Below are 72,089 nucleotides of genomic sequence, written 5' to 3'. Positions count from 1 at the left end.
TAGGATCACCAGGCATCCCCTGTTAATTGACATCCAAAAATTTGCATTGGCCATGATGGGGTTAAAGCTGGTGCACACTAAGCCAAGCAGCTGAGATTCCCTGATGGCCAAGTGGCCCCAAGGGAATGTGCAGACATGCTTCATAAAGACAGCTGCCTCCATGTCTGAACAGACACTGCCTGCTGCCTGTGCAACCTCACTGATGACTTCTTGTCCTTTTGGGTGAAAACATCTGGTGTCAGCAGCTCCACATCTAGCAGGAATTGGGTAGGTTGGCAGGTTTCACTATCTTTAAAATGCGAAGAGAAAGGGAAAGCCGGAAGGCTGTTTCCATTTGCAAATGTTCTGTGCTGCAGCAGAGGACTCAGCTGGGCTATTGGGATGACTCAGTGACAGGGGCTGGGGCACAGGCAGCAAGCACTAGGTAGCTTGGGAACCCCTTCCCTGCATTTGTCCAGGGTCCATGGTCAGTTATTCAAGCTACGCAGAAATCTGAGATTCAAAGCGAGGTCGGAGTGTGAAAACCCTGATGCCCCAAGACAGGATGTCTCAAGGGCTCCCATTTCTAGAGATGCCGTATGCTCTGGGCTCGATCCTGCCAGAGGCTGAGTGATACAAGACCCCACGGAATATCAGTGACTAGTTCCCAAATTGCCTCAGGTTTGTTTGCTTCTGGAAATTTAATCAGCAAATACATTTTAAAAGGTTTTGTTCTCTGGCTTGATGGTGAAGGCAGGAATTCATAGCTGTGTTGCTCTGTGGTAACAGGTCTGGTATATTTCTGTTTCCTGACTGGGTAAGGGTTCCAGAATTTTATTCCCTGTAGAGACCCCTTAGAGTTACCGGCTACCTGCATCTCTGTCCCCTCTCTGGTCTCCGAGTTCCAGATGTCAGGTCTTGTACCCTGCCCTCTCCTGGGGTGGAATCCCATGATCCTCCCATCCCCCCACCCTGGGCTACGGCACACTATGTGTCAACTGTTGGTAGAGCAGAACCAAGCGGGTTTGATGCCCTTGGTCCTTCTCTCTGGGAGTCTGTGAGCGGTGATGAGTCGAAGGATCAGTCAGACTGCTGGAAACAAAATACTATTTAATCTTAACAACACAGGAAAAAGAGACTAACATGGGAGAATAAGAGAGTTTTCAGTTAACAGTCTATGCACATCTCTGACCCCGAGGCCTCCAACTCTGACAAGGACCCAGGCAGGCCAAAGGCCATCAGACTTCTCCAGAGGTGTCTGTGTCTGTCAGTCTGAAGAGCTTTTCAGCAACAGTTGCCGCATTTCAGAACAGCATCCCAGCCCTGGCAAAACAAGTTGCGTAACGTGGCTGTAGCCCAAAACAGGTTCTTCCCGGCATATATCTCTGGTATTCGCTCTCAAAATCCCATGCACTGCAAAGAGGCAGTGGCATAATTTGAACTCTCAGGAGTGGAGAAAATAGATAGATAGATAGATAGATAGATAGATAGATAGATAGATAGATAGATAGGATAGATAGATAGATAGATAGATACTGAAATCTGTTTATAAATAGCTTCAGTGCAGGACAGATAAATGCAATGATAGCATTCACCATGCTCTCACCATGTGTTTACACACATGTCAAGATAAAATGGGCCGCACTCAGAAGCGGAGGGCCAGAAAGGTGGTCTGCGTGAATGTCACAATTGTAAAATCGCTCAGCGTTCAAGCAGAGTGTGGAATTCAAAGCCACAAGATATCAATGGGGACCAGAGTTTAGCAGGATTCAAAAGGGGAGTGTAGGTGTATATGGGTTACCAGAATATTTAACTACAGTAGTGAAGATTTTTTTAAAAAAGTATTGGAAGGGCCCAAAACCTGCCTGATTTACAGCATAAGATATCTCTGACTATTCGGTCTCAGGGGAGAGGGGAATTTTCCCTGGGAGCAGGTTATCACATAGATGTCTATGCCTTCTTCCACCTTCCCCTGCAGCACCTGGTACTGGTCACTGCATAGTGGGCTAGATGGACTGCAGGTCTGATTCAGCCTGGGATTGCCGATCCTCCTCTCAGCATTGTAAATCGAAGACCCTATTCTTGCTGATCTGCCATGAGCTCCTGGGAGTCTCTAGACTTTCACTGAAAGCAGAAAGGGGTCTTGTTAAATATTATCTAGTCTCCTGTTCTTTTTTCTTTTCAGAAATGAAACCTCAAAATTTCTTGGACCTGCCCAGTTCATTATGTCAGCTGTCAATGACACCAAATTCAATTCTGCAGTGTTCCTTCTCACCGGGATATCTGGCCAGGAAGACATCCATCTCTGGATCGCTGTCCCCTTCTGCTTAATTTATGTTATTTCACTAGTAGGAAATTCAGGCATTCTGTTCATTATAAAAACAGATCCAAGCCTCCATGAGCCCATGTACATTTTCCTTTCCATGTTGGCCATCACAGACCTTGGCATATCGATATCCTCCATGCCGACGATACTGGGCATATACTTGTTTAACTCTCGGAAGATCAGCTTCAGTGCCTGTTTTGCCCAGATATTCTTCATCCACTCGCTTTCAAAAACTGAGTCCTCCGTCCTCTTGCTGATGGCCTTTGACCGCTTCATCGCAATCTGTAACCCGCTGAGATATTCTTCCATCTTAAGCCTGCCAAGAATAGGCAAAATGGGACTGGTATTTGCACTAAGAAATTTGGTTCTAGTATTCCCGCTCCCATTTCTACTGAAAAGGTTCCGATACTGTCGAGTCAATGTCCTCTCTCATTCCTTCTGCCTGCACCAGGAGGTCATGAAGTTGGCTTGTTCAGATATCACAGTGAATAGCATCTACGGATTGTATATTACACTCTTAAAAATGGGGTTGGACTCGCTGCTCATCTTCCTCTCTTACATGATGATCCTCAAAACAGTGCTGAGCATCACATCCAAAGCAGGGCGCCTCAGGGCCCTGAACACCTGTGTCTCCCACCTCTGTGCCGTCCTGCTGTTCTATTCAGCAGAGATCGGCCTTGCTCTGATACACAGATTTGGAAACGGCTCATATCCCTTGCTTCAAACTGTCCTGGGCTATATCTCCCTGCTGCTCCCACCCCTGATTAATCCAATCATGTACAGTACACGATCCATTGTCTACAGCCAAGCACTGAGGTACAACCGCATCTGCTCTAACCCCTCAGACAGAGACCAACACCTACAAAATCTCCACCAAGCATTCTCAAAACTACAATACCCGCATGAGGAAATAAGGAAACAGATCAACAGAGCCAGACGTGTACCCAGAAGCCTCCTACTGCAAGGACAAACCCAAGAGAGAAACCAACAGGACTCCACTGGCCATCACATACAGCCCCCAGCTAAAACCCCTCCAATGCATCATCAAGGATCTACAACCCATCCTGGACAATGATCCCACACTTTCACAGCCTTGGGTGGCAGGCCAATCCTTGCCCACAGACAACCTGCCAACCTGAAACATATTCTCACCAGTAACTGCACACCACACCATAGTAACTCTAACTCAGGAACCAATCCATGCAACAAACCTCGATGCCAACTCTGCCCACATATCTACACCGCGACACCATCACAGGACCTAACCAGATCAGCCACACCATCACTGGTTCATTCACCTGCACATCCACCAATGTAATATACGCCATCATATGCCAGCAATGCCCCTCTGCTATGTACATCGGCCAAACTGGACAGTCTCTACGGAAAAGGATAAATGGACACAAATCAGACATTAGGAATGGCAATATACAAAAACCTGTAGGAGAGCACTTCAACCTCCCTGGCCACACTATAGCAGACCTTAAGGTGGCCATCCTGCAGCAAAAAAAACTTCAGGACCAGACTTCAAAGAGAAACTGCTGAGCTTCAGTTCATCTGCAAATTTGACACCATCAGCTCAGGATTGAACAAAGACTGTGAATGGCTTGCCAATTACAGAACCAGTTTCTCCTCTCTTGGTTTTCACACCTCAACTGCTAGAACAGGGCCTCATCCTCCCTGATTGAACTGACCTCGTTATCTCTAGCTTGCTTGCTAGCACACATATATATACCTGCCCCTGGATATTTCCATTACATGCATCTGAGGAAGTGGGTATTCACCCACGAAAGCTCATGCTCCAAAACGTCTGTTAGTCTATAAGGTGCCACAGGATTCTTTTCCATCTTTAGAGAACTATCCACGATGACTCCAAGATCTTTTTCCTGGCTCATTGTAGCTAAATTAGTCCCCAAAGTGCATTACTTTACATTTTTTCCAAAGTGCATTACTTTACATTTATCCACATTAAATTTCATACGCCATTTTGTTGGCCAATCAATTAGTTTTATGAGATCTTTTTCAAGTTCTTCACAGTCTGCTTTGGTTTTAACTATCTTGAGTAGTTTAGTATCATCTGCAAACTTTGCCACCTCACTGTTTACCCCTTTCTCCAGATCATTTATGAATAAATTGAATAGGATTGGTCCTAGGACTGACTCTTGGGGAACACCACCAGTTACCCCTCTCCATTCTGAGAATTTACCATTAATTCCTACCCTTTGTTCCCTGTCTTTTAACCAGTTCTCAGTCCATGAGAGGACCTTCCCTTTTATCCCATGACAGCTTGGTAAACACAGTGCTTACATTACATTTACATTTGTTTAGGTTTTGGAGCAACAGGCTAAGACAAGCACACCCACTTTTGAGGAGTCCACTTGGTACAACCTCTGGTGTCCAATAGCTTCCCTCCCTCCTCAGCCCACTGGCTCGAGGTCCGGGGTAGCCAGAAGGATCCCACGTGCAATATGGGGAGTGGGCTAACTCTCCATATCTTTGCCTCTAGAGCCTGTTTGTGTGCGATTTTAACAACTTCCTCCAATTAAAAGGTCTGGCCTTACTATGATAGAAACATATTGCAACCATTTGTACTGATAAGTATCAATCTGTGATCATTTCCTTTGCTTTAGCAAGTGTATTAAAACCGTAGCTTCCTAATATTACCAAAACGTTTTGTGTTTTCTACGGTGGACAAAACAAGTATCTGCATTTCAGTATATCCCATAGCCATAGCAGTAGGGGTTTTCACTTCCATTTGTTTCTGTATTAGGCTGTCCTGTAGCTGGGACAGAGAGCTTAATTACCTCCAGGTGTACAGTTTGTATAATCCCTGCTCCAAAACCAGTTTCTCCCAATATGTTCTTTGCTAACTCGGGAGGTTTCCCTGCAGCATTTGCTATACAACAGTGCTAGCAACCAGAAAAATGACACAAGACAACAGAACCCAAAACACAATTTCTATTGCGAATGTAAATTCATGGTATTTTGGGTTGCTCTTGAGCTGGTATCAGCTTCTCCCGGTTTTCTGAAACACAAAAAGAACATATTTCTACCCCTTTGGGAGTGGCAGATTATTGCTTGAAATATTCCTTTCTTTACAAATACCCTTGATGATTTCTGGCAAAACAGAGGAATTACCCCCATATTTTCCAGTGTTTGTTCCATAGGCAGACCAGATTGCAATGGCTTTTACCTTTATCAGGTCATGGTATTTTGCATTAAAACAGATGCTTTCTAGCTTCTGTTTGGATTTAAAGTTATCAGCAGCTCAGAGACTGCAGGAAGACACATTTGGGAATTCCTCTGACCGGTATAAGTTTATTACCCAGTCCATCCCTCCCTCAGTGTGGAGAGGAAAATGCACCAGTTCCTGTTCCTGAATAAATTTCCCTTTACGCTCTAAACAATGCACTGTTTTAATGTTAAAAATGAATAAATCAGATTTATTAACTTTAGAAAGATAAATTTTAAATGATTATAAGTAATAAGTATATAGATCAAAGTACATCGCTTAAGAAATAAACTAAAATTGCAAATTGGAGTTCTTTAAACTAGACAGGATATGAATCAAGCAGTGTCTCACCATGATGGTACAAACAGTTCACCAATCTTCCACACATAGGCCAGGATTTCTCATTGCAGCCTGGAACACCCTCTCCAATCAAAGTCTTCTTTTCTTCTAGCTGTGTTTTCAGGTGTTTAGTTGTGGGGGGGGGTTAGGCCACATGCTGGTTTCACTTTCCCATATTATAGCTTCTTCTACGTGGAGGGAACTTGTTTGTCCTAAACAAAGACCTCAGCACAGTTAGTGGAAAAGCACGGGCACAAGATGGAGTCCAGCATCGCATGAGCTGGCCACATCACATTGCATGCTTCCATGAGTCATAGCAGAGGCCATTACTCATATTCTGGCAAGAAGTCCATCAGATGGGGATAAGCTTCTTCCATGGCCCATTGTGTTCACTGATGAGCCATCAAGATGAATAATCCATTCACAATGTGCTTTGGGGGTACGGGTCAGACCCTGGGTCTGTGTTGCAGCAGATTTGTGTATCTGGCTCAACAAGTGGGATTCTGAAAGCTCAAACTGGCAGGGATAACGGGCTCAGAGGTAGTCTCAGCACATCAGGTGACAGTTCCAAGGGGATCTCTGTGACTGAACCTGTCACACTTGTATTCCTAACAACGTGATACCACCTTATTTCAATGTGACTGGTTTGGGATGTGAGGATGTGACCATTCACTTCCCAGCTTATGGCTGCCCCTGCTGCCTAGCCAAAGACCTTATCCTGAGAACCAGGCCTCAGACTGTCGCAGCGAGAGAAGGCTCAGACAGAGGCGGACTGTGATTTTGATTCTTTGTTTTTATACCCCTGTAACTAGCTAAGTGATAAAAATACACCTAAGTTCTTAAAGTATAGGCCTTTGCAGGCAGGCCAGAATATCTATATTCTAACAGGAGGGTGAAGTCACATGTGCTGCTGGGGAAATAGGAGCATGTCTCTTTAATTAATCTGTAACAATAGAAAATGGGCCACTGGGGGCAGGGGTGGTCAAATCTAGTTCCTGTAGCCCCAGAATTGTGGTTCTACCTTTTAATACTTTATTGACTAATTCCCCTATCCACATTTCCATTGTTATGCCCAGGACTGATGTCAAGCTACCCAGCATTTTATGCCCATGACACACTTTTTTGAATATTTGCATAATACTGGGTCTGATCTTCCAATATTTAGAAAAAATAACTTTAGCAGGGCAGAGATCTCCACAGACAGCTCTTGTTGGACTCTTTGGATGTGAAATATCTGGGGCTGATGATTTAAAAATATTGATCCCTAGTAGGTGCTGTTTACCATCCTTCATAGTTACCAGTGATCTGGAAAGTAGTTTGTGTGATCTGAGTGCATCATCCTGCTTCTATCCAAATACAGCACAGAAAGATTTACTGAACATTTTTGCCCTGTGTGCATCATTATTAACAGTGTTACCATCTTCATCTAGTAAAGACCTATACCACAGGTCCTTTTCTGCAGAACTGCTGCTTAGCCAGTCAGTCCCCAGCCTGTAGCAGTTCATGGGATTCTTCCGTCCTAAGTGCAGGACTCTGCACTTGTCCTTGTTGAAACTCATCAGATTTCTTTTGGCCCAATCCTCCAATTTGTCTAGGTCACCCTGGACCTTATTCCTACTCTCCAGCATTTCTACCCCTCCACCCAGCTTAGTGCCCTCTGCAAACTTGCAGAGAGTGAAATTCATCTCATCATCCAAATAATTAATGAAGATATTGAACAAAACTGGCCCCAGAATCAACCTCTGGGGCACTCCGCTTGATACTGGTTGCCCCCTAGGTATCAAGCCCTTGATCACTATTCCTTGAACCCAACGATCTAGCCAGCTTTCTATCCACCATATAGTCCATTCATCCAATCCATACTTTTTAATTTGTTGGCAAGAATACTGTGGGAGACTATATCAAAAGCTTTGCTAAAGTCAAGATATATCACATCCACAGCTTTTCCCGTATCTTCTGGTTCAATTCCAGAGAGATCAATTTCAGTGCCTGCCTCACTCATAATGTACTTCATTCACTGCTTCTCAGCGATGGAGTCTGGGATCCTCATAGCCATGGCTTTTCACCGCTACATGGCCATCTGCAATCCCCTAAGACATTTCACCATCCTGACACACCTAGCGGTGGCCAAGATTGGCCCGGCCATGGTGCTGCACAGCAGCATGGTCGTACTGCCCTATGTCTTGGTGGTGAGGCTTGGCCATATTCCCAAACCAATATCATCCCTCACACACACTGCGAGCACATGGCTGTGGTGATGCTGTCTGTGGTGACATCCACATCAGTAGTTACCACGGTCTCTCTGTGGCAATCTTGGTGATCAGTATGGATGTGATTTTTATCACCGTGTCCTATATCCAGATCTTTAGGGCCATCTTTAGTCTTCCCACAAAGGACGCCCTGCTCAAGACTTGTGGGACTTGCGACTCCCATCTTTGTTCCATCTCAGCCTTTTACATGCCATGTCTCTTCTTCTCCCTCACACACCAGTTAGGCCAGAATGTGGATCTGCACTTCCATGTCCTCATTGCCAACATATATCTCCTGGTGCCCCCCATGCTAAACCCCATCATCTACTGGGCGAAGACCAAAGAGATCTGGGGCAGGCTGCTCCGACTCTCATACACACACACACAGAGATAAATGGATTATATATATCTATGTGACATGTTATATGCTACTGAGGCCTAGTGTGGATGGAGTGTGCTTGACGTAGTATGTGCATTGCATGTTGACAACTGAAGCCAGAACTTAAGGTTTCAAGCGGTCAAGATTGATTTGTACAAAACAACTTTGTTATATCCCTGGGAAATATATGAAGAATTAGCAGATAAGGGAAGAACAGCAGCTAGACTGCTATAAAAAAGTAGAAGAATTGGAGGAAATGGCAGACCTTGGATCGAGGACAGCCTGCCTCGAACTGACTGGGATGGTTTAGTTGGGGTTGGTCTTGCTTTGAGCAGGGGGTTGGACTAGCTACCCCCTGAGGTCCCTTCCACTCCTGATATTCTATGATTTTATGACTCCTTGGAGTTGTAGGTGAATGGCCCAGACAATAGAGACAAAAGACTAACGACATCACAAAGTAGATTATAAATGGAGGCTTCACACATTTGCAATTTAGAGTCTTTTAATGATCCAGAGCTCTGTTTGGATATAGATGTGGTCTTTCTGCCCGCTCCCCACATCTTGTGATCAGAATGAACCTTGACAGGCCATTGAGACTTTATTTTGATCTTCAGACTCTGGTGTGGTATGTTTGGGGTATGAATGTGGAGTAAATGAAGTTAATTTTGTAAGCAATAAAGAGTATTTAGAGTATTATATACCAACACTGTGTCCAGTATCTTCCTGGTCCCCCATGCCAAAGGGAGGACCCTGCGGTGGTTCTAAGACTTGGTGGAGAATTGCAGGTGTGTGTGGGGGGGGATATTAAGGAGTGTTGGATTTCATGACAGGGTCTTACAGTGTTGAGGGGAGTCTTTCTTTAAACCGAATAAGGGTGACTCCTTATTTGTTGAGGAAAAGAATGCGTGGGGAGATACCATGTGTAGAACTAGTTACAGTAAATGTAAGTGAGGGAGAGCATGTGGGGAGATACCATGAGGTGTCATAGTTATAATGTTTAAAACACTGTTTAAGAAGAAAAGTAAAAGGGTAGAGGAGGAGGCATCCCAGTGGACTAAACCTAAAGTCTCTTCTCTCTTAGAGAAAGATATTATTGCATTTGGGACATGCCCTTGGATGGAGGATGAAGTGGAGCCCTGTATAACAGTTGATACCTTAGAAAATATGTTTGAGAAAGATGTACAGATGCACAAGCCTAATGCCAGTAAAAAGCAAATGGCAGTAGTGTGTAAGAGGGAAGTCTCTATGGAGTTACAGATACTACAAGAGAATTCTAAAACTTTCTGGGAAAATTTGAAACAGGAAGTGAGGCAGGCACAAGTAATGGAAACTCAGTTAAAATAAATGGGAAAACAAAGTAGGGAATTGGAAAAGAGCATGGTGGATTGGGGAAAAATTAAGCAGACAAAGATAAATTAGACAATGAAGTGGTAGGAATGGAAGAGTTAATTTGAGATTTGACTAAGGAAAAGGAAGAGGAGATTGTGAGGACATCTCACAGTTGGTGTCAGAAAACCATAGCAACATTGAGGAAACAAGTGAAAATAAAGGACATGCATCCGATGAAGTGGGTATTCACCCACGAAAGCTCATGCTCCAAAATGTCTGTTAGTCTATAAGGTGCCACAGTACTCTTTGGAGCTGCAAGTGGCAGCTCTGTGTCCAAAAGAGAGTGGAGATTCACATTTGGATTTTCATGGAGATATCTGGTATGGAGAGGATCTGGAGGACCCGCGGGGGTGAGGGGGTCAAGAGAAAAGGGAACTTGATTGACTGGCCTTGAGAGGGTCTTTATACTAAGTTGAGGGTAGAAATAAGAAACTGGCCAGGAAAGCCTAAGCCAGAAAAGTCTGTAGCAGTGATAGAATGAAGATCAAACATTAGGGTGCAAGAGGGGAAATACAGTCAGAACAGACACAAACAATTCCTGTGAGTTTGTCAGACTTACAGTTGATGGTAAAGTCATTAGTCCCAGTGAATATGAAAAATCTAGCTACATGGCTAGTATGGTGGGCAGAGTTAGGAGAAATGGAGAATTTAAATATGAGTGAATCCTATAGGTTGATCAGGGCAGCTATCACTGGAGAGATAAGACAGACAGTAGATTGAGCGAAAAATGGACAGGCAGCCAAATGCACATTGGCTGACACTGCGGTTTATTATTTGATTAGGGATAGAGAGAGGTCAAAGACTCAGGAAGGTTCTAGCCAGTGCAGATCACAGGAAGCCTGGGGATTCTCCCAGAAATTGCCTGTTAAGGAGAATAATGTTGAGGTTATTGGCTGAAGAAATACAACCGGTGACTAACCCCAGGGGAGAGGTAGCTAGACATATCACAGCTGTTTCTTTGATAACAATTGATTTTAATCAAAGGGAATTTTGGAATGATGTTTTTGAAGGATTGGACAGGAATTTATTAGAGATGTCAGCTAATTTGGTAAACCGAGCAGCCCAGGACAAGGGGGTAACTGTTATGGATGCACTGGAGCACTGGATAGTATCCAAGAAATGATGAAAGGGGGAAGCCAGGTAGAAAGATTGAAACCTTGAGTCCTTTTGTTGAAGCAATAACATATTCAGTGAGAGCACTTATAGATCAGGATACTGTGAGAGGGGAAGAGGCCCTGGTAGAGGACAAAATACCCCACCCCAAGGAGGCAGAGGATAGAATAATCAAAATGAGCCCCAGAAGGGAGTAGATGTGGTTAGGAATAATGTTTAGAGGTATCTGAAATTGAGGGAAGTAAATATGATGAAGTGAAATGAGAGACATACCGATGAATTGATCAAAGAAATGCAAAGAACGGGGAAAAAAATGTCTAAGGACCAGTAAAGAGCTGCTGCTGGGAATGCTGAGGGTTCAAAGTATCTTGCTTAGTAGGGAAGACCCGATGACAAGTTGCTCTCACAGGAAATGGGTCCCCAGGAGTGGGAGATGGTAACTAGATTAAGGTGGGACTTGAATGAAAGGCCTAGGACCACTGTCATTGTGGGAGATAATGGACCCAAGGATGCCCTATTGGCTAGTGGGGCCGATGTAAATATTGTAAATAGAAGTTGTGATTTGGCTCAGTATGTGCGTGAAATCATTACAGCAGAATCCTTTATTGGGGAAGGAGTGACAGGAAAGATGTATATTTCATAGAAATAGCTACACCCTGAGAGACAATGGGGGATTTTTGTTGTAAAGAACAAATGCTTCAGATAAACCAGGCAGCTGAGCCAGCAATATAAGAGACTCCTTTTGTGATGAGAAACTGGTTGGTTTGGGATATAACTAATGGAGTTCTGTGTGTGTGCCCGGCCAGATGGAAGGCAGCAGGGTACATTCCAAGAATATGTGCTGCAGAAGCAGTGGAGGTGACTACACTGGTTCGACAGGCTGTGTGAGTAAAGGAGTTTCCCATTGTATAGACTAAGAATAAAGCAGAATGTGGTAAAATCAAGGCATGCATTAGCATTGTGGGGGATGAAGTGCCACCACAGAGGCAATATAAATATCCTCTGAGAGAGAGGCAGGAATTAAAAATAGATGAATCACTAGTACAACAGGGAGTGATTGAAAGGGGAACTCCGCATACTTGGCTCATACTAAAAGCTCCAAGAGATTAGAAATTGACAGTGGATAAATTAATAAAGCTATCCCCCCATGGCACTAAAGGTAGCAGAGCTACCTCAAGTAATGGCAAGAACACAGAGGAACCCTAAATGATTCTCTGTCATAGATTTGGCAAATTGTTTTTTCACCATCCCATTTCATCCCGACTCTTGGGCCCACTTTGCATTTACTTTTAAGGGACAACAATACTTGTTTCAGAGAATCCCCCAGGACCTGCATGATGCCCCAGCTATTGCGCACCAACATGTGGTGTGAATGCTGGATCAATTATCCAAAGAGGATGGGGGGAATGTCACCTAATATGTAGATTAGTTTGTGGGGACAATGAGGAGGAGGTGACTAAGTGGACTAAAAAGGTGTTGAGACTCATTCAGGAAACAGGTTTTAAGGCTAATAGAGAGAGAGCCCAATTAGTGGAAAGAAGGGTGAATTATTTGGGGGTGACCCTAGGGGAACAAAGAATTCAAGTAGATCAACAAAAAGTGAAATCATTGATTAATTTACCAAGGCCAGGGGATTCTCATGCATTAAGGGCAATATTAGAAGGGTTTAACTAGAAACCCTTGGAATTTTGCCATTATAATTGGACTCTTGTGGCATTTACTAAAAAAGAAAAGAAAATGGGAGTGGGGGCCTGAACTGGAAATAGCTTTCTGTGATTTAAAACAGGCTTTGATACAAACCCCAGCATTAAAATTCCCTATGATAAACAAGTTGTTTGTGATTAAGTTGGAAGTGACCCAACAGGGACTCACAGCAATGGTGATCATAGAATCATAGAATATCAGGGTTAGAAGAGACCTCAGGAGGTCACCTAGTCCAACCCCCTGCTCAAAGCAGGACCAGTCCCCAACTAAATCATCCCAGCCAGGGCTTTGTCAAGCCTGACCTTAAAAACCTCTAAGGATGTAGATCCCACCACCTTCCTAGGTAACCCATTCCAGTGTTTCACCACCTTCCTAGTGAAAAAGTTTTTCCTACTATCCAACCTAGACCACCCCCAGTGCAACTTGAGACCATTACTCCTTGTTCTGTCATCTGCTATCACTGAGAACAACCGAGCTCCATCCTCTTTGGAGCCCCCATTCAGGTAGTTGAAGGCTACTATCAAATTACCCTCTCACTCTTCTCTTCTGCAGACTAAATAACCCTGGTTCCCTCAGCCTCGCCTCATAAATCATGTGACCGAACCCCCTAAGCATTTTCACTGCCCTCCAATGGACTCTTTCCAGTTTGTCCACATCCTTTCTGTAGTGTGGGGCCCAAAACCGGATGCAATACTCCAGGTGTGGCCTCATCAGTGACGAATAGAGGGGAATAATCACTTCCCTTGATCTGCTCGCAATCCTCCTACTAATGGTACAATATGCCATTAGCCTTCTTGGTAATGCGGGCACACTGCTGACTCATATCCAGTTTCTCATCCACTGTGATCCCCAGGTCCTTTTCTGCAGAATTGCTGCTTAGCCAGTCAGTCCTTAGCCTGTAGCAGTGCATGGTATTCTTCTGTCCTAAGCGACAGGAAAGTGATAAGGGACAGTTAATGCCAGTAGCATACAAGTCTAGAAGCTTAACCCCTACAGAGCAGCAGTTTGGAATTTGTGAAAAAGAATGTTTAGCTGCCTTGTGGGCCATTGAGTCTTTTGCTTTGACAACTGGCACAGTCACTATGGTAATACAGACACCTCACTCTCCTCTGAAGAACATTTTATGAGCAAAACCGCAGGGGATGGAAGTATCAAATACCAGTGTGGCCCAACGGACCTTAGTGCTAACTAGCAGAGATGTCACTTATAAGAATAACAAAAGAGCAATGATCTTACCATATGCCCTTCTGACGATAGGAGAAGAGCATAAATGGCCACTTCCAGAAACAAACTGAAGTTAGTTTAAAAAGCACACCCGATAAATGAAATGTTAAGCCCCTGAGAGGGGTAAGCGATACATGGGATGCACTGCTGTACAAGTTAATGAGAAGACGATTTCTGGTTCTATGGGCATGACTTCAGCTCAGCGCTCTTAGTGATCTGCTTAAACAGAAAAAGTAATGTTGCAATCTGACTTCATGTCTATATGGATTCAGACTTTGTAATACAGGGACTGTTTTACTGGATTGGGATGTGAAAAAAGAACCAATGGGAAGGAGCTGAGGGTGAAAATTTGGTTAAAAAGAAGAATTGGAAGTTTATCTATGATTGGCTGAAAGAACACCCAGGAAAATTAAGAGGAAGGCATATTAAAGGTCATCAAAAGTGAGAAGGGAATAAAAAGTAATGAAATGATAAAGAGGATGCGTTAGCTAAATTAGCAGCACAGAAACTTTTGGAGGTTATGGTAGTTACTTTAGAGCTCAAGCTATAAAACACGAGGCTAAACCTGAGAAAAGATGGGACTCCAAAAGTAACTGATTCGTATAATGGGCGTCATTTTATAGGAATAGTAATTCAAAGTTTATTAAAAACTTTTGGATTAAAGCAAAAACTACATATCCCCTATCATCCTCAATTGTCGGTGACAGTAGGAAGAATGAACCAACTATTAAGCAATCCCTATGCAAAGTGGTGCAAGAAAATGGCAAAGATTGAGTAGATTAACTACCAATGGTGTTGGCAGCCATCTAGAATGGTAATCAGTTGGGCACTGGCTACCAACCTTATCGAATTCTCTTTGGAAGGCCTATAAGATTGTGAAGCCCTTTATTATACCCAGGAGGAGAAGAAAAAGAGGTGTTAGTTACCCAATAGGTGAGAAATTTAGCAAGAGAACTTAAGAAAATGGAGTTTAAATTGACTGACATCATTGAAAGAGACTATATAAATTCTCATTTGGCTCAGGACAGTACATTATGGAAAATCAGGGCTAGAGTGATGTATTTGTCATTAACATTGAAAAATCCTGACCTGGACTCTAGTTGGGATGGACCATTTTCCATCATTAATAAATTTCCCCTACTGTAATGCAGATTAACCAGTGGAAAAAAGGAAAGTGGGTCCACACATCACAATTATAGTTATGGCCTGGAGATGAAATAATGTTCTTTTCTTTTTCTTTTTAGCTTATCTTACACAAGGGAAGGAATGCTCAACTGTAGTCGAGAGTATCCTTACAGACCTTGGATTTGGAGTGTAAACATGATGCTGTGATTTTTGTAATTGGCTTGCTGATTATGTTTGCTTGGCTTTGCATTTTTTGCTTGGTAGAAAAATTGTGCTGTGTGCGTTATATTTTAGGGAAAATAGAAAAAGGTTAGTGTAAGTGTTTAAAATAATATCACCATGGCTTAAATATCAAGGATCCTCATAATTAAAAAAAAATAACAATGGCACCAGTGAAAATAAGTTTTTTTTTTCTTTTATGTTTTATAAATATTTGGGAAAGTTTAAGTGTACATGGATATACATTACATTTAATCATAATAAAAATAATCTCAATATATGCACTCTGAAATGTACATTTTGGAGTTTGGAATTTGATGTAGTCACCTTAGATGTAATTCACGTTCATGAATTAGCTAATTCATGTGGGATGAAATGAATCAATGGCTCTCAAATTATAGGAGTACGGTATAATGGTGCATTTTTCCATAATAATAAAAGTAAGTTGCTTCAGGAAAATAAATAACAGAGTATATTGTCAAGAATATGGTCTTTTTATGTTTATTAATCAAATACCAGTAAACAAGACTGCACCAAGAATCATGGCAGTGAGCTCCCATATAGAAGGGGAGAAGTATTTGAAGCCCCAGCTATTGTGAACCAAACAATATAGTGGGAAGGAATGCAAATACACATAATTGCACAACAACAAAGTGTATGCCATATGCCTTACCTCTGTTACAAGCATGGCAACAACAACGGGAAAACAAGATTATACAAAATAAAAAAGGAATCGGGAAATATCTCATAAGTGGTTTTGGTGCTGAAGCTGGAGTTATAAACTCATTTGATATTGAGACATTAGAAGGGAAAATGTCAGCTTCGGGTAAGATTTGGGGGTTATACAGACACATGACACAAAATTTTGGTGCATTATCATAGCAAGAAATAAGAAGTGTGGAACTCCAGTTGAAACATCTCTAAACGTACATCTCTTTTGTGTGTCTGAAATTAACAATAAAACTGTACTAGCAGTATGATATGTACAGATACAAATTTATGGGATACAACATAGAAAGAAAATGGTCAATCTGTTAAGAAAAGAGCAAAGTACTTTTGAATGGTTCACAACCCTTTGTTTCCTTTCTTTTTATGGGAGGACCCAGCAATACTTTCAGGACCATTTAATTTAATTTAATGGCAATGTTTTTGTTATTTTAATAACCCTGCCTTTCTTTATAAAGAAACTCCCTGCCACAATGCAGAAGCTGAACTCATCGCATATCACACTCAAGCTGAAATAAGCCACAAAATGGTCTTTTCCCTCAGGATTCTGTAGCTGAGCTTTAGGGCCCACAAGCTGTAGGATGCACAATCTTGCCCATCTCCCACATAGCCCTGCTCCCAACTTCAGCTGCTTTTATACAGCTTCCTGGCTTTTCAATGAAGGCTCCTTATCAGGCTGAAGCAGTTTCTGTCCCAGGCCTGGAGTTGAGGGAGCCCAGTTGGGAGGGAAGTGGAGATGAACCAGGAGTGGATGCGGCTAAGGAGGGGAGGAGAGGAACGAGCTACAGAGGTGGAGCCTTGGTGGAAGTGGTGGGACGGGGGAGGGGCACTGTGGAAAGAGGTGAGGTGGGGTCAGGGCCATGGGCGTATAAGCAAGGCAGGACATGGGGCCTCAGGGGTCCAGTTACCAGCAATTAGAAAGGTGGAAACCCTATGAATTAATAAGCTGTACACAGCCTGATTCCTCAGTTTGTCATGGTGACACAGCACAGTAAGGCCAGGAAAGAGTGAAATGTCACTTTGACTGTCCAGTTAGTGATTCAGAAAAGAGGATCCAGCACCATATAACCAGCCAGCTCTGCACGTAGTTCAATCTCGGAGTCAGAGCCCAAGGAGAAACCATTAGGCCCCTGTATGAGTAAAGAGCTGGAGCAGCCTGTCCCGGATCTGTTTGGTCCTCACCCCGTAGATAATGGGGTTTAGCATGGGGGGCATCATGAGGTACATATTGGAAATGAGAACATGGAAATGCAGGGGCACATTCTGGCCAAACCGGTTCATGAGGGAGATGAAGAGACCTGGGATATAACAGGTTAAGGTGGCAAACAGATGGGAGCTGCAGGTCCGAAAAGTCTTGATCCGGGCATTCTTTGTGGGGAGGCTGTAGATGGCCCTGAGGATCTGAGTATAGGACATGGCAATGAAATTCAAATCCAGACCTGTCACAGAAAATAACACAAAGATCCCATAGTAACTACTAATGCGGATGTCGTCACAAGCCAGCTTCACCACGGCTATGTGCGCGCAGTACGGCTGGGGGATGATGTTGGTTCTGCAATATGGCCATTGCCTTGCCAGGAAAGGATAGGGAAGTGTAAGCATGCCACCACGTAGCACCATAGTCGTGCCAATCTTGGCCACAACGGGCTTTGTCAGGATGGTGGAATATCTGAGGGGGTGGCAGATGGCCACATAGCGATCTAGAGCCATGGCCACCAAGATCCCAGACTCTATCACCGAGAAGCAGTGAATGAAGTACATCTGGGTGAGGCAGGCACTGAAACTGATCTCTTTGGAATTGAACCAGAAGATGCTCAGCATTTTGGGCAGCATGGATGTAGACAGGCCCAGATCGGTGACTGGCCAGCATGCAGAGGAAATAGTACATGGCCCTATGGAGGCTCGTCTCCCTCTTCACAACGAACAGGATGGTGAAGTTCCCCAAGATGGCTATGACATACATGGTGCAGAAGGGAATGGAGATCCAGACATGGGCCACCTCCAGGCCAGGAATGCCCAGGAGGATGAAGGTGGAGGGGTTGGTGAAGTCAGTTGTATTAGAATCTGACATGGAGTAGGGGAGAAGGTGTCCAACTCTGAGGTAGAACAGCATCTCCTGCATGTACCATACGTCCCCCGACCTCCTCTATTTTCCCATGCTCTAGGGTGATGGTCGCAGTACAAATGCCTGGATGGAGAGAAAATGTTAATGTGAGACACTACATGCACACACAACTGTAGGCTGTTCTTATGGGTGAAGCAGATTGGTCACTCTTCACACACTGAAAAATGACATTTTCATTATTCAGGGAAATGAATTATGAACACATTATCCTACTAGTGCCAATTCCATGTATTACAGTGCTCAATGTGTCGGTAACTCCTACCCATTGTTGTCTGGGAAACTTTAATAGGCACCAGCAGGAAACACAAGTGTGGATTCTGGTTATTCATTGTTCCTTAGGCCTTGTCTACAACGCCAAGTTTTTCACCAAAAAAGAGCTTTTGGAGAAGAAATAGTGGTGGTGTACAGACTCCAAAGCCACTTTTGATGATGGAACTTCTCAGTTTCAGTGAAGTAATAACACCATCTTATCGAGAGTTGTAAGGCTTTTTAGACAAAAGTTTTGTTACTGAAGTGCCAGTGTAGACACTTGTGCTTGATTTTACCTCTGTAATTGGCCTCCTGCAGGAGTCTGACAATACCCATCCTGGCGACTCTGGTAAGCAGTTTCAACTCCTCTGTCCTGCATCGAGATAAACACCTCCCACTCCTCCCCCTTTAAAGGCCCAGGTATTTAGAAATCCCGCTTCTCATTTCCAAGGCATGGAGAGCTCACATCACCTCTTCCTAGGTGGCTTGGCAGCTCCGCACAGCAGATGCTTTCCCGCTTGGGCCACTGCAGAGCTGCGGGATTTGCTCAGTATATGGGAAGAGGAGGCTGTACAGTCCCATCTGCTCTCCAGCTGTAGGAATTTCGATGCCTATATGCAGATTTCATGTAGTTTGTGGGAAAAGAGCTATGATCAAGACACACTGCATTTCAGAGGAAAGGTGAAGGAGCAGAGGGAAATGTACCAGAAGGCAAGGGAGACAAATGATCAATCCAGTGCTATCCCCCAGACCTCCCATTTCTGACGGAGTTGGACGCCATTCTTGGGAGCAACGTCACCTCCACAGCCAAGAGCCCCATGGATATCGGCAGGGCTGAAGCCGATTCAAATTGGACTTAAACCAGAGGAGAAAGCCATCGATGAAGAACTGGAGGCATTAGAAGATGTGGAGCCCGTGCAGGGGTCGCTCAGTGCTGTGTCGAGTGAGGAGCTGTTCCCCACTCTGGAGGCATCCAGCCAGTCTTGGCAGTCACAATCCATTGAGCCAGAAGCAGGAGAGGAGACCCCTGGTAAGTGGTTTTGCTTTGTGAAGTGTGGAGGTGGGTTGAAGGCAGAGAGATGTACAAGGCTGGCTGGGTTTCTGTGTGTTGAGCATTTCCCAATACAGCTAGGCAGGACAGTGGAACAGCGTGCTGATGCACACAGAGATTTCACAGGATTCCACAGTCCTCTGCCAGAGGGTCCTCGGCAGAGCTGCTTTGTTCCTTCTCCCATTGAAGGACACTTTCCCACCCCATTCTGCAATTACTTGGACAAGGATCAACGCGGCACACAGACGAGGAGCATAGGGACTGGGGCAGAAGCCGCAAGCATGGAGTAGCTGCACCCTTGCTTCTTTGCTTACCCTCAGGAGAGAGATATCTGCCACAGTGACCCCTGCATGTGGAAATGGGTGGGAAACTTTAGAATGTTGTCCCCTTAGAGGCAGCAAAGAGTCCTGTGGCACCTTATAGACTAACAGACTTTCATGAATACCCACGAAATGATACATCCGACGAAGTGGGTATTCACCCACGAAAGCTCATGCTCCAAAACGTCTGTTAGTCTATAAGGTGCCACAGGATTCTTTGCTGCTTTTACAGATCCAGACTAACACGGCTACCCCTCTGATACTTGTCCCTTTAGAAGTGTCCTGCAACCCCTTTCACATTGCTTTTCCACCACGCACAATGTCCTCCAGCCCTGGGAACACTCACCATCCTTGCAATGTTATTGGCTTGTCAAGGGACAATCAGAAAGTGACTGGTGCATTACCAGTGGTGCATTTTAATGTAGCGTTTCAATGCTTTACATGTACTTAAAAAGAATACTTCTATTTATTGTAACTTGTGCTTCACCAGATATGTTCTTGAAGGGAGGTGCTGCAGTTCTGTGATGCAGAGAAGACAAAACAGAGTTCTGTGGAGGGAAAACAACAAGCAGGAAAGAATGAGGCATACACTAAGGATGAAACACTGAGGCTCATAAAAGTTTTGGAGCAGAAAACCAACATGCTGCAGTCCCTCAAAAACTTCCAAACTGAGGAGATGTATGTCTCTTTTCCTCTTCAGAACATTTGGAGCTCTTTCTCATGCCCTCCCATGCCCCTAGACTTTACCCGCACATCCATGTCCGATTTCTGGGATTTCACACTTCCCCCTACGCTCCATCCCCGCAGACAGCTTTTAAAACAACAGCTGGACTTACACTCAGCTCTAGAGGTCAGTCTTCCCCTGGTACGTGTCCCCCCGCCCCCCTCCGCAGGAATGTATATGTGTCTCTCTGTGTGTGAATATACATTGAATCCTGGGCCAGAACAATCACAACTGCATCCTACCAACCAAAACTTCTTTATGCATTGCAATCCCAAGCATAGCAACAAACATTACTGCTTCTCATCTTCCAAATGCTGCCTCAAAGCCTCCCGAATTGCCCCCCAGCATTCCCCTCTAATAGCCTTGGTATCTGGCTGCTCAAAATCAGCAGCCAAGCATTCTGCCTCAATAGTCCACTCTACTTCACAAATATTATGGAATGTGCAACATGTGGCTATGACCATAGGAACATTATCCACATTGAGATCTAACCTGCCATAAAGGCATCACTAATGTGCTCTTAATCTGCCAAATACACATTCCATGGTCATTCTGTCCCTACTCAGACTATTGTTGAAATGATCCTTACTGCTGTCCAGGGTTCCCATGTATGGCTTCATGATCCATGACATTAACAGGTATCTCAGGCTCCTAGGATCACTATGGGTATTTTGACATACCCTACAGGGATCTTCTGATCTGGAAAGAAAGCGGCCACTTCCAGCTTTCTAGAAATGCTGGTGTTCCTGAAGATTTGTGCATCATGCACTTTTCTGGACCACCCTGCATTGATATCACTGAAATGATTGTGGTGATCCATGAGCATCCACAACACCATGGAGAAGTACCCCTTCCAATTCATGTACTCCATTGAAAGGTGATGTGGTGCCAAAATTGGAATGTGCATGCCATCTTTCTCCCCTCTGCAGTTAGGGAAACCCAATTCTGCAAAGCCATCCACAATTTTCATGCATGTTATCAAAAGTCACAGGACTTCATAGTAGGATGTGATTAATGGCCATGCAAGCTTGCCTTAACAGCCCCAATGGTTGACTTCCTGACACCAAACTGATTTACGACTGAATTGTAGCAGCCTGGAGTTGCCAGGTTCCATACTGCAATCATTACACACTTCTCCACCCAGAGATCAACTCTCATTTGGCTTTCCTTGCAACATAAGGCTGGATTCAGCTCAGTACACAGTTCCAGGAAGGTGGCTTTCTACATCCTAAAGTTCTGAAGCCACTGCTCATCATCCCAGACCTGCATAACAATGTGATCCCACCACTGAGTGCTAGTTTCCCCAGCCGAAAATCAACATTTCACCACATTCAGCTCTTCTGTGAATTCCAAAAACTATCTAACGCTGCTGCTATCCATGTCAGACAGCACATCAGGCAACTGTGACTCCTGTTGATTTCACTAACATTTGTGATGTGCTACAGACTGCTAGAAGAGCACCGGAGAGCAGAGCAGGATCCAGTCCTGCAGACAAAGATGGCGAGCTGAGCAAAAAACAAGAGACATTAAAAATGCAGCAAAATAGAGATGGAAAAACATGGAATGCTGGGACAGAAAGCAATGCATTGTGGGATATTAAGCCTGGAGCCATGATGCACTGCAATTTGCTCTGCCTTCCCACAACACCTATCAGTACAAGGTGGAGAACTGAACTGTGGGATAGCTATTGTGATGTTTTGACACAAACTGGGTCCATATACATCATTGTTGCAACCAAGGTCCTGTAGTGGCACCACATGTTGTATAAAGGGGGTCAAATAAGGTTTCTAAGACAAGGTTGTGATCTGCTGATTATGATAATGCTGTCTGTATGTGTGGATCATTTTTGCATTTAAAGTTATAAGTATTGGCTCTATACTATATTTCAAATTTGTGCTATTCTTCTGGGTGACAACACAGACAATTTGGCCTCAGACAGAACTCTAAGGTTTTTCTATGCTGTATTCTGGATAGTCTGTCTTTGGGACAAAGAAACCAGAGGCCACATGGCAAGAGACTATAAAAGGCTGATAAATCTACTCCATCTGGTCTTCAATCCTGCTTCTCACCTCTGGAGGGACTTTGCTACCTAGTGAAGCTCTGAACAAAGGACTGAATGACCGATCGCTGCTGTGGATGTACTCCAGAGACTGGATTTATACCTGCAGTTTATTCTATCACTGCTACAAGCCTGAACCAAAAACTTTGCCATTACTGTATGTAATTGATTCCATTTAACTAATTCTAGCTCTCATCTCTATTTTCTTCGTTTTATGAATAAACCTTTAAATTTTAGATTCTAAAGGATTGGCAACAGCATGATTTGTGAATAAGATCTTACTTGTATATTGATTTGGTTCTGGGGCTTGGTCCTTTGGGATTGGGGTAACCATTTTTTTCTTTTCATTGAGATGTTGATTTTCATAACCATTTGTCTCCGTAACGAATTGCACTGGTGGTGATACTGGGAAACTGGAGTGTCTAAGGCAATTACTTATGTGACTTGTGGTTAACCAGTGGGGTAAAACCGAAGTCTGCTCTGTCTGGCTGGTTCGGTTTGCCTTGATGTGCAAAGGAACCCCAGCCTTGGGCTGTAACTGCCCTGCTTTAAGCAATTTGTCCTAAATTGACACTCACAGAAGTTTCCCACCAAAGGCAGCATCGTTACAGCTACCCACAATGCATTGCTCTCACTGTCGCTGTGACCGCCCCACACGTGGACGTGCTATGCCAAAGTTGAAAGACAGTGTGAACATGCAACAATGATTTTCTCAACAGGCTTTTGGTCACTGACCAAATTTTTGGTGAAAAAACTCTTCCAGTGTACACATATCCTAATGCAATGAAACCAGGCTAGAGAATTCATGCTGTAGGGAGTTCCTCATTCACTTGCTTGCTTAAAATCTGAGATTAGGAGGAAAACAAAGATTTGTCAAGATATGTGCCAGAAGAAAACAGCATCTAGAACATAACTTTGGGGAATGACCTGAGACTTATTGACAGCAGCTCCAAGGAAACACTTGCTTATTCACAGCAGCGACCAAAACAAAGACAGTGTTTGGATGCCTTAGGAATGAGACTGAGAATACCCTGCTCTGGATATCTGCTCAGTTTTGGCCATCCACTCACTATAAAGGATACATCAGATAGAAAGGGGATTTCTGAGGCAGGCTATGAGAATGGTGGAGACTATCCTATCCTAGGGCGGAGAGACTGAAAAGTCTGCAGCTGTTTAGTTTAGAGAAGAGACAAAGGAGGCAGCATATGATAGAGGAGAACAAAATAAAAGAACAGAACTGATTACATTCAAATGGACAAACAGAGAACAGTTCTCAACCAGTAATAACTATAGATACTTAGGGCTTCAAAGTTTCTAATTCACCAAAGCTGAGGAAAATTTTTAGAAAATTTAATTGGGAGGAAAAAATTAGACAGAAGACTGAGAAGGAAAATGGAAAATTCTTTAAGAAGAGTTTATTAGAGAGATAGCAAACCATGGTTCTTACACTCAAGGAAGTGGAGAATTTTGGCTAAAAACCCAGTCGAGTGGTGAAGTGAAGGCAGCAATTACGGTGGAGAGGAAGCAATATATAACAAATCGGAGAAAGAGAAAAGCAATACAAATGGGAAGTTATGAAAATTGCAAAGTGATATTAAAGACATCAGGGAAAAATCCATTCTGACAGGGCTAAGGATCACATAAAGGAAGTTGCTCAGTATATTAAGAAAAAAGAAATCCTAGAAAGGTACAGGCTAATTCATGAAACATTTTAATGTTCCAGAAAAGGTAAATGTATTCAAGAAATTTTTTTGTTCTTCACTTGGTGACACAGGGTCCCTGGGTGATGCTCTGGAACTGCTCCCCACAAAGCCAGGCAGGACTTTGGGGAGCCTGCTCTCCCTTGGAACAGACTGTTTTCGGGACAAGAAGTTCCCATGTCTTTACCTCCTGGGTCTCTCCTTGGAGCATTCAGCATCCTCTGCCTGTCCGTGCGCTTCCCACAGCGAGCCCACCCAGGCAGGGTCCTGGGGTATCCACTGGGTCCTCCACCCCTGCTTTGCAGTCAGACGTGACTCTCAGCCAGCCAGTAAAATGGAGGTTTATTAGACAACTGGAACACGTTCTAACACAGAGCTTGTAGGTACAGAGAACCAGACCCCTTGGCCGGGTCCATTCTGGGGGGCAGTGAGCCAGACCCCCATGTCTGCCCTCACTCCTCATCCCCAGCCAGCTCCAGACTGAAAACCCTTCCAGCCGCTTCTCTCTCTTTTTTGTCTCTTTCCCGGGCCAGGAGGTGTGACGATGCGGTTCTGGAGGGACCTAACTGAGAGTGCCAATTCAGGATTAATTGCTCAAACAGGGCAGTCACAGCCCAAGGCTGAGGTTTTTACACCTCTAAGGCTAACCAAACCAGCCAGACAAAAATGACTTCGGTTTCACCCCACTGGCTAACCACAAGTCACACAAGCAATTTCCTTAGACAGTCCAGTCTCCCAGTATCACTACCAGTGCCACTCGTCCTGGGGATGAATGGTTATGGAAACCAACACCTCAGTAAAAGACAAAAGGTTCTCTCGATCCCAAAGGACCAAGCCCCAGACCCAGGTCAATATACACATCAGTTCTTACCCACAAATCATGTTGTTGCCAATCCTTTAGAATCTAAAATCTAAAGGTTTATTCATAAAAGGAAAAAGATAGAGATGAGAGCTGGAATTGGTTAAATGGAATCAATTACATACAGTAATGGCAAAGTTCTTAGTTCAGGCTTGTAGCAGTGATGGAGTAAACTGCAGGTTCAAATCAAGTCTCTGGAGAACATCCCCTGCTGGGATGGGTCATCAGTCCCTTGTGTAGAGCTTCAGCTTGTAGCAAAGTCCCTCCAGAGGTAGGATGCAGGACTGAAGACAAGATGGAGATGAGGCATCAGCCTTATATAGGCTTTTCCAGGTGTAAGAACACTTCTTTGTTCTTACTGTGGAAAATTACAGCAAAATGGAGTTTGGAGGCACATGGGCAAGTCCCTGCATACTTTGCTGAGTCACAAGGTGTATCTTCCTCCTCTCAATGAGTCTGTTGTGTAGCTGATGGTGCTTAATGGGCCATCAAGCAGGCTAAGCAGAGCTAACACCAACTTGTCTGGGGTATTTCCCAGAACTGCAGCACCAATTTGAAATGCAGACAGTATACAGCCAATACTTATTACTTCAACTACATAATGATACAGACACACAGACGGCATAATCATAACCAGCAACCCATAACCTGGTCTTAGACACCTTATATGACCCCCTTTACATAGGATCTGGTGCCACTACAGGACCTTGGTTGAAAACCATGTTCTATATGGTCCCAGTTTATATCAATAATGTCACAGGAGGTCACTTGACCTTTGTCTCCAACACCTTTAGCATCCCCTTCCAGGGGGGAAGGGCCTGGCCATTAGTTGCCAGGTGACAGAGGGTAGCCAGGAACTGAGGCCCCCCCACAGCATTCAGAGAGAACATTAAGAACAGCCTCACTTTGTCACACTTGGAAACAATCATCACAAGAGATGATGAAATACTTTCCAGTCCATTCGCTGTCAAGCAGGATGTTAAACAGCATCTAAAGTAGAACCTTAGAGTTACAAATACCAAAGTTACCAATTGACCAATCAACCACACTCTGAAATCGGAACCAGAAGTACACAATCAGGCAGCAGAAAACCAAAGGAAAAAAAAAATGAAAAGGGACAGTTCTTTGTTTAATATAAACTGTTTAAAAAGGGAAAGTTTAAAAACAGATTTGATGAAGTTAGGAAACAATGTAAAACATAGTATGGGATTAGTTAGAAAAAATGCCAGGAATATAATTAATGCCAGCCAACAAAAGGGTGTGTGGAAAACAAGTCTTGTCAAAGAAACTCAATTTCATCCGTTAATGAGAGTACATATTTGGTTGATCAAGGAAACCATGCAGATGCAATAGATTTCGATTTCTCTAAGGCATTTCCATCAGTAAAGGAAAAAATTCAGAGAAAAATATGAACACTCTACAATATCAGCAGAGCACATGTCAAATGCACAAAAATCTGGCTAACTGATAGAGCTAGAAAGCCATTGTCAATGAGTCATTGCCAGTGAATAGGGCTGTTTCTAGTGGTGTTCTGCGGGGATCAGCTCTAGGTCTGATACTATTCAATATTTTCATGAAGGATCTGGAAGCAAATAGAAAATCACTGCACATAAAATTTGCTGACAACCCAAGATTGCCAGAGTGGTTACAATGAGGAGGCCAGCACAGGCACACCAATTGATCTGGAGTGTATGGTGAGCTAGGACCAGACAAACAAACAAAACGTTTAATACAGCTAAATTCAAAGTTATCCTCTTGGAACAGGTAAGACTGGCCCGACTCACACACTAGGACACTGTATGATGGAATACAGAGACCCTGAAAAGTATTTAGGGGGGTCATTGTGGACAAACAACTCATCATCGGGTCCCAGTGTGTGGCTGTGGCCAAAAGGACTGATGTGATCCTTGGATGAATAAACAGGGGAGTGGTGAGTTTGAGCAGTGGAAAGATTTTACCTCTGCACACAGCATTGGGGAAAACGACTACACCCAGTTCTGCTGTCCACATTACAAACTGTCAGCTAGGGAGAGAGACGTAAAGAGAGATCTACTTATCTTATGCAAAAATGATCAAGCAGAGACTTTCATGGGGAGAAAAACCAGGGTACTCATGGGCTCTGTAATCTACCAGAGAAAGGCAGAGCAAGGCCTAATGGCTGGAGGCTGAAACCAGACAAATTCCGGTTGAAACTAAGGGCCCAATGTTTAGCACTGAGGGTGATTAAAGATTGGAATGAACTGTGAAGGGATGTGGTGGATTCTCCAACTTTCCGTGGCTGGAGATCCACACTGGATGCTTTTCTGGAAGATCTGCTTGTGGACTTGTGTACACTAAAAACGCTACAGTGCTGCTACCATAGCACTTCAGTGTAGACACTACTTACCCTGACGGCAGCGGTTCCCCTGTCAGTGTAGGTAACCCACCTCCCTGAGAGGTGATAGCTAGGTTGATGAAGAATTCTTCGGTAGACCTCACGCTGTCAACACCATTGTTAGGTTGATATAGCTACATCTCTCAGGGGTGTCAATTTTTTTGCTATTGCAGAAAAAGCAAATGCAATTTTCCGTTGCATTATCAGACACATAACATGAAAATTGCCAGAGGTGATAGAACCACTCTACTCAGTACTAGTTAGGCCTCAGCAGGGGAGTATTATGTCCCATTTGGGTGGTCAATGTATAGGAAGGGTTTAGAGAAACTGGAAAGGATTCAGTGATGAGAGACAAGGATGATTCAAGGGATGGAATATGATCCATATGAGCAAAGTCTGAAGGAACTAGGTATGCTTAGTTTGGAAAAGAGGAGATTAAGGGGCGGCAAGACAGTGGTCTTCAGATACTTGAAAGGCTGCCATAAAAAAGATGGACAAAAGTTGTTCTCTTTTGCCACTGAGGGCAGAAGAAGAGGCAATGGGTTCAAACTACAGCAGAGCAGATTTAGATGAAATCTCAGGAAAACCTTCCTAACTGTAAGAACAGGAGGACAATGGAACCGATGCCTCAGGATGTTGTGGAAACTCCTTCATTGGAGGTTTTCCAAAGGAAGCTGAACAGCCATCTGTCCTGGGTGACTTAGACACAACAAACCCTGCATCTTGGCAGCGAGTTAGAGTAAATGACCCTTGTGGTCCCTTCTCACCCTGTGGATCTATGATTCCATAATGTAAAATCCTAGTGTAGACCAGGCCTTAGTCAAACACAAGTTATTGAGCTCAATACAGAGGTAACTGGGTGAAATTTAATGGCCTGTGCTACACAGGAGTTCAGTCTGGATGATGAGATGGTCCCTTCTGACCTTAAACCCTATGGATCTCTAAATAAAGAAAGTAGATCAGGCATTTATATTTACTGGCTCTCACGACACTTGAACAACGGAACATTCAATTCCATAGAAAGTCTGAACATATAACACTGATAAAAGAAAATTATTTACATAACATACCTTTGGCCTGTGGAACTCCTTGCCACAGACACTGTTGGAGCAAAGAGCTTATCTGAATGGAATGCAGAAATGGATTGACCTTTGTAGGTGATGCTGCTGGCACCACTGTTTGTTAAGACTATCTGACACTTCAAATTCAGAGACCACATTTTCATTTGCTTATAGATTTGCCAAACATTTACCGTTTGGACTGCAATTTCTCACTCCGAGTGTCTCGTTCAACCAATTTCTCAAATGAAGCTAGGAGAAAATATGTCTTGCCCATGTTGAAAATTTTGTATAATCGTTCCAGTGAGGAGTTCTAGCACCTCCATGCTTTATAGCAGATAAACATGAGGCAAGAGTCCCTCTTCCCCCCCACCCAGGCCCCCGTTAACAGCCATTGCTGGAAGAGGAGGTGAGAGTGTCTGTGCATTAACGCACATCTGCCTCCTGAGGTTTTTACTCATTTCTCACTCCAAGGGGAGTTGTGTCCCATTAGAACCCGAGCAAACTACTTGCCACGCCCTCCAGATTTGGTCTTGAATTGGACATCTACTAACACCTTTCATCATGAAGTATGCACTGTGGCACTGAAACACAGCCACTTTGGGGCTAGAGGCCATCAGCCAGTGAGGGAGTCAGAACAAAGAGGGACATATTGCCCATGATCCTGGAGCAAACTCAACCCCTCTGGCAAGGGCCCTGGGATGTTTAGTGGCTGTGCAGAGCGGAAAAGATCACAGACCTATTCTGTATCCCATCACTCCCATGTCGTGCCGGGTCTGTGGAATAGCAAGAGATGGGTCTCTGTCCCATCACTCCCATGTCGTGCCGGGTCTGTGGAATAGCAAGGATGGGTCTCTGTCCCATCACTCCCATGTCGTGCCGGGTCTGTGGAATAGCAAGAGATGGGTACCTGTGGATTCTGACACAGAAGTTTCTTCCCTTGGAATCCTTCTCATGTAGTTGTGGTCCCACTCCTTTCTCACACCAGCATCTGCGGCGACATCCCACACTGAGAACTGACAAGGGTGTGCACTGTTTATAAGACAGCTCTGTGCAATCCCAGGGGGGTTCGCTCACCCTCTAGGGGAGAAGTAGCATCTGGAAGCAAACAGGCTGGGGAACAGAGACACCCTAGCCAGTGTCTCTCTTTCCATGACTGCACTTCTCTGCTATTTATCCAGCTTTAGGGGTAAGCAGTAATTATGGGACTTTCCCAAAGGGAGATGAGAAATCTTAGCCTGTCCGCTGAGTCAAAGAGACATTAATTGCTCTGTGTATTTGTGTGTATTTGAAAATTATAGTTGATTAGTAAGACAATTAGGGATAAGGCCCAGATCTGCACAGGGTCTGATATCCTGTAAATGCCCAGGATGGCAGGGCAGATAGACAAACAAATCTGGAGATGGATGACTGAGGGAAGGCACAAACACTTTCTACAGGCACACGGGGCTGTAGATAAGGGATCAGAGATCAGTAATTCTCATCAGTTACTATGATCATACTGATTCACAGACTATTGCTCACTAGCTCCTAGCTTCCAGAAGGTATCCCCCTTTTACAGCTGGGAAAACTGAGGCAGCAGGAAAGGAAGTGTTCTGAGATGGGAATATAGCCCACGAGTCCCTAGTTGCCAATCCCTTGCTTAGTCTGTCTCAGACCTGGCTCATATGGTCTCTGCAGCAGCACAGAGGCATGGAGCTCTCTCTCCATTGGTTTCTCTAGTGAGCTGATCTCCCTTGATTTCTGTGTGGCTGCTCCCACTTACAGCAGCTGAGGATTTGGCCCAAGACATTTAATTGGAGATAAAGCGTCAGCAGAGACTAGTGAGCTCAGAGTGAAGAGTCCCAGATCTGCCACAGATTCATTGGGTGACCTTGGGCACAGCCTCTCAATGCATTAAATGGAGATAATTATTTATTATTCCTAGTTTGTTGCTATCGAAAGGTCCTAACTGGGGCCTTTGAATCATGCTGCACTGGTTTGGACCCTTGCAGCACATCACTGGTCTCAATGAACTGTTTAGCATTCCAGGCAGCGTGTGGCCCCTGATAAACAAGCAAGATGAGGCTGAAGACTGAGCTGTGTGGAAACCTGATTGTGTGGCTGTAGTTCTTAGCTGTTTCTTTAATAAATTCCTCCTGTTTAAGAAGGACGGCAACTCCGTGAATCACAACGAACAAATAGCATCACTGCATCTAACACAATGCAGAGGAGCAATGGTTAGAGCAGTGGTGCTGGGAAAGGGGGAGTCAGGACTCCCGGTTCCTATTCTCAGCTCTGCCACTGCTTCATGGTGTGGCCTTGAGTAAATCAGTTTATCGAGATTATTATTTATTATTTATTATTATTTATTATTCCTGACGTGTTGCTATCGAAAGGTCCAAATCAGGGACTACAAGTCACAAGCTGCACTGATTTGGTTCCTTGCAGCACATCGTTGATCTCAATGAACCATGTTGCATTCCAGGCAGCGTGTGGTCCCTGGTAAACAAGCAAGACAAGGCTGAAAACTGAACTGTGCGGAAACTTGTTTTTGCGTCTGCAGTTTTTAGCTGTTTCTTTAATAAATTCCTCCTGTTTAAGGAGGAGGCAACTCCACTAATCACAACACACAAATAGCATCATTGCATCTAATACAGCCCAGTTCGTGGTCCCGTCTCATTATGTGGTCTTGGGTAAATCAGTTTATCGCTACGTGGCTCAACCCATCCATGACATGGGGAGAATGCTGCCTGGATAAAGAGCTTCTAGATGTAGTGATCAAAAGCTTCACACAGAGAACGTTAGACTGAGCTTCAGCCCCTGGGCAATGGGTGCCCTGGAGTTCCAGATAAGGTGGCGTGTGCATGTGTAAATAGCTGGCTCATGGTAGATGTGCTGTTTATCTCCCTCCCTGTGAGCTACCTAAGCCACCCCAGCCTTTGCCCAGCATCCCACCTTCCCAGCTAACACAGGGGCTGTTATCCTCCTAGCTTCAAAGCTGATCCCTTGCCCTGCCCCAGAGGCCTGGCTCAGGGCAAAGGGATCCCAGCACATCTCCACTGGCGGCCCCCAGGGATTAGGGACAACAGGGAGATGAAACTAAAGAAGTAAACCACACAAGGTTCTCAGCCCTCAGGACTCCATAGCTGAGCTTTAGGGCTCACAAGCTGTAGGATGCACAGTCTCACCCGCTGAAGGACGATGCTGCTCCCAACCTCAGCTGCTTTTACACAGCTTCCTGGTTTCCCTCTTCGCCTCCCATTGGCCTGTTGGCCCCAGTGCTGTGTCCTTGCTGCACTCACTGAAGGCTCCTTGTCGGGCAGAAGCAATTTCTTTCCCAGCCCTGGAGAAGAGAGAGCCCAGCTGGAGTGGTGGGGATGGAGATGGAGTTGAACCAGGAGTGGATGGGGTTGGGGAGGGGAGGAGGGGAGAGAGCAACAGAGGTGGGGCCTTGGCGGAAGTGGTGAGATGGGGGAAAGGAGTTGTGGAAAGAGGTGGGGCAGGGGGCAGGGCTATGGGGGTATAGGCAGGGCAGGGCACAGGGCCTCAGGGGTCCAGTTACCAGCAATTAGAAAGGTGGGAACCCTATGAATTAATAAATTGTACAAAGCCTGATTCCTCAGTTTGTCACAGTGATACAACACAGTAAGGCCAAGAAAGGACGAAATGTCACTTTGACTGTCCAGTCAGTGTTTCAGCGAAGAGGGACCAGCACCATATCACCAGCCAGTTGTGCATGTAGTTCAATCTCAGAGTCAGATCAGGAAGAGAAACTATCAGGCCCCTTCATGAGTAAAGAACTGGAACAGCCTGTCCTGGATCTGTTTGGCCCTACACCATAGATGATGGGGTTGAGCACGAGAGGCATCAAGAGGTAAACGTTGGCAATGAGAACATGGAAATGTAGCGGCACATTCTGGCCAAACCGACCTGGGATGTAAAAGGCTAAAATGACAAAGTGGTGGCAGCCACAGGTCCAAAAAGTCTTGAGCCGGGCGTCCTTTGTGGGGAGGCTGAAGATGAACCTGAGGATCTGGATATAGGACACGGTGATAAAAATCACATCCAGACCCATCACATAGAATAGCACAAAGAGCCCATAGTAACTACTGATGCGGGTGTCGGCGCAGGCCAGATTCAGCATAGCTATGTGTGTGCAGTACGGCTGGGGGATGACGTTGGTTTTGCAATATGGCCACTGCCTCGCCAGGATAGGATAGGGAAGTGCAAGCATACCACCGCGCAGCACCACGGCCAAGCTGATCTTGGCCACAATAGGGTTTGTCAGGATGGTAGAATATCTCAGGGGATGGCAGATGGCCGCATAGCGATCCAGAGCCATGGCCATGAAGATCCCAGACTCCACTGCTGGGAAGCAGTGAATGAAGTACATCTGGGTGAGGCAGGCACTGAAACTGATCTCCCTGGAATCGAACCAGAAGATGCTCAGCATTTTGGGCAGGGTGGATGTTAATAGGACCAGGTCAGTGACAGCCAGCAAGCAGAGGAAATAGTACATGGGGCCATGGAGGCTCAGATCCATCTTCACAAGGAATAGGATGGTGAAGTTCCCCAAGATGGCTATGACGTACATGTTGCAGAAGGGGATGGAGATCCAGATATGGGCCGCCTCCAGGCCAGGAATGCCCTGCAGGATGAAGGTGGAGGGGTTGGTGAAGTCAGTTGTGTTGAAATCTGTCATGGAGTAAGGGAGAAGGTGTCCAACTCTGAGGCACAATGGTGTCTCCTTCATCTACCATATGTCCTCCTGACTTCCTGTATGTGCCGAGGCTCTAGGGTGATGGTCGCAGTACAAATGCCTGGATTGAGAGACAAACTTGATATGAGACACTACATGCACAAGTAAAGGTGTAGCAGATTGGTTGCCCTTCACACACTGGAAAATGAACATTTTAATTATTCAGAGAACTTAATTATGAACACGTGATGCTACTAATGCCAATTCCATGTTTTATGGTGCTCAGTGTTTCAGTAACTCCTACACATCATGATCTGGGAAAACTTAATAGGCACCAACAGCAAACACAAGTGTGGATACTGATTATTCATCATTGTTCCTTAGACCTTGTCTACACTGCTAAGTTTTTCACAGCTTTGGAGAAGAAACAGTGGCAGTGTACAGACTCCAAAGCCACTTTTGATGATGGAACGTCTCAGTTTTAGTAAGGTAATAAAACCACCTTGACGAGACTTGTAAGGCTTTTTATGCAAACGTTTTGTTGCTGAAGTGCCAGTGTAGACACTTGTATTTCATTTTATTGCTGTAATTGACCTCTAGAAGGCATCTCACAATGCCCATCCTGACCAGTCTGGTAAGCAGTTTCAACTTCTCTGTCCTGCATTGAGGTAAACACCTTCCACCCCTCCCCCTTTAAAGGCCTGGGAATTTTGAAATTCCCCTTCTTGTTTGATCGGCATGGAGAGCTCACATCACATCTTACCAGGTGGCTATGGCAGCTCCACACAACCAATGCTCTCCTGCTTGGGCCACTGTGGATCTGCTGGATTGTCTCAGTTTATGGGGAAAGGAGGCTGTGCAGTGCCAGCTGCTCTCCAGATCTATGAATTTCCATACCTAAGGGCTGATTTCATGCAGTGTGTGGGAAGAGCTGTGATCAGGACACACTGCAGTGAACAGAAAAGGTGAAGGAGCTGAGGCATGCCTACCAGAAGGCAAGGGAGGCAAATGGTCAGTCCAGTGTTGTGTCCCAGACCTGCCATTTTTAAGGGGTTTGACACTATCCTTGGCAGCAATCTCCCTTTACACCCAAGATTGTTCAGTGGTTTGAGCATTGGCCTGCTAACCCAGGGTTGTGAGCTCAATCCTTAAGGGGGCTGTTTTGGGATCGCGGGGGAAATCTGTCAGGGACAGTACTTGGTCCTGCTAATGAAGGCAGAGGACTGGACTCAATGACCTTTCAAGGTCCCTTCTAGTTCTGTGAGATAAGTATATCTCTATATATTTATCTAATGAGTCCTGGCTGTGGAAACAGGTGGGAAACTTTAGAGTTTTGTCCCCTGAAAACTGCCTCATGACCCCTTTCACGTTGTTTTTCTCCCATGCACAATGTCCAACAGCTCTGGATACACTCACCATCCTTGCAGTGTTTGCTGGCATATGTGCTTGTCAAGAGTCAACCAGAAAGTGCTTGGTGTGTTACCCGGGGTGTGTTTTAACGTAGCATTTCAACGCTGTATGTACAGTTAACAAGAATGCTTCTGTTTATTGTTACTAGTGCTTCATCAGATATGCCCTTGAAAGGAGGCACTCCCTCCATTCCAGACCAGCATCTCTGTCGGAAAAGAAAGTGCCCAAGGTGTAGCAAGGAAGATATCTTCCGGGAAGTGTTGCAGTTCTCTGATACAGACAAGAGGGAAAGCAGGCAACAAGCAGGAAAAAAAAGAAAACGAGGTATAAACTAGGAGTGCAAAAGAGAAGCTAGTGAAAGTTTTGGAGCAGCAAACCAACATGCTGAAGTCCCTTGTAACCCTCCACACTGAGCAGATGTGTGTCTGCCAGCCTCTTCAGCACATTCAGAGCTCTTTCCCATATCCTCCCCTGACTCCATCTGCACATCCATTCCTGATTTCTGGGACTTCACGCTTTGCCCTACACTCCACTCCCACAGATAGCTTTTCAAATGACAGCTGGACTTATGCTAAGCTCTAAAAGTCAGTCTTCCCCGGGCACCTGTCTCCCCCCCACACCCAGGAATGTATGTGTGTCTCTGTGTGTGTGCATGTTGTTGTGTTTTTTTGAAAATAAAAGCAAAAGTCCTTGAATAATAAGCACTCTTTATTTGTTTCCATGCAAGTTATGAGAGCAGATGGCAGCAGGAAACAAACAAGCAGTTTTATCATTTTCTTGCATTGAATCCTGTGCCTGAACAATCACAACTGCTTCCCATCTTCGAAAGCTGGGCTTCATTATGCATTACAGTCCCAACTGTAGCAACCAACATTACTGGTTCTCATCTTCAAACTGTTCCCTCAAAGCCTCCCAAATTGTCCCCCATTGATCCCCTCTAATAGCCTTGGTATCTAGCTTCTCAAAATTAGCAGAGAAGTCTTCTGCCTCAGTAGTACACTCCTGGGCAAACTTTTCACCCTTTTCTTCAGAAATATTATGCAATGTGCAACGCATGGCTAAGACCTTGGAAATATTATCCACGCTGAGTTCTAACCTGCCATGAAGGCATCACCAGTATGCCTTTAATCTGCCAAATGACCATTCCATGGTCATTCTGCCCCTACTCAACCTATTGCTGAAATGCTCCTTACTGCTATCCAGGTTTCCCAAGTACAGTTTCATGAGCCTTGGCATTAACGGGTATGTCAGGCTTCCAGTATCATCACTATGGGTATTTCGACATCCCCTACAGAGATCTTCAGGTCTGGAAAGAAAGGCCCCGTTTCTAGCTTTCGGTAAAGGCCGGTGTTCCTAAAGATTTGTGTGTCATGCACTTGTCTGTATCACCCCACACTGAAGCCAGTGAATGCTTGCGGTGATCCATGAGCATGTGCAACATCACGGAGAAGAACCCTTTCCAACAGATATACTCCATGGCAAGGTTGTCTTGTGCCAAAATTGGAATGTGCATGCCATCTATCGCCATTCCTAAATAGTTAGGGAAACACATTTCTGCAAAGCCATCCACAATTTCATGCACATTGATGAAAGTCAGAGTCTTTCATAGTAGGATGTGATTAATGGCCCTGCACACTTGCCTTAACATAGCCCCAATGGTCAACTTCCCAAATCCAAACTGATTTGTGACTGAAGGGTAGCAGCCTGGAGTCGCCAGGTTCCACGCTGCAATCACCACGCGCTTCTCCAGCAAGTGGGCAGCTCTCATTTGGATGTCCTTGTGCCGCAAGACTTGTGTGAGCTCAGTACACAGTTCCAGGAAGGGGGCTTCTGCTTCCTAAAATTCTGCTCATTATCCCAGACCGCATAACGATGTGTCACCGCCACTGACAGCTAATTTCCTGAGCCAAAAAGCAACCTTCCACTATGTTCAGCTCTAACGTGAATGCCAACAGCTCTCCAACCCTGTTGCTAGCCATGTCGGACAGCAGATTAGGCAATTGTTACTCCTATTGCCTTTGCAACTTCCAGATTGATTTCACTGCTATTCATGATGTGCTATTGAGAGCTAGCAGAGCAGTGGAGAGCAGCTCAGGATCCATTCGTGCAGATAGAGATGGCGAGCTGAGCTGAAAACAAGGGACTTTAAAAATGCCGTGAAATGGAGATGGAAAAACATGGAATGTGGGGATGGAAACAATTCATCCTGGGACATTGAGCATGGAGCCATGATGCGCTGTGATCTGATCTGCCTTCCCACAGCATCAATCAGCAATCAGGTTGGAGAGGTGAACTGTGGGATAGCTATCTACGGTGATTTGCTCTCACTGAGACCACCCCACATGTGGACATGCTAAGCCAAAAGAAAAGACAGAGTGAATATGTAACAACAATTTCTTTAAAGGCTTTTTGGTAATTGAACAAACTTTCTTTGATAAAACTCAGCCAGTGTAAACATAGACATAATGCAATGATACCCAGGCTACAGCATCAATGCTGTAGAGAATTCTGCATTCACCTGGTTTCTCAAAATCTGAGTGGAAAAAAACCCGAAAATTTGCCGACAAATGTCCCACAGGAAAACATTGCAACTAGAACACACCTCGGGGCAAAGACCTGGGAATCATTCATAGCAGTTCTGTGGAAACATCTGCTTATTCACAGCAGAGGCAAAAACAAAGACAATGTTTGGATGCCTAAGGAATAGGATGGAGAATAACCTGCTCTGGATATGTGCTAAGTTTTGCACACCCTGTCTTTATAAAGCAGAGTTTCCTAAACTTGGGATGCTGCTTGTGTAGGGAAAGCCCCTGGCGGGCTGGGCAAGTTTGTTTACCTGCCACGTCCACAGGTTTGGCTGATCGCGGCTCCCACTCAGGGCTGGCTCTAGCAATTTCGCCACCCCAAGCACGGCGGCACACCATGGGGGGCGCTCTGACGCTCACCCATCCCGCCGCTCCGGTGGACCTCCCGCAGGCATTTCTGTGGATGGTCAGCTGGTCCCGTGGCTCTGGTTGACTTGCCGCAGGCCTTTCTGTGGAGGGTCCAATGGTCCCGTGGCTCTGATTAGTTAAAATTCCAGGAATATAATTAATGCCACACAACAACAGGGTGTGTGGAAAAAAAGTCTGTACAAATAAATTGTATTTCATCCTTTAATAAGAGTATATGTTTCATTGATCAAGGGAACCACACACATGCAATAGACTTTGATTTCTCTGACACATTTGCTTCAGTAGGGAAAATATTCCGATTAAAAATATGAAGATTCTACAATATCAGTGGAGCACATGTCAAATGCACAAAAATCTGGCTAACTAACAGATCTCAGAAAGCAGTTGTCAATGGGTCATTGTTAGTGAATGGGGCTATATCTAGTGGGGTTCTGCAGGGATCACTTCTAAGCCTGGTACTATTCAGTATTTTCATCAAAGATTTGGAAGCAAATAGAAAAATCACTGCAGATAAAATTTACGGATGACACAAGATTGGCAGAGGAGGCCAGCAAGGCACATTGGTTGTTCTGGAGCATTTGGTGAGCTAGGACCATACAAGCAAACAAAATGTTTTAAAACAGTCAAATTCAAAGATATCCTCTCAGAAAAGGAAATGCAGGCCAGACCCACAGACTAGGGCAATATACTATGGAATGAAGGGAACCTGAAAAGGATTTAGGGGTCTCTGTGGACAACCAACTCATCTTCAGGTCCAAGCGTGCCACTGTGGCCAAAAGGACTGATGTGATCCTTGGATGCATAAACAGGGGAGTGCAGAGTTGGAGCAGGGGAATGATTTCACCTCTGCATATGACACTGGTGAAATCGACTGCATCCATTTCAGGGGTCCACATTTCAAAAAGGATCTTGAAAAATTGGAGAGGGTGCAAAAAAGAACCGCAACAATTATTTCAGTCTGGAGAAAATGCCAGATAGGGAGAGAGATGTAAAGAGCTTCATCTATTTATCTTATGCAAGAGACGATCAAGAGGAGACCTGCACGGGGAGAAAACTCTGGGCACTAAAGGGGTCTGTAATCTAGTGGAGAAAGGCAGAGCAGGGCCAAATGGCTGGAAGCTGAATCCAGACAAATTCCAGATGGAAATAAGGAACCAATGTTTAGCACTGATGGTGATTAAACTTTTGAATAAACTGCAAAGGGAAGTGGTGGAATCTCCAGTTCCTCATGTCTGCAGATCCAGACTGGATGTGTTTCTGGAAGATTTGCGTCAGGGCTTTTCTACATTAAAAGCAGAGGCAGAGCATGCGAGTCATGGGAGGTGATAGGATCACTCTACTCAGCGCTGCTTAGGCCTCAGCTGGAGTACTGTGTCCAGTTTGGGTCTCCAATGTATATAAAGGATGTAGAGAAACTGGAGAGGATCCAGAGCTGAGAGACAAAGATCCAAGGGATGGAATACAAGCCATACGAGCAAAGGCTGAAGGAACTGGGTATGTTTAGCTTGGAAAGGAGGAAATTAAGTGGGGAGATGACAGCAGTCTTCAGATACTTGAATGGCTGCTATAAAATGATGGAGAAAAGTTGTTTGGACTCACTGCAGCGGGCAGGAGAAGAGACGATGGGTTCAGTCTACAGCATGGCAGATTTAGGTTACATCTCAGATAAACTGCCAAACTTTAAGAAAAGGAAGACAATGGAGCAGACACCTCGGGAGGTTGTGGAAGCTGCTTTGGTGGAGGTTTTCAAAAGGAGACTAACTAGCCATCTCTATGGGGAGGTTTGGACACAACAAACCCTGCATTTTGGCAGGGGGTTAGACTAGATGACCCCTGTGATCCCTTCTCAAAATGTGGCTTTATGATTCCTTGATATAAAATCCTGGTGTAGATCAGGCCTTAGTCAAACAGAAGATATGGATCTCAGTTCACAGGTAACTAGGTAAAATTTAATGGCCTGTGTTATACAGGGGGTCAGGCTGGATGATCAAATGGTCCCTTCTGGCCTTATGCTCTATGAATCTATAGATAACCAAAGTAGATTTGGCATTTATATTCACTGCATTTCATAACACATGAGAATGGAAACAGTCTATTACATTGAAAGTCTGAACACATAACTCTAATAAAAGAAAACTGTTTACATAATACATATTTGGCCTGTGGAACTCCTTGCCACGAACTCTGTTAGAGCAAAGAGCTTAGCTGAATGGGATTCACAAATGGGTTGACCCTTGTAGGTGGTGCTGGTGGCACCACTGTTAGTTAAGTCTGTCTGACACCTTCCATTAGGAGACCTCATTTTCAGTTTCTTATAAGTTTGCCAAACATTAACCATTTGAACTGAAATTTCCATGTTGGGTGTCTGCTTCCGAACAAATTGTATTTTGAAAGTTTCAGGCATAACAGTTCAGCTGAATTCTCGAGTAAATCTAGGGGAGAAGGTATCTTGCACATGTTGAAAAATGCTTATATTATTCTAGTGAGGATCTCTACCACCTCCATGCTTTCTAGCAGATTAAGGTCAGATAACAGTCCCCACCCCGCATCCCCCTGTTAACAGCCAGAGCCCTGAAATGCAAGAGGAGGAGGTGACAGCGTCTGTGCATTAACACAGAGCTGGCTCCCAAGGTTTTTACTCAGTTCTTACCCTAAGGGGAATTTTGATTCATTGAGGCCTAAGTAAACTTCCAGCCACAGCCTCCAAATTTGGCCTTGTATCATCCATCTGCTGACACCTTTCGTCTTTAAGCATTCACTGTGCCACAGAAATGCAGCCACTGGGGGCTGGATGCCATCAGCCGGGGAGGCACAGCAAAGAGGGGTATTTTGGTCCATGCTACTGGAGCAAACTCATCCCCTCTGGCAAGGACCCTGGGATGTTTCATGACTGTACAGAGCGGAAAGGACCACAAACCTTTTCTATATCCCATCACACCCACACTGCACTGGGTTTGACAAACAGCAAGAGATGGTACCTGTGAATTCTTAGACGGAAGTGCCTTCCCTGGGAATCCTCCTCAGGTAGCCGTGCCCCACACCTCTCTCACCCAGCATCTGCAGCAACATCCCACACCAAGAGCTGACACAGGGATGTGGATCATTTATAATATAGCTCTGTGCAATCCTAGTGGGGTTGGCTCAGCCTCTAGGAGAGAAGCGGTATCTGGATGCAAACAGGCTGGAGACCAGAAACACTCTAGCCAGTGTCTATCTTTCTGTGTTTGTGCTTTTGTGCTATTTATCCAGCTTTAAGAGTAAACAGTAATTAAGGGACCTCCCCAAAGGGAGATGAGAACTCTTGGACTCTCTGTCGAGTTAAAGATCAATTAGCTGCTCTATGCTTTTATGCATATTTGAAAATTACAGTTGATTAGTAAGGAAACTACGGATGATGTCCAGGTCCCCATAGGATCTGATACCCTGTAAATGCCCAGGATGGATGGGTAGATAGTAGGCAGACAGATCAGGGGACAGATGACTTACAGGAGACAAGAAAACTTTCTGCAGGCACACTGGGCTGTTGCTAAGGGATCAAAGATCAGTCATTCTCAGCAGTAACTATAGTCATACCATGTAGCACCTTTTTTTTTGAAGGATTTTCAAAATACCTATGAAAGGAAAGCCAAAATGAGCATATCCCCATTATGCAGATAGGTAAACTGAGGCATGGGTAGAGGTGACTTGGGCAAAGTCGCACAGAGAAGTACAGACAGAACCCAGGAGTTCTGACTTCCCCACCATAACCACCATAATGATCCACACTGTCTCCACCAGGAACTGAGCGCATGACAAGAAGGAAATGAACTCATGCTCTATCAGGGCCTATTCACTGGGTGGGTGTGATGGACTCACCCAGGATACAAACTGGAACTCAGATACTGCCAAGTTGTTTGACATACCAATCTGGGCCCCCTCTCAGACTGTGAGGCTGTGCCATGCTGCAATCCTCTCCAGGTCTTGCACTTACACAGCTATACACAGACAGGGACACATCCAGCTGCAGTTACATGAAAGCTTTCACTAGCCACTCATGAACTAACAATAGAGAGGCTCCAGCCAATTCCCCCCAGCTCCCCAGCCTAGGACCCCAGAGCTGTGCTGTCTTGCCCTTGTCAGAAGCCTGACCAGTGTAAGTTTATTACCCCTCCCTTAGTGTGGAGAGGACAATGTACCAGCCCCTGTTCCTGAGCAGATTTCCCTTTTGCGTTTCAAACAACACACTGTTTTAGGTATATAGATTTAAAGTGATTATAAGTAACAGGGAACAGATCAAAATTGGTAACCTAAAAAATAAACAAAATCACAATCTAAGTTCTATAGACTAGAAAAGATTTGGATAAAGGAATGTCTCACCCTGATGATACATACAGTTCACCAGTCTTCCATACACAGGCTAGAAATCCCGTCAGCGGGGATTTCAGCCTCATTTCAGTCTTAGTTCCTAAGGTGTTTCCAGGTGTTGTATTGTGGAGGGAGTGAGGCCAAGTGATGATGACTCTTCCCCAGTTATAGCTTCTGCCATATGAAGGGAAATTCATTTTTTCTAAGCAAAAGGCCCCAGCACAATTACTGGAAACTTTCAGGCACAAGATGCAGTCCAGTGTCACATGAACTGGTCACATGACCTTGCCTGCTTTTATGAGTCATAGCAGGAGCCATTACCCATATCCTGGCTACGATGTTCACAGGAAAGTCCATCAGGTGGGGATGAGCTTCTTCTAAGGCCTATTGTGTTTCTTAATGGGCCAGTACCTTGGATGGTTCATCCACAATGTGCTGGCCACACTGGATATAAACTACCTTGTGGGTGCTACCCAGGAGCAAACACGTTTGAAATATTGGTACATAAGCAATATTCATAACTTTAGGTAACAAAAATAATGCATACATACAACTAGGGTAATCACTTTCAGCACATCATAATTTTTCCATTGATACCTTGCATGACATACTTTATATAAAACACCACATAACCACATAACCCTGATAAATATGTAAAAGCAGCAAAGAATCTGTGGCACCTTATAGACTAACAGACATTTTGCAGCATGAGCTTCTGTAGGTGAATACTAACTTCGTCGGATGCATGACATGTATCTGATGAAGTGGTATTCACCCACGAGAGCTCATGCTCCAAAACGTCTGTTAGTCTATAAGGTGCCACAGGATTCTTTGCTGCTTTTACAGATCCAGGCTAACCGGCTACCCCTCTGATACCTGGTAAATATGGGGATTCCAGGGCATTGCTTTGGGGCACAGAGAGTCACTCCTTGCCCCTTAGTTTACTGCAGGAGTGGTAATCACTGATTAATGCGGAGGCAGAGTGCCCAAAGCCCTCTGTAGGTTTTGAACATACAACTCCCAAGTACTGCAAACAGTGTAGTGTTATCCACAGCGTACTGTGCAACATTGTTAACAATTGTTCTTTTCCAGCTGGTGATAACTCAATAGACATGTTCATCAATGCTATGAGGTGGTGTGCCTCAGTTTCCCCTTCCACACAGCAGACCAGGTTTATTATGGTTTCCCTGATGAGAGAAGCTTTGAGCCTGTTTACAGGTGTTAGCTGATAAGCAGTAACCCCACATGGCTTCTTGTTTACTACTCATAGCATGTCTAAAAGCTTTTCCCCAAAATCATGCATGTAACATCTTTTTATAGGATTTACCATCAATACCAAATCTTTTGTTATAAGGTTTATGATTAGCATATTGTTTTCTTTCACCCAGTTTAGTGAGCAATGAAATCACACTGTATCAGTGGTCTGTCCTCTTCATTATCTTCCACTCTGTATTGAGAAAGAGTGGCCTCCTCCTGCTGACGCAGAGGCAAACCCAGTTGCCATAGTTGGGGCCCTGGGCTGGGGTGCAGTGGCGTGAATGGGCCTGTGCCCTCCCTGCCACCCCAAACCTGGGGTGCCTGTCTCCTCTTCTGTAGGCCAAGAAGCCAGTGCTTGTCAGCCATACGCCAGAGCTAGGATGCCCGTACCTGGTGCTGCTCGGGCCTTAATACAGACCCAAGCCATAGACTCATTGCCCCTCCCAGAATGAGGGCTGGGGTACCTAGCTGGTAAGTTGAAGGGTTTTAGGGTTATTAGGAGCTTGGGAACCTTTTTGGGAAGGAATGGACCATACAGGAGAGATGAGTTCCATTTTAACCAAAATGGAACCAGATTGATGGCATGCACAATTAAAAAATTTATGGAGGATTTATAAACTATGGGCTGGTGAAAAGCCAACAGGTGCAGAGGAGTACACAATTAAGGGATGGATTTGTTACAGGAGGAACTGTACATCCTAGCAAAAAGGATAGGAAAGACCTGGTCAATTATACTTAGAAGCTGGGTTTCAGAGTAGCAGCCGTGTTAGTCTGTATCCACAAAAAGAACAGGAGTACTTGTGGCACATTAGAGACTAACAAATATATTTGAGCATAAGCTTTCGTGGGCTACAGCCCACTTCTTCGGATGCATAATTTCTATGCATCCGAAGAAGTGAGTTTTGTATTCCATAAAAGCTTATGCTCAAATAAATTTGTTAGTCTCTAAGGTGTCACAAGTACTCCTGTTCTTTTCACTTAGGAGCTAGTGAGGAATGGTCAAATTTAAAAATAGCACATGAAGGCAAGCAACTGAATATTGAAAAAATGTACAAGTGCTTCTATGCAAATGATGGAAATCTAAATATTAAGGTGAGTGAACTTGAATGCTTTGCATTAAATGAGGATATTGACATGACAGGCATCAAAGAAACTTAAGGGAAAGATAAGAACATAAAAACAGCCACACTGGGGCACACCAAAGGTCCTTCTAGACCAGTATCCTGTATTCCGAAAGTGGCCAATGCCAGGTGCTTCACAGGGAATGAACAGAATAGAGGATCATCAAGTGATCCATCTCTAACGCCTGTTCCCGGCTTCTGGCAATCAGAGGCTAGTGACACCATCCCTGCCCATCCTGGTTAATAACCATTGATGGACCTATCCTCCATGAATTTATCTAGTTCTTTTTTTTTTTAACCCTGTTATAGTCTTGGCCTTCACAACATCCTCTGGCAAAGAGTTCCACAGGTTGATTATGCATTGTGTGAATAAATATTTCCTTTGTTTGTTTTAAACCTTCTGCCTAGTTCTTGTGTTATGAGAAGGAGTAAATAACACTGCCTTATTAACTTTTTCCACACCAGTCATGATTTTATAGACCTCTATCATAACCTCTCTTAGTTGTCTCTTTTCCAAGATGAAAAAGTCACAATCTGATTAATCTCTGCTCACACAGAACCTGTTCCATATCCCTAATAATAATACAATAATATTTTCTGAACTTTTTGCAAATTGCACTAGATAGATAGATAGATAGATAGATAGATAGATAGATAGATAGAGTGACCACATCTGCACACTGTTTCAAGATGGGGGGATACCATGGATTTATACAGAGGCAATATGATATTTTCTGTCTGAATATCTATCCATTTCCTAATGGTTCCCAATATTCTGGTCACTTATTTGACTGTCACTATACATTGAGTGGATATTTTCACAGAACTATCCACAATGATTCCAAGATCTCTTTCTTATTGATTAATGTACTAAAGGATCAATCATGGTGCTGCCTGTTTTAGGGAAGGCCTACACTTCTGAATTACTTCCGTATAGCTACGTTGCTCAGGTAGTGAAACATCCACACCCCGAGCAACATAGTTATACCAGCCTAAGTGCTGGTGAAGACTGTGCTATGTCGGCAGGAGAGCCTCTTTCAGAGGTGGATTAACTATGGTGATCAGAGATCTCTCTCCAGTCGATGTAATTCAGTTCAATTAAGCTTGTTAGCACTGAACTCCTACTTGGTAAGACAATTCCCATCTTTCCATATGCTGTGAATTTACACCTCTCCACTGTATTTTCCATTTCATGCATGTGATGAAGTGAGTTTTAGCCCACGAAAGCTTATGCCCAAATAAATTTGTTTGTCTCTAAGTTGCCACAAGGACTCCTTGTTGTTTTTGCTGATACAGGCTAACACAGCTACCATTCTGATAATCTATTGAGTGTGTTCATCTTATTTGTATGAATATATCATTCCTGTATCTGAAATTAGGAATATAAAGTATAACTCTGAGGGCCTATTGTACTTATGCAAAGTGCAGGCCATTAATGGTGGTTTGGAAGCTTGATGGCTCCCATTGATTAGGACAATTGGTTGTAAATGCTCTGTTTACCTGCAAACCTCCCTGGGTATGTGTGGGCTAGCCCTGGGAGAATGAAGAATTAGGTCTTATGATGACATATGACCATATCACATGATCCTGGAATCCATCTTAAATCTGGTACTTTTCTATTTAGAAGGAGGGGCGGGAACCCAGAGTGACAAAGGATTCCCACCTTGTGCCAAAGCTATAAAAAGGGATGGAACAGAACAAAGCTCCTGCTTCTCACCTAAGATGCTGCTCGAACTAACAAAGGCTGTAGCTGGGAAAGGAATGGGCCCAGACTAGGAAGGAGTCTAGTCTGTGAAAGAAGCTTCTTGGGACATCTCTGAGGGTGAGATATTACCTGTAATCAGTTTCTTAATGTACTAGGCTTAGACTCATGTGTTTTGTTTTATTTTGCTTGGTAACTTACTTTGTTTTGTTATTACTTGAAACCACTTCAATCTTATTTTTAATAAAATCACTTTTGATTAATAACACTGCTCTACAGCCAAAATGCTTCTGAAATAAATGGAGTCCAACTTTACTAATTCTGGGTCACTGAGAACGAAAATGATGCTTAAAATTGTTGATTGGCTCTAGTTTTCAAGATATACTATTGGGTCAGTATATACAACCCTTGACTTGGGAATGGCGGAGGATAAGTGAGTTATAAAGGGAAGGGATCTCAATTTAAACCAGAAATGACTAAAATACATCTTTGACTGGATCTATGAATAAATCTGTGACTGGGTTTGGACAGTACTTGCTTTTTAGGCAAAACAATGAATGATGCAATCTGAAGCGGTATTGGGTCATACATGATATGAATTGCATCATGTTATTCCTAGAAGTCATGGATGATGCAATCATAATGAAGCTTACATCACTCTGCTGAACAAATTGCCCTATATCAGCTCTAGAAATCATACAGTGTCGTGCTCTCTTATTTGTCAGTGTTTGATTTTGCAAAGGGACACATTTCTGTTTAGCCAAAGTGAGCAGAGATGCCTCGTACTTGTGTGAACAGTGCAGATAACTTCTGCTATGTTTGTGGTGAAGTGACTTTTGCATCACAAAAGCACAGTATAACCACTATGGTTAAGAAAGCCTATCACCTTTCTTTTGGCTGCAAAATTCGAGATCAGGACAAGAGGTGGGCCCCACACATATGCTGCAACACTTGTGCAACAAATCTTCGCCAGTTTTTGAACAGGAAAAGGAAATCTATGCCTTTTGCAGTGCCAATGATTTGGAGAGAGCCAAGAGATCATACCAGCAATTGTTACTTCTGCATGGTGCCTCCAGTTGGGAAAGGTGTGTCAAAGAAGAAAAAGTGGACTGTGCATTATCCAAACATTCCATCAGCTATACGCCCAGTACCCCACGGAGAAGGACTGCCGGTTCCTGATGCATCAGAATCATTCTCACTTGAGTCAGACGAGGAAGAGGAAGAGGATGAAACTTCTGGTCCTGAACTATCAATGTCTCAGGACCCACATTTTCTCCCATCCTCCTCCTCTGAACCACACCTCCTAACACAAGGTGAACTGAATGACCTTGTCAGGGATTTGGAACTCCCCAAGAGTAAGGCAGAGCTGTTGGGCTCCAGACTACAGCAGTGGAATCTCCTGGCAGGCTATCAGGGCAAATGGAGCCCATCAATGCTTGCAGACTATTGCTGGACAGTGACAAGAGATGCTCCATTTAATGAATACAAGAGACAAGCCAAGAAGCGCCAAGTAGACACTGAATAGGACTATACTATGTACATAATAGTTTTTTGCCTTTTGTTTCATAATACATTTTATTTATATAACCCTTTTGCTGATTTTTCAAGTGTTACATAAACAGGACAGGTGAAATATTAGCATGTAAAGCAACCATAAACACATGAAAAGACCTAGGTTTACAATTTATGATTAAAACTCTACTATCTACACAATATACATAGACTTAAAATGTAAAAACTTAAATATCTTAGAAACAGTAGCCAATCAGTTGTTTTAATTGTCATATTTGAATTCAGCACATCAAAATACATAATAAATATCACATTTTATCTCTGAAGCAGATGACTTCTCAAAAATTGTAGACCAGTGTAATTAACCAAGAGTAAGTGATTAATGCCAAGGGGAGCAAACAAATACGCATCTCTCTCTATCAGTGTTATAGAGGGCAGACAATTTATGAGTTTACCCTGTATAAGCTTTATACAGAGTAAAACGGATTTATTTCTGGTTTGGATCCCACTGGGAGTGGGTGTTTGGGTTTTGGAGGTAAGTGCCTTGCTGAGCAGTTTTATGTTAAGTCTGCAGCTTTGAGGGCATGGACCAGACCCTGGGCCTGAGTTGCAGCAGGCTGGCATGTCTGGCTCAAGAAGGCAGGGTTCTGGAGTCCCAGGCTGGCAGGGATAAAGGGGCTCAGAGGTAATTCCACCATGTCAGGTGACAGTCCCAAGAAGATCTCTGTGACCAAACTCATCACGCTATGTTTTAACACAAATGTGAAATCCTAAATCTAGGAACAAAAATTGTAGGCTAAATTAATAATAAAGTGGACAGTGTCCTGAGAAGGAGTGAGTCTGAACAGGACTTGGGAGTCACAATAGCTAGCCAAATGAATGTAAATTCTAAGTTTGATGCTATAACAAAAAAAGACAATCCTCAGATGCAGAAGAAAAGGAAAATCAAGTAGGAGTAGAGACATGACACGACCTCTGTATAGGGCAAGGGCAGGGGGGGCTGATCTAACCCCTGCACCCTAGAGCCAGTCCCAGCTCAGAGACCCCTGGAGGCCCCTTGCGAGATTCCCAAGTCCCAGCACAAGCCCTGCCTCGCCCCACTCACTGGGGACTTCCCGAGCCCAGCCTCTGGTGTGTCCAGGCAGCCAATGACTGTGAAGTCCTCAAGATCACGCAGGAGCCTTCCAGCCCACACCCGCAGACAGAGATGGCCAGATCCAGTGGGAGCCAGTGGCATTGTGACCTGGTTTATGGGGTCGCAATGCCACTCAAATTCACAGCAACTTTGTGGTTTCTGCAACCAATCAGCAGCCAGCAATTTTCTTGCAGCCAGATCTATGAATTACTCCAGGAACGTACAGCACTTGAACGGGTTCCTAGAGTTCATGAGTCTTGGCAAACCCTGCCTGGCTTTTAATTTGTTTGATACTAATGAGCTTTCCCTGTTGTCTCTGCTTGTCCCTGGTGCATGGCCCTCCCCAGACTCCTCGGGGCACCGGGGAATAGCAGGGGACTATTTGATTAGTCTCACGCTCTCTGCTGAGCTGTGTCTGCTCAGGTGAGACAGAAACCCTGCTGAGATCCCACAGCGATGTCTATAAACCTCCCTGCCCAGCGCTCCTCTGGCACTTCACAGAGACTATCCGGACACCTCCTGCTGGCCCGGGCAGCCCCTCTCTGCTGAGCAGGAGCTGAGAGAGTGCAGGGCTTTGGAGCCCAGAAATGGCCCTGGTTAGCAGCACCTGCCCCACATAATAGCCCAGAGGAAGCACAGAGCTTAGATGGGTGAGGGGGGATCCCACAGGTTATGCCAGGCCAAGGAAGCTCAGAGAGTGGCAGGCTCAGGGTCTGGGGAAAGAGCACTGAGAGCCACATGCCTGGAAGATTGGTCTGCTGGAAAGATGCTTAGCCTGGGGACTGGCTAAGTTGCATCCCTCTTTAACAGCACAGAAGGGGCTGGGTTACTTCAGTGGGGCTTGGCTGGGAAACATGGAGCTGTTCCCCTGGATTTAAGGGATGAATATATTGCAAAATGTGTTCAAGCCGATTGCAACCATATAATGTGCACTCAGTGACAATGAATGAATAAAAAAGAATGTCACATAGTTATGGGTTAATTTGGAGACAGGCTTGCAGAAGCAAGGTCATAAGTACTGGCAGTTTTGCTAATTAGTATATAAAAAAGTAAATAACAAAAAATAAAATACAAACAATATGCAAATAAACAACTTCATGTCCAAGTGCCTCTACTAATAAAAGTTTTAAAAAGTAATAACTTGCTAGGGGTCAATGTGTACTTGGGATCAGTCCTTGGAAGCTATCTTAGAAGAGACATTTTCCTCACATGTTGTTCTATTGTTGATTACTCAATACAGACTCAGAATATAGGTTCTAAACCTATTTCTTATGTCTGTGTGTACTTACACCTAATAAACTGCAGTGTTAGACAAGAGCACACTTACTTGAATTACTTTCTGATCAAACAGAATTGCTGAGTTCCTGTTGATTTATTCCTTAGACTGCCTGAAGTGAAATAGTTAAGTTGCCCCATTTGGGGGCCATGACAACCCTAGGTAACAGAGTGAGCCTGGCCAGGAGTGGTGTAAGGACAGGAACAAATTAATGCAAGTGGTTTGTTTGTGTTATTTTACAGTAGGTGTGGGGGAGAGTGGAACAGGGTAGCAACCTGAAATTCTCCATGCCACAGTCTGTGAGTTTATTTAAGGTCACCCTCTGTTGTTGATTTATGGGCTTGGTCCAAAAAAGTCTGAGTAAGTAAAAAAGATTTGTGAGAGAGACAGGAAACACCTGGAAAAAAAGAAAAACCAGAAATGGTTTTGAATAACAGCTTAACGAATTTTATACAGAAACGTGGGAACGGCCCTTGAAAGCTGGAGCCTTAAGTGGCCCTGGAGCACTGTTGCAGCTCTGTAAAGAATGGGAATCCTGAGCTGGTACAGGAAAAGGGAGGGATCCTAATGTTAATGGGAATAAAAAAAGCTGCATTACAGGGGTTATGAATGGCAGCAACAACATTAAACCAGGAGTTAGAATATTTAAGGGTCAAAATAAAAAATGTAAATATATAACTGATGTCATGGCAAAATCTGAAACCCTCCGAGTCACACCCCTCGCGCAAGCAGTGCAGCTGGTCGCTATGCAGAAGCAAGTGTGTACTAGGAAAAAAAAAAGAAGAAAAAAACAGGCTGGAGCAGCAAGTGTCTGTGTTAAGACATCCAGAAACGGAGAGTGAATCTGCTGTCAGAGCCTCAACACAGGAATCCCATAGTAGAAGTCAGGGTGACCATGGGAATGTAAGAAGCAAATTTGTGCTCTTAGAACTATGTTGGGAGAAGAGAAGGGAAGAGTGGCTGTGATTCGAAGTAGTCGTAGCCTGGGAAGGTGCGGGAGCGTGGGGGGCAGGTCAGACGAGGATGGCTACTTGTATCCTTCTCATTGTGATAATGAGAAAAGTGATCCCCATGATCTTCCTCTTCCTGTGGGAACGTCTCGTTTATGGTCCGCTTTACTTGAAACCCTGGAAAAGTTGAGGAAGCTCCAGCCCATGGCTCCAAACGTGACCACCTTAGTATGGAAATAGGGTGGTCAGAAGGGGGGAGGAACAGAAGAGCAGAAGAGCTTTTCTGCCATAAAACAGTAAAAAAAAGAAAACCCTGAACAGCTCCAAACCAGTTAAAATTACTGCACATGCTAGATCCCAAAAGGACATTTGGAGCACAATACAAAAAAATTAAGAACCCGCTCCAGAGAAACCGGGGAGGAGAAACTCAGCCGGCTGGCCTAAGTACAAATTAATGTTTAGTTTGTATTATTATGTAATCTCCCACTATATAAAATAAAAGTTTTGTTTTGTTTTGTTTTTTTAAATCAAGTTAAAAGTTTTTAAAAATTAAGCATTCCCTTGCTCCGTGTTTGCTGGCATTGGAACTCCAGGTGTGCGTCTCTAATTGTATAAATCCAAAATCTGTTGTAATCGAGGCGAGGGAAGACTTCCCATAAATAACAGCAACATATAAAGTGAACAATACCCTTGGCATCACTACTGACTCCAGTATCCTGGGAAAACAACTTACTTTTTTATACCCCACGGATGGATATTCCCCCACTAAGGTAAAGCTGAAAGGCTTGGACTTAGACAAAGTAAACATCAGTGTGGGAATGAACCAGAACTGGCAATGCATTATAGTTTGGATTGCAAAGGATTTTTACTGGTGATTACAGAATCCCTCCCACTTTGGTGGCAACATCACAATTCTTATGTATTCATATGGACTTGTTGGAAAAGCATATTTGTTAATAAATCAATTAAAGACTACTCATATGTATGGAATCTGTCAGGCAGCTAATTAATTGTAGCAAGCCCAAGTACACTCACCTGAGGAATGAAATCGCTAAGCGAACAACCCCACGGGAAAAGACAATCCATTGTAGGCTGTAATATTCCCCCTTGTTTCCAAAGGCACTAAATTAAAAATTAAAAAAAGCAAAATTATAAACAGTGACAACAAAAAAATGGAAAATTCTTTTGTCTTGCACTTAAAAAGCCCTGGATTTTCAGAAAGTTTATAACAGAAATAAATAATGTTTAAAATAAAGGATGATTAAATGATGCCTTGGTAAAATAGTTATAAACATGCAGCCTGATATAACAGAAGAATGGCTCCTCCAGGGACCCCATAAAGTAAAAGGCATGGAAGTATAAACTTTAGAACCTCCTGTAAATAATTTAATTGGAGCATGTGTGGTTCAATCCAATGTAAAAAAGCAATTGGTAATTAATCCAACCCACACTCTAAAAATAGGACTTGTGAATATTACCTAGCCTCTGTTCATCAGAGGATGGAGATGGATGGCAGGAGAAAGATCACTTGATCATTGCCTGTTAGATTCTCTCCCTCTGGGGCACCTGGCATTGGCCACTGTCGGCAGACAGGACACTGGGCTAGATGGACCTTTGGTCTGACCCAGTACGGCCGTTCTTATGTTCTTATGTTATGTTCTACCTTAGCAAATATTTTAACAATAAAACCCCATTGTAAAAAGTTTGTTCAACCATTGTATGAGCTGAAAAAATTAAATAAATAATAATATTCTCTGACCCAGGGCCAGCTCCAGGCCACAGCATGCCAAGCGCGTACTTGGGGCTGCATGCCGCGGGGGTTGCTCTGCCGGTTGCTAGGAGGTCGGCAGGTGGTTCTGGTGGAGCTCCCGCAGGCGTGCCTGCGAACGGTCCACTGGTCCCTTGGCTCCGGTGGAGCATCCACAGGCAAGCCTGTGGGAGGTCCACCGGAGCCATGGGACCACAGGACCCCCCTCAGGGAAGTTTGCGGAAGGTCCACCGGAGCTGCGGGACCAGCAAGCTGCAGACTGCCCCCCGCAGCATGCTGCCGTGCTTGGGGCGGTGAAATTGCTAGAGCCAGCCCTGCTCCGACCCCATGTGAATATTAAAAAGGGACATTTTAGGAACAATTGGTGCTGGGGTAGAAGTTCTTAACAGCACAAATAAAAAGGTGGTTGCAAATAAAGTAAATGCAATGGGTCAATGCCTGAAGGCATCCTTAGATTGGCTACGTTCATTCGAAATAGGGTGGCACAGGTTTTAGAAATATAGAAACAATTTTAAAACAAGGATCACCTCCGCCTCTTGCAGGCTGTTGGTGTCCTCCCTGGCCCTGGTATGCGTGGAAATGTAAATTATTAATATGGTAAACATATAGCTTGGAATAGAATAAATGAAATACCCCCATTAAAAATTTAATGCATTGTTCAAAAAAAAATGCAATCCTGGTAAAAAAAATAATAAATTTTAGTTATAATCCAAAATTTTAAAAAATCATTACATTTGTTTTATTAATGTCTAAGGCAAATGGAAAATAGGCTTCTTCTATCACAGCCCCTGGATTTAATATCAATCAAGCAGTAACAGAACCCAGAAATCATAAAGTATGGGGCATAAAAAAGGCCCAGAAATACAAAACAGTGAAATTAAAGTCTACTGTAAAAAATCTGGAATTATATATAAATGTATTAAAAATGCTTCACAACAACAAAATATATATTTAAAAGTAATAAAAAATTTCATTTTTTTCCATTAATCCATTTTGAAATAAATCTGTAGTTGTTTATGTGGGTAAGAATTGTGTGTGCCTTAAAAGTTAGTGTCCTGTGCTCATCGTTAATTATGTGTACAATATAATCCATAATCCCTCCCCTCCATAAGTTTTTTTGGCAAATTGTAGCCACTAAAAATGTAATTTTGATTTTTAAGTATCTGAATTAAAACATAGCCAATTAAATTAAAATGCATTCTATGCTCCAATGTAATACCTAAACAGTAATTAAAAGGGTTAGCAGAGATTCAGAACACAATTGGTGGGAGACATCATTTGGATGGTCTCCCATGGCATCAGAAATTTTCAATTTGGCTTTACATCCAACTGTGGTGATTCTAATGCTTCAAGTGCCATTGGTTGTTGTGTTCTTATCACTGACATGCTGGATAAGGAAGAAGATTGATAGGTTGCCAAGCCAGTGATTTTACAAACCATGGGCACGTCCCAAAAATAAGTACGTGAAGTCTGATCTTTAATGAGGCAAAGTCAGGGGTGAAACCAAAAAGTGCCAGCAAGAAAATTCTTGCTCAGTCTTGGCTGAGAGCCTTGAGCCTAATGCTGGACTTTTAAAAGTAACTCACTGAACTAGTTTTTTACACATACTTACTTGTGAAAGTACATATATAGATGTAAAGGCCTCAATATTTGGCCTTTGAAAAGGGGAGTGTTGCCCTGGATTTAAACAATGTATAAAGGTGAGCAAAGCCCATAGGTAAGTGGGGAACAAGACCTGGGAGATGGGTTGGAAACAGGAGGGAGCACGGGCTATAATGGCAGAGAGAAAGGAGGGTCAGGGCAAAGTTGGGATGCAAGATCAAACCATTATCTTAGATGCCTATATACAAATGCAAGAAGTATGGGTAATAAGCAGAAAGAACTGGAAATGCTAATAAATAAATACAGCTATGACATTGTTGGCATTACTGAAACTTGGTGGGATAATACGACTGGAATGTTGGTGTGGATGGGTATAGTTTGCTCAGGAAGGATAGACAGGGGAAAAAGGGAGGAGGTGTTGCCTTATATATTAAAAATGTACACACTTGGACTGAGGTAGAGATGGACATAGGAGATGGGAGTGTTGAGAGTCTCTGGGTTAGGCTAAAAGGGGTAAAAAACACAGGTGATGTCGTGCTGGGTGTCTACTACAGGCCACCTAATCAGGTGGAAGAGGTGGATGGGGCTTTTTCCAAACAACTAACAAAATCATCCAAAGCCCAAGATTTGGTGGTGATGGGGGACTTCAACTATCCAGATATATGTTGGGAAAATAACACCGCGAGGCACAGTCTATCCAATAAGTTCCTGGACTGCATTGCAGACAACTTTTTGTTTCAGAAAGTTGAAAAAGCTACTAGGGGGGAAGCTGTTCTAGACTTGATTTTAACAAATAGGGAAGAACTTGTTGAGAATTTGAAAGTAGAAGGAAGCTTGGGTGAAAGTGATCATGAAATAATAGAGTTTGCAATTCTAAGGAAGGGTAGAAGGGAGTACAGCAAAATAGAGACAATGGATTTCAGGAAGGCGGATTTTGATAAGCTCAGAGAGCTGATAGGTAAGGTCCCATGGGAATCAAGAATGAGGGGAAAAACAACCGAGGAGAGTTGGCAGTTTTTCAAAGGGACGCTATTAAGGGCCCAAAAGCAAGCTATTCCGATGGTTAGGAAAGATAGAAAATGTGGCAAAAGACCACCTTGGCTTAACCACGAGATCTTGCGTGACCTACAAAATAAAAAGGCGTCATATAAAAAATGGAAACTAGGTCAGATTACAAAGGACGAATATAGGCAAATAACACAGGAATGCAGAGGCAAGATTAGAAAGGCAAAGGCACAAAATGAACTCAAACTAGCTATGGGAATAAAGGGAAACCAGAAGACTTTTTATCAATACATTAGAAGCAAGAGGAAGACCAAGGACAGGGTAGGCCCACTGCTCAGTGAGGAGGGGGAAACAGTAACGGGGGACTTGGAAATGGCAGAGATGCTTAATGACTTCTTTGTTTCGGTCTTCACTGAGAAGTCTGAAGGAATGTCTAATATAGTGAATACTTATGGGAAGAGGGTAGGTTTAGAAGATAAAATAAAAAAAGAGCAAGTAAAAAATCACTTAGAAAAGTTAGATGCCTGCAAGTCACCAGGGCCTGATGCAATGCATCCTAGAATACGCAAGGAGATAATAGAGGAGGTATCTGAGCCTCTGGCTATTAACTTTGGGAAATCATGGGAGACGGGGGAGATTCTAGAAGACTGGAAGGGGGCAAATATAGTGCCCATCTATAAAAAGGGAAATAAAAACAACCCAGGAAACTACAGACCAGTTAGTTTAACTTCTGTGCCAGGGAAGATAATGGCGCAGATAATTAAAGAACTCATCTGCAAACACTTGGAAGGTGGTAAGGTGATAGGGAATAGCTAGCATGGATTTGTAAAGAACAAATCGTGTCAAACTAATCTGATAGCATTCTTTGATAGGATAATGAGCCTTGTGGATAAGGGAGAAGTGGTGGATGTGATATACCTAGACTTTAGTAAGGCATTTGATACGGTCTCGCATGATATTCTTATAGATAAACTAGGAAAGTACAATTTAGATGGGGCTACTATAAGGTGGGTGCACAACTGGCTGGATAACCATATTCAGAGAGTAGTTATTAATGGCTCCCAATCTTGCTGGAAAGGTATAACAAGTGGGGTTCCGCAGGCGTCTGTTTTGGGACCGGCTCTGTTCAATATCTTCATCAACGTTTTAGATGTTGGTATAGAAAGTACGCTTATTAAGTTTGCGGACGATACCAAACTGGGAGGGATTGCAACTGTTTTGGAGGACAGGGTCAAAATTCAAAATGATCTGGACAAATTGGAGAAATGGTCTGAGGTAAACAGGATGAAGTTCAATAAAGACAAATGCAAAGTGCTCCACTTAGGAAGGAACAATCAGTTTCACACATACAGAATGGGAGGAGACTGTCTAGGAAGGAATATGGCAGAAAGAGATCTAGGGGTCATAGTGGACCAAAAGCTTAATATGAGTCAACAGTGTGATACTGTTGCAAAAAAAGCAAATGTGATTCTGGGATGCATTAACAGGTGTGTTGTAAACAAGAAACGAGAAGTCATTCTTCCGCTTTACTATGTGCTGGTTAGGCCTCAACTGGAGTATTGTGTCCAGTTCTGGGCACCGCATTTCAAGAAAGATGTGGAGAAACTGGAGAGGGTCCAGAGAAGAGCAACGAGAATGATTAAAGGTCTTGAGAACATGACCTATGAAGGAAGGCTGAAGGAATTGGGTTTGTTTAGTTTGGAAAAGAGAAGACTGAGAGGAGACATGATAGCAGTTTTCAGGTATCTAAAAGGGTGTCATCAGGAGGAGGGAGAAAACTTGTTCACCTTAGCCTCCAATGATAGAAAAAGAAGCAATGGGCTTAAACTTCAGCAAGCGAGATTTAGGTTGGACATTAGGAAAAAGTTCCTAAGTGTCAGGGTAGTTAAACACTGGAATAGATTGCCTAGGGAAGTTGTGGAATCTCCATCTCTGGAGATATTTAAGAGTAGGTTAGATAAATGTCTATTAGGGATGGTCTAGACAGTATTTGGTCCTGCCATGAGGGCAGGGGACTGGACTCGATGACCTCTCGAGGTCCCTTCCAGTCCTAGAGTCTATGAGTCTATATATTTGACCAGAATGTGATCCAGCTAATTGCCACCATATTATGTGCACTGCACCACAATGAATTAATAAAATAAAACAGCACATAGTTAAGAGTCAGTTTGGAGACAGGCTTTCAGAAGCAAGGTCATAACCACAGGCAGTCTTGCTAATCAGTATAAAACAAAGTAAATAACTAAAACAAAAAAAAGTAAACAAACAGCCTTAAGTCTAGATGCCTCTATTAAGAAAAGTTTATTAACAATTTAGAAAATAATAACTTCATAGGGATCATTATGACCAATGTGTTTAGTAGAAGTTAGTTATAAAAAGTTTAAATAATAACGTGCCCTTAGGAGCAGTCCTCGGAAGCTATCCTGGGAGAGATGTTTTCCTGACATCTTTACTCCCTGGCAGGGAGGTGTTTGGCCAGCGCCGGCCTGTCGTTGATTACTGAATGCTGTCTCAGAATGTAGGTAAATATCTGAGATGTTCTAAACCTGTTCCGTATGTCCGTGTGTGCTAACATCTAATAAGCTGCAGTGTTAGATAAGAGCACGCTGACTTGCATTACCCCTTGATCAAACAGAATTGCTGAGTTGCTGCTGATTTATTCCTTACATGGCCTGAAGTAAAATAGTTAAGTTGCCCCTTTGGGGGGTTTCTGACACCCCCAGGTAACAGAGCTCCTATATTTTTTCCAGCTCTCCTCTCTGTGGCAGAGACCTCTGTATATTTTGGGCAGGGTTGGTGGTTTGACAGTATGTGACCATGCTGCTCCTTGTGAGGGTATGATTCTGCCTTCACAGAGCTTTTCCCACCTAGGTTCTGTTGGATCCAACACAATCACTTGCAGCTGGCTGAAGACAGAATTTGGCTGGGAGGTTATTATCAGTGTATCGTTCAATCCATCTACCTTGAATTGAAATTGTGATGACAATGTCTTCAAGCAGCTTCTGCCCTCAGACACAGTGGCCCCTTGAAATGTGGGATTAGTTTAAGGCACCGACAACGGCCTCTGTGCTTCACTTTCTATCTGCTGGGAATCTGCTCTCCCTCCAGGTGTGTGAATGGTCCATATTCCCTGTGTGTGTGAGACAGCAGGGGTCTCCTGGGAATCGTCTGACGTTGCTTATTTATAGTACAACAGTACTCAGAGGCCATAATTAGAAATTCTCTGACCAATTCTCTCTCTGCCCAACCGTCAAAGGACAAAAAAAATCTCATCATAAATAGGTTCCACCCAAACTTTTGAAATGCACAGTTCTAGATTCAGTACGTACAAATTATCCTTCACTTGGTATGGAGTGAGCCCTCTGCTGAAGCCAGCCCAGGCAGTGTCAGGGGCTGTTTCTCTGACTGCAGGTTGAGATACTTGCCAGGTAAATGACAGATCCCAAGAGTAATACCCACTCCCAGGAGTGTTCTATAGCACATTGTAATACTCCTCTGACAGCAGATCGGTCTCATTCACTTCCAGCTTCGGGGGCAGTGATTTATTTATAGGAATGTCCATAGTGCTCATGGGAACCAAGCTCAGACATTTGTGGATCCCGTTTCACACCCTCCCCACCCTGTGTGAGGTTGGGGGTATCATGATCTATATCTTACTAACAGGGGAACTGAGGGTGCAAGACAAAGTCTGAAAAGCACATTGCACTCCTGAGACCCAAGCTGGTGCCCTAGCTACAAGTCCCCCGTCCGGGTGTTTGCTTTGGGTAGCAGACATGCCATGGGATGTTTGTCCAGTTGTTTGCATTCTCAGGCATGGAAACGGGTCTATCAGTTTTCATTTTTCTAACTTCCTCCAGGCCAGAATGGACGGCCATCTTTGCCCTGGGAGTGTCCCTGCCCCCTAGCCCTGTGGGTGAGAAGCCCAATGGAATAGAAATGGGTTCTTCCAAAATGTCACAAGAGGCCGCGATTCCAGGACAAGCTCTCTGCCTCTCCCTCCAGTGACAGGCAGCCTCCGGGTTGGGGCACCACTGATGCTTAATTGAGGCCTTGTCTACATGGGAAAGTTCAGCCTGTTTTTAAACCGATTTACTGAAACGGGTAAACTCCCATGTGGGTGCTACTATTTCACTTTCAAAGGGGCTAACTGCAGTTTAGCTTAGACTGATTCCCAGTCAGCTTAACCTAAACTAAACTAACAGAGACCAGGCACAGGATTGCACCAGTTGAGCGAAAGCAGTTTAAACACACTCCTTATATGAAACTAGGGCAATTTTTTCATGCAGACATATTCTGAGGCTTCATCTATACACAGGCCAGGTCTACACTACAGACCTATCCATGTCGCTGGAGAATGTGAAAAATCCACACCCCTGAGCAAGGTAGTTATACTGACCTAATGCCCTCTGCCTCCCAGATAGCACTATGCCTCCCGCTGACAGAGCTCCTGCCTCTTGGGGAGATGGATTAACAACACAGACAGGAGAAGCTCTCGCGTTGGGATGGAAAGTGTTATAGCTGCTCTGCTGCACGCTGTAGCACCGTACATGAAGACAACCAAGAGATTTGCACCATTTTAACTAAACTCTTAGTCTGAAATCAAAATGTCCACAAAGTCTTTTGCTCCAATTGAACTGAATGAGTTTAAATCACACCTTATGTTAAACGAGTGTAACCCCGTGTATATCCGAGCCCCACGGTCAACTTTACACCCAGTGACCCTGCAAAAGCCAGGCCAGCAGCTGCTGGACATTCTCCTAGCATGTGCAAAGTCACTAGGACACTGCACTGAGATAATAGACAGAACTCTGCTCATGGCTCCCTCATTACAGGCTGAGCTGTAAATGCCTGTGCGGGTAGTACTGAGGGTGTGAGGAAAGTTACCAGAAGGGTTCATTGGAGGAAGGCAGGCTACATCTGTGGGAGGAATTCCCAACTTGGGGAGATGTTCCCACGCTAGCTCTGACCCAGCTCACTCCCTACAAAGAGAAGAGTAGCTGCCGCGGTGCGAGCAGTGGGACACGCCAGCCTCCCAAATACACAGATAGGGGTTCTGATGGGCTTGAGCTTGGCCCCTCACGTGGCCACAGCTACCCTGCTGCATTTCACATGCTGGCTCTCTCAAAGATGGGAGCAACGTCTCCAGCTGCTGTGTAGACAAACCCACAGAAACCAGATGGAGGAGTGAGAACGTCACCGGGGGAGAAGTAGGCAAGGTGTGCCCTGCATTCTCATCATGAAATCATTTGGTACCAGTCCTTTGGGTGCTTTGTGTGCAAAGCTCCCACCAATGTCCACAGGACTCCTGGGCTCAGAGAGCTCCCAGGTCAGACCCCTGGTATGAACCTCCTGTTCCTTCCTCCAAAAGGCAGGGCTGTGAGAAGGGCCACAACTCTCCCAGGAATATGCAGGGCTCAGTCCTGTGTCTCCTGCTACCAGGACCATCCTTAGGCATAGGCAGCACATGTGGCTGCATAGGGCACAGAAAATTTGGGGCACCCCTGGGTCTTAGTGTCTAACCTCCCCACAACCTTTCCCTGTCCCTGTTCTGAGCCTTCCTGCAGGCTCCCACCACAGCTGGCTGCTGCAGCCTGGTGAGTCTTCTTGCAGAGGGGATCTAGTACTTAAAAGTGAAAAAGCCTCCAGCCTGCCAGACCTATTAGCTATAGACTGTTGGTTTCTGAAAGTTCTGACAAAACCAGTGGTGCATTACTGTGATATTTACTCAGAAGAACGTGTTAGTCTACAGGACCTTCATTTAAAATCTGCTCTCAAATATATTTCATTGGTGTGTTGTTGAAGATTATAAAATCATGTCACTAAAAAATCTTTGCATAGATTTTTAGATGCATGATCTGAGGATTTCTCTTTAGCCTTAAATGCTTGGATCTTCAGACATACAGTTTTTTAAATAAATCTTTCAACCCCCCCCCATCTAATATACACATGCCAACCTGGGCTGCCGCCAGGTGTAGGGGCACCAGTTTAATAATACTGCATAGGGCCCCATAAATCCTAAGGATAGCCTAGCTGTGAATCCTGCAGAAAGAGACTTTTGACACAACAGAACAGTCCGGCGGAACGGTTTGCCCTTCTCACCTGAATTCATTACTGGAATTGATGCTGGCATGACAGCCCCGGAGAAAGCTTAGGGGGAGCCAATCTACAATCCCCCAGGCCATTCCAATAATCCTCATCTCTGACAGACAGAGGCTGCCTCTAAGGACAGGGAGGGCAGCTGAGTGTTCCAGGCCCGCTCCACTCCATCCTCTTTGCTGAGATTCCTTCCAAGGGATTAATTAGCCCCTGTTGTCCCACAAGAATCAGGCCTGAGCCATCCAAATCCTTTACCCACATGTATGGTAATGCTCATATCACTTTCCCTCCCCTCCCTTGCCGCAGGTATTCAGGAGGCAATGCACAATTAGTAAAAACGGTTCAAATCAAGTCCCTCTTTCAGCTAGCCGCAATGGGCCATGTCTCCAGTAGGTGTAAATGGGTACAACTCTAATGTCTCTCTGCCCACTTCCAACAGCTCAGGACCAGTGTTCCCTCAAATTTTTGCCACCCATGTGCAGAATTAATTTTTGTTATGTGCACTGATATGGAGGTGATGTGTGACATATCACCTCCATATCGGTGCACATAACAAAATTCATGTGCAGGGGGTGGGGACAAGTGGTTTGGAGTGTGGAAGGGGGCTCAGGGCTGGGGCAGAGGGTTGGGGTGCAGGGGTGTGAGGCCTGTGGCTGAGGTTGCAGGCTGTACAGTGAGGCTGGGGATCAAGAGCTCAGGGCTCAGGCAGGGATGCAGGGGGTGAGGGCACCGGCTGGGGATGTGGGTTCTGGGGTGCGGCTGGGGATGAGGGGTCTCGGGTGCAGAAGGGTGCGCTGGGGATTTGGCAGAGAGAGAGGACCTCCCCCAATTCTCTCTCCCCACAGCAGCACCTGGGCTGTGGCAGAGGGACGTCTCTTCCCACCACAGTAGCTCAAAAACTGAGGATGCGGGATAGGCACCCCTCCCCCAGCCCCCACAGGGTTCAGGTTGGGTGACCCTGGCAGTCTGGGCCGTGGCTCAGTCTGGGCCACCAGATTTTTCATGGACAGTTCATAGTGCATCTAATGAGAAGAGTGTAGAGAAAAAGAATCACAGCTTTGAACTGCTACAGAGCCCTTAATTACCACTAAAAGCCATGGTAATGAAGGTGGAATGTCTGCAGTGCAGGAACCAAGAAAAAGGTTATTTGCTACTCACTCTTAGTGTGCTATTAGCTCAGGATAGATAAAGAAGTAATGCTGAGAAAATGCCACCTTGTCATGTTAATGATTGTTTTCATGGTTAGTTACAGGGGCAGGAAGCAACCATGCAGTGGAACTGAATGCACCCAACTGGATCCACCATAGCACCTTCAAACTGGACCATGACCCACCCCTTCACCTTCATCCTCCTCGGCATCCCGGGGCTGGAGGCGGCACACGTCTGGATCTCCATCCCCTTCTGCTCCGTCTACATTCTGTCCCTCCTGGGGAACAGCCTCCTCCTGGCTGTTATCAAGACTGAACCAAGCCTCCATGAGCCCATGTACCTTTTCCTTTCCATGCTGGCGCTCGCCAACCTGGTCATATCCACCACCACCCTGCCCAAAACCCTCTGCATTTTCTGGTTCAGGGACCAGGCCATTCACACCAATGCTTGCCTGGCCCAGATTTATTTGATTCATTCAATTAGTACCATGGAGTCTGGGTTCATGCTGGCCATGTCCTTCGATCGCTATGTCTCTATCTGTAACCCGCTGCTACACTCAGCCATTCTGACCAATCAGGTTGTAGCCAAGATAGGGCTGGGTATTGTGATGAGGGGGGCTGTGTTACTGGGCCCACATCTATTCCTGCTGCAGCGGCTCCCATACTGCAGGACCAATGTCATTTCTCAAACCTATTGTGAGTTCATGGCACTGGTGAAACTGGCCTGTGCAGACACAATGGTTATGAGTGCCCATAGCCTGGTCGTGGCATTTCTCACCGCGGGGTTAGGTTTTATCCTCATTGTCCTTTCCTTAATCCTGATTCTTCGGGCTGTTTTCAGATTCCCCTCCAAGGAGGCAGGGCGCAAGTCCCTCAGGACCTGCAGCTCTCAAGTCTGCGTCCTGCTGGTGTTTTACACTCCTGCGTTCTTCTCCTTCCTCTCCCACCTCTTCGGCCACGTGGCTCCCCACGTTCACATCCTCATTGCCAACATGTACCTGCTCTTCCCTCCAATGATGAACCCCATCATCTATGAGGTGAGAACCCCGGGGATCCGGCAAACCAGCCTGAAGCCCATGGGACTGGTCAGCGGCTGGGGAGCAAGGTCCATGTGTAGTACTAGAATTTTTTGTATTATGTATAAGTTAAAATGAACAATATAGAATCATACTGTAGCATGAATTAAGTATATTTATGTGTGATATGATTTGACCATATTCTGCCGGCCACCCTTTCTGAAACCAGAAAGGAATGACCTCGTGTGCCATTGGTAAAGATGCATCAGTCAGAATCTTGTATCTGAAGTTGATTTCAAGGCAGTAATAGACCTTTAGGGTCACTGCTTTGTTGTAGGTTTAAAATTAGCATTTTGTAATAAGTAAAAGAATGCAATGATTGTTTTCTACTGCATTGCAATCCGATGTTCCTGGTCAAATGTTCTGTGTAAATCAATCCTGTTTTATGTGTGAATGAGAAATATGTGTGTTAAAAGATAAGTGTGATGGTCATAACCGGACCAGATGTTCTAGGGAGGAACCAAGGACCAACATAAAGATGCCAGGAGATAGAAACGTGCCCCTATTCAGATGTCAAAGGAGGGCAGATTAACGACTCTAAAGATGAGGCAGGCACCTGTCAATTGGGGCAAGATAGCTTTGATCAAAACCAGCATGGGGTAACTCCTACTTTTACTTTATTTTCAGAAAAAAAGCCTGGGGCCTTGGGTAAGGTGGGGTCGGGGGGGGGGGTTTCCCTATCAGCATTAGCAACAAATTTTGCATCATGAGATTTAACAATAACACACAATCTTTTTAGCACAAGTAGACATTTCCAAGTATTCTTATTATTCCACATTTTCCGTGGACGGTTTCCTTTGTTCAAAACCCTTTGTGTCATTCAATCCTCCCTGAACATTAACATGTTTAATTACTGATTTTCCTTTCCCCTCAGTGTTCCCTTCAGTGGGAATCTCAGTCTAAGGTCATTTTTGGTGTCTCAGTATTCCAGTGTCTGGTGAGTAGGGAGCTGCCCTGGCTCCCCGCCGTGCCTGAGAGGGACGAGCCAGCACAGATGCCTCAATAGGTGGAGCTACCGCCACCTGTCCCCGCCCCACGGAAGTCAAGGGGCAGGACAGGAAGTATAAAAGCCCAGCCTCAGCGTTCAGTTGGGCATCAACTGTCAGAGAGGACAGACGTTGGGGCCCGAGCTCCCGCTGGGCCCAGCCTGCCCCGTGTACACTACCCAGAGGAACGCTGGCCTGAGCTTCCCTCCGCCCGGTATCCAGAGGAGCGGCCTGAGCTTCCCTACACCCGGTATCCTGAGGAGCGGCCTGAGCTTCCCTCCGCTCGGTATCCTGAGGAGCGGCCTGAGCTTCCCTCAGCTCGGTATCCTGAGGAGCGGCCTGAGCTTCCCTCCGCTCGGTATCCGGAGGAGCGGCCTGAGCTTCCCTCCGCTCGGTATCCTGAGGAGCGGCCTGAGCTTCCCTCCGCTCGGTATCCTGAGGAGCGGCCTGAGCTTCCCTCCGCCCGGTATCCTGAGGAGCGGCCTGAGCTTCCCTCCGCCCGGTATCCGGAGGAGCCGCTTGAGCTTCCCTCCGCCCGGTATCCTGAGGAGCGGCCTGAGCTTCCCTACGCCTGGTAACCGGAGGAGCCGCTTGAGCTTCCCTCCGCTCGGTATCCTGAGGAACCCGTGGTCTGGGACCTGCTGGACGATGCCGGTGAAGGACAGGTACCTAGAGAGGGGGAGGTCGGAAGTGGCCCGGGAGTAGCCGACCCCGGTCTGGCTGTAGGGGACCCTGAACCCATGTCAGTGTGTGGCTGCCAGGATCCCCACTGACAGCAGCACGTCTTGGCCGCTGCCAGGGCCCCGGGCTGGGTCGCAGTGGAGTGGGGGGGCCTGTGTTCCCCCTGGCACCCCCCCAAGGGTGGCAGACTCCCCCTCTCCCTGGCCTGAGGAGGCCTGCTGTATAGACCTACGGCTTAAACCGCTGCGCAGCCTCTGCCTGAGAGTCTGAGCTCTGTACCTGTTGGCTGCCCACCCTGAGCCAGGGCTTGGGCCTTACAGACTCACTGCTTGAACTGCTATTGCCCTGCCCTGCCCAAGGGCCTGGGCCTAGAGACTGTGTGTGCTCAGCCCCTTGCTGAAGGAGCTGAGCGTGAACTGCTACTGCCCCGCCCTGCTCCAGGGCCGGGCCTAGAGACTCCATGCTTTCCCGGCTCCTGCTGACGGGCCGGGACTCGGCCTTGTTCAAAGACCATTTGTTTCTTCAGCTCCCGCTGAGGGGTCTAGGCCCTGGACGGATTGCTGCCTGTAGGGAGGCACCCTGGCTCCTCGCCGCGCCTGAGAGGGACAAACCGCAGCCCTGGACTCTTACACGAGGTAAGGTTGTAAGTGGACTTTGTGTGTTGGCTAGCTCCCTGTGGAGCAGCTTCCCAGCCCCAGGGTTATGCCCATGCAAAAATTAAACCCGTCCCCATCTCATGTTTTCCTTGTGATCCCCACTCCCTGCACTGCAACCTAGAGAGTTGTGATCTGTGCCATTTGGGCTGAGAAATGTGTTTTCTCCCAGTAGCTCTTTCATAGCTGCTTTCTATGCCTTCCAAATCCAGGGAATTTTCTCCTCTCCTCTGTCAGATGGATCACTAACATTTTAACAGACAACCATTTATTCCTTAGGATTCACATCCTGCCTTAAAGACACAGAGTTAGTTTTCACAAGCACATGATGGACAAAGTCCTAAAAAATCGGGAATTGGATGGGGTTACACTCTGTCACCCTCTGTCTATCACCAGGAGGTCAGCTGCGTGACTGCTTCCCTCCAAGAGGTCAGTTACACAGTTCTGTCTCACAGCCTGAACCACAGGAAGGGTGCCTTGGTGCATAGATGCTTAATCAGCCATTCTTCCCTGGGCATCCTCCCACCATGTGCCAATGAAGGGACATTCCTGTACTCTGACTATCACATTTCCATCTTGCACAGGCCCACTCCTCCAGCATTCATAGAATCAATCACAGAATCATAGAAGATTGGCAGGGATGGTGTCCCTAGCTTCTGTTTGCCACAAGCTGGGGATGAGCCACAGGGGATGGATCACTTGATAATTACCTGTTCTGTTCATTTTCTCTGGAGCACCTGGCACTAGCCACTGTCAGCAGACAGGATACTGGGCTAGATGAACCTTTGATCTGACCCAGTATGGCCCTTCTTATATTCTTAAGCGGAGGGTTGGAAGAGACCTCAGAAAGTCATCTACTACTCCAGCCCCCTGATCAAAGCAGGACCAACCTGAACTAAATCATCCCAGCCAGGGCTTTGACAAGCTGGGCCTTAAAAAAGACTCTAAGGATGAAGATTCCACTACCTCCCTAGGTAACCCGTTCCAGTGCTTCACCACCCTCCTAGTGAAATAGTGTTTCCTAATATGCAACCTAAACCTTCCCAACTGCAACTTGAGACTTGTGCTCCTTGTTCTGTCATCTGCCACCATTGAGAACAGTCAAGCTCCATCCTCTTTGGAACCCACCTTCAGGTAGTTGAAGGCTGCTATCAAATCCCCCGATTTGGCTGGCCCTGTTCTCGGACCACCATCTGGTGGCTGTGACGGTTTCTCTCTTTTCAGAGAACCAAACTGGGCTACTCAAATTTCGAGAATAGGCTGCTGGAGAATGTGGGCTTCGTGACATCCTTGCAGGGGTCCTGGAAGGCCTGGCAGAGGAAGCAGCATGCCTTTCTCATGGCATGGCATTGGTAGGTTGTGGGGAAGCTGCACATGACTACATCCATGGCAGCAGCCAGCAGAGGGATGTGATGACAGGGTTTTTGGAGCTGGTGTTTTTGGAAATGGAGAGGCATCTGGCCTCTAGTCCTGGGGATCCATCCCTCTGCAGAGCATGCCAGGAGAAGAGGGAGGAGTTCCAGGCCCTGGAGGACTATTGGTCCTGGGTGTAGCCCAGTGGGCCAGCTTACCTGAATTATATTCATTGCTTTGTTATTTTGCTTTATTATATGTAGTAGTAATGCAAGAATCCTACAGGCTTTTATCCTGTAAGATTTGGCTTAGGGACCAAAGCCTCTTTAAGACAACTCCTCTGTTAGCTGCTCCTGTTCACCAGCAGATAAAAGTCAGGTAACAGACCCCCCCCATTAACAGCCAAAACCCAAGAGATATAAGAGGAGGAGGTGACAATTTCTGTGCAGTAACACACATCTGGCCCCTGAGGTCTTCACTCAGTTCTTATTCCAAGGAGAATTTTGTCTCAGTGGGACTTCATTTTACCTGAATTAATAACCAGATTAATGCGCACTGCTTCTTACCCAGCCAGATCAGCTCTCAGTTGCAGTGAATCATGGTGCTACCCCTGCGATTGCCACTGAAGTCAATAAAATAACAGCCTATAACTAGGGGTGCTCTTGGAGGACATTACTGAGAGTATCAATTCAGGACAAATTGCTTTGAGTAGGACAGTCACTGCCCAAGGCTGGGGTGTCCTTCACTACTAAGACACATCAAACCAGCCAAACAGAGAGGTCTTCAGTTTCACCCCACTGGGTAACCAGAAGTCACACAAGCAATTCCCTTAGATGCCCTAGTTCCCTTGTATCACCAACAGTAGCACTTCTTATAGAAACGAATGCTTATGAAAACCAGTGTCCCCAATTAAAAGTTCTCCTGATCCCAAAGGATCAAGCCCCAGACCCAAGTCAATATAAAAATCAGCTCTTACCCCAAAATCATGCTGTTGCCAGTCTTTAGAATCTAAAATCTAAAGGTTTATTCATAAAAAGAAAGAAATATAGATGAGAGTTAAAATTGGTTGATTGAAATCAAATACATACAACACTTTCAAAGTTCTTTGTTCAGGCTTACAGCAATGGCGGAATAAACTGTTGGCTCAAGACAAGTCTCTGGAGAACATCAACAGATTTGGATGGATTGTTCAGTCCTTTGTTCAGAGCTTCCGTTTCTAGCAAAGTTTCTCCAGAGGTCAGAAGCAGGATTAAAGACAAAATTGTGGGGTTTCCAGGGCCTTTTATATCCTCTGCCATGTGGAAGGATCCCTTTATTATAACTTCAGATATAAAAATGATACATGCATACAAACAACATAACTATAACCAGTGAATCATAAGCTTTTCATAGACACCTTACTTGATCATCTTTCTACAAGATTTGTTGCAACTATAGGACCTCGGTTGCAACAATGATCTATACAGTCACCGTTCATTTAGATCATGTCACACAGCCGCCTCAGCATTTGTAACTGGCACCTAGGGTGTAATCCAACTTAGAAGTGGCAGAGAGAGGGAGGTGTGTGTGTTGGTGTGTTACAGATGAAACAGAGTGATGGACCTTGTTGTGGGTCATGCACACCCTGTACCCTTTTCAAATGCTGTACAGGTAATTATAGGCCCATGGGCAAGTCTGCGCAACCCCTCTGGGTCTCAGAGTAATGTGTTCTAACAGCCAAAGTCAATCCACTTGCCCTCTTTATCAGGGCTGTGTGGCCCAGCAGCCCTAATCAGTACAGCAACCTTCAGGGCTATGTGGCCTAGTGGCCAGAGACAGCAGGACTGGTGAGGTGGGACGTCATCCCAGGGGGAGCAGCAACAAAGATAGGGGGACCCGGGCCCTCCCTCTCCACTAGGTCCCAACCCAAGGCCCTGTCAGTAGCAGAGTTGCCAGCCACTAGCTCAGTGGGGATCCAGCCAAAACATGCTGAGCTAGTCTCCAGGTCTCCAACCACCTCCCCGCAAAGGTTCCCTGTGTAACTTCCTACCTACTTCTCTATAGCTTGTTGTCTCTGGGTCTCCCCAGTCTCTCCTCACTCTGTGGCATCTGGAGCCTGAGGGCTGCGGATTGCTGCTGGCTGGCTGGTCTCTGCATCATGAAGTGTTGGTAGTCCTTCAGTAGGAGCATGCAGCACCTCTTCATTCTCTCCGGGGATCATTCCCAAATGAACTGGGCTGGTAATGTATATACCCGGCCTCCAGATCTAGCCTTCAGCCAGACCATGCCCAGCAGCATTCAGAGGACTTGGCCTCCTCAACCCAAGGAGAGGAATTAACCTCTGCAGTCCCAGTGTGTGGCATGCACACCCCATCACAGACCCAAATGCATGGGGAGAGGGGAGAGAGAGAGATGAGACATAACCCACTAGAACAGGAACTCTCTGCCTCTACCATTCGGGAAGGCTCTTTCAAAGGGAGAAGACAAATGCTCTCCATGACCCCAAACTACCATTCCCTGCTTCAGGAAATATTCCTTTCAGGGGAACTTGGAGACATCAGTCCTGGACCCAGAGTACTCAGAGTAGTGGGGCAGAGGGCAGAGGAGCCACATTTGGGTGTAGAGAACATCTTGTGGACATCTCCCCATCCAGCCTCAATCCTCTTCCAGTCACAGGTGACAAGCAACCATGTAGCTTCTCCAGACTGGCTGTCACAGCCCTGCTCAAGCTCCCATGGCTGGACAACCAACAGGTGGCTGTGACTGAGCTTCCCCCCCCCCCACCCCTGAACCAATGTGCTTTTGAGTCGCAGCAACTTTCAGGCCCTGCTCTGGCTCCAAGTTTCTAGGCCCACTCTTGGGGTTCAGCTGCTGTTCTAGCACCTCCCTCTGGGAGTTGAGACCTGCGTGCCAAGGCCCTGAGACTAGTTTTGTCCTGGTTTCTCCAGACTCTCCAATTGCTTCAGCGCACCCTTCTCAGAGCTCCCCCTTGGCCCACTCTGTTTCCAGTTTCTCTCTTTTGGGGCACGTGATTGTTCAAGCAACAGACCCAGGCTTTGCAAAAGGGGTTTGTTACACATGGCCAGAAAGGGATGAGTAAATTTCAGGGTAATTGACCTAATTTCAATTTATAGAAACATTGTAGAAAAGTATGTAAATGGCAATTAGCACCGTTCCACATGAGAGAGGCTAGAACTTTGAACTGTAGACTTGTATTATTAAAGAACTGGAATAAGATAGTGATTGTAGTAGTCTATGTTTACCTCTGGCTTGTTAGAGGTTAACAATGTAAACAAACAGTGCATGTCTAGTGCTGTTTGCTGTATATTCAGAGATCAAAAGGAAATATTAATTAATGAAACTTGGGTGTAATATTATCATTGTCTATATGGCTCTTTAAAGTTTGTGGTAACTGTCTATGAACGGCTTAATGGATAATTACCTTATGTTAATCCAGATAGTTAATTACTGGTGATGTTTAGGAAATAGAAGGTTACTTCAAAAGCCTATTGTTCACTCAAGGACTGCTGTACTGCCTAGGAACTCTGTAAAGGGCTCCTTGGACCTTCAGATCTGCTTAAGTTTTATCAGGAGAAGCTTGAGTCACAAGACTGTGGTCTCCAGTTACACTCTTAACTACACTGATATTGAATATTTTGACTATATAGACTAATTCTGAAAGAACTCTAGTAACTACAAAGCCCACCATCTCTACTATAAAACTGGCATAAAAATTCTATTCATGACCGAATGTATAATGATCTTTTAAGCAATACTCTCTCTCTTTTATTTTTTTAATAAATTTTAGTTTAGTTAATAAGAATTGGCTGTAAGTGTGTATTTGGATAATATATGAAACATTCATTGACCTGGGAGATGATGTTCCCAATCCTTTGGGATTGGTAGAATTTGTTCATGATGAATAAGAATCTCATAATCGTCATCATACTTGACTTGGCTTTCTGGGTGGAAACCAAAGTTTAGATTGTTTTTAAGGGAACTGCCTTTTGCATTCAGTGTAACCAGTAAAGCATTGTGAAAGCTATTTTGTTGCTTTCTTGGGCAACATAAATGATTAAGGTGTGGAACACCTTGCCTATTGGGATGGATAAAAAAGACTGGGACTTTTCAGCTTGTAAAAGAGATGATTAAGGGGTTTGAGAGAGGTCTATAAAATCATGACCAGTGTGAATAGGGAAATGTTATTTACTTCTTCACATATCCCGAGAACCAGGGGTCACTCAATGAAATTATTAGGAAGCAGATTTAAAACAAACAAAAGGAAGTATTTCTTCACAGTCAACCTGTGGAATTCTTTGCCAAGGGATGTTGTAAAAGCCAAAATGATAAGAGTTCCAATAAAAACTAGATAAATTCATGGAGGACAGGTCAATCAATGGGCAGGCATGGTGTCCCTCGTCTCTGTTTGCCAGTGATAGGACACTAATAACTTGTTCATTGCCTATTTGATTCATTCCCTCTGAAGCACCTGTAATTGGTCACTGTCCTGTGATGTTACCCTATGGTATTATCTACATTGGTGATCTGCTAGGCCACTCCAATCCTTGACTCTGGGAGCCAGCTTTACCCTGCTCTTCTGTGATAATCCCCACTCCTGGGCTGTTCACACACAGCCTCTGGCATTTAAGCTGCTCCCAGCTACTTGCAAGTGAATGACACTAGCCAATATCTCCAGTCCCAGACACAACCCTAGGAATCTCTGTCTTGCAGGGTCCTGTTATGCCCACCGGATGCTGCAAGCTTATATTAGTTCATCAATGTAACAAATAAATCGATATTGTCTGCCCCCCCATCTCCCTGAACTCTGGGGTACAGATGTGGGGACCCCCATGAAAGACCCCCAAGCTTATTTTTAG

General features: G+C 44.9%; 3 protein-coding genes and 1 pseudogene across 3 annotated transcripts; 2 read left to right on the top strand and 2 right to left on the bottom strand.

Moving 5' to 3' along the window:
* Window positions 1-1,046: 1,046 nt before the first annotated feature.
* On the top strand, window positions 1,047-8,519 carry LOC115643627 (olfactory receptor 51G2-like). The gene is made up of 4 exons (XM_030547628.1): window positions 1,047-1,062; window positions 2,242-3,108; window positions 7,905-8,065; window positions 8,367-8,519. Exons 1-4 carry the CDS (start codon window positions 1,047-1,049, stop codon window positions 8,517-8,519), a joined length of 1,197 nt encoding a protein of 398 aa, XP_030403488.1.
* An 8,607-nt stretch (window positions 8,520-17,126) lies between these two features.
* LOC115643626 lies at window positions 17,127-18,075 on the bottom strand (annotated as a pseudogene).
* Window positions 18,076-32,265: 14,190 nt separating this feature from the next.
* LOC115643625 (olfactory receptor 52R1-like) lies at window positions 32,266-33,156 on the bottom strand (the record flags this gene model as incomplete). The annotated part of the gene is made up of 1 exon (XM_030547627.1): window positions 32,266-33,156. A coding segment is annotated over one exon (891 nt), but the record flags the coding sequence as incomplete, so codon positions are not given.
* A 29,462-nt stretch (window positions 33,157-62,618) lies between these two features.
* Window positions 62,619-69,038, top strand: LOC115643624 (olfactory receptor 52K2-like). Its single transcript, XM_030547626.1, has 3 exons — window positions 62,619-63,569; window positions 67,105-67,232; window positions 68,981-69,038. The coding sequence occupies exons 1-3, from the start codon at window positions 62,619-62,621 to the stop codon at window positions 69,036-69,038; spliced, it is 1,137 nt and encodes a 378-aa protein (XP_030403486.1).
* Window positions 69,039-72,089: the final 3,051 nt, after the last annotated feature.

The sequence above is a fragment of the Gopherus evgoodei genome, unplaced genomic scaffold (assembly GCF_007399415.2).
Source record: "Gopherus evgoodei ecotype Sinaloan lineage unplaced genomic scaffold, rGopEvg1_v1.p scaffold_65_arrow_ctg1, whole genome shotgun sequence".
In the NCBI taxonomy this organism is placed as follows: Eukaryota; Metazoa; Chordata; order Testudines; family Testudinidae; genus Gopherus; species Gopherus evgoodei.
This window is presented reverse-complemented; position numbering and strand designations above follow the sequence as displayed.

Coding starts and splice junctions, on each gene's coding strand:
- LOC115643627 (XM_030547628.1), top strand. Junction 3,109..7,904: donor TACACGATCCATTGTCTACA/GCCAAGCACTGA, acceptor ACTGCTTCTCAG/CGATGGAGTCTGGGATCCTC. Junction 8,066..8,366: donor TACTGCCCTATGTCTTGGTG/GTGAGGCTTGGC, acceptor CTCACACACCAG/TTAGGCCAGAATGTGGATCT.
- LOC115643624 (XM_030547626.1), top strand. CDS start 62,619: ATGCACCCAACTGGATCCACCATAGCACCTTCAAACTGGACCATGACC. Junction 63,570..67,104: donor GCCTGAAGCCCATGGGACTG/GTCAGCGGCTGG, acceptor CTCTCTTTTCAG/AGAACCAAACTGGGCTACTC. Junction 67,233..68,980: donor TTTCTCATGGCATGGCATTG/GTAGGTTGTGGG, acceptor CCTCTTTATCAG/GGCTGTGTGGCCCAGCAGCC.